Source organism: Eurytemora carolleeae, unplaced genomic scaffold (genome assembly GCF_000591075.1).
Source record: "Eurytemora carolleeae unplaced genomic scaffold, Eaff_2.0 scaffold1456, whole genome shotgun sequence".
Taxonomy (NCBI): Eukaryota; Metazoa; Arthropoda; class Copepoda; order Calanoida; family Temoridae; genus Eurytemora; species Eurytemora carolleeae.
The window spans coordinates 11,757-77,534 of NW_019397341.1; the positions used below are offsets into that span (position 1 = coordinate 11,757).

The following is a 65,778-nucleotide window of genomic DNA, read 5'->3' on the forward strand; positions in this document are numbered from 1 at the left end:
ATTATATATATTTTATATATATTTTATTTTTGAATAGTATATAGCGAATATATATCTCTATAAATTATAAACTTATACACACACAGAAACAGGCAATAAACTTGTAGCGAATATAGCCTATGTAGCGTTTTTTTAGTGTAGCGTTTTTTTATTGTAGCGTTTTTTTAGTGTAGCGTTTTTTTAGTGTAGCGCTTTTTTAGTGTAGCGTTTTTATAGTGTAGCGTATTTATAGTATGACCTCTACAATTGGCCCAAAAGGCTTCATAGCTGATGCAATAATGTTTTTTCAAGTTCTATCAGTGTTTTAAATCCATAGAGAATAGAATATATAGAGAGGAATTTAATGGAAAAAAGTGTAAAACGGCCATTTTGTTGTACAGTTTCCATACTGCAGGTGTACTTCACATATTTATGCTATATAACCTATTGGGCCCTGGAATATCATTATATAGAAAATCTAAAATTATTGTTAAAAGAAAACCAAATTATGAAGTAGGCTGGTTTCATAATTGACCAATGATCATTTCACATAGACTCCACTTTACAAACGATGATTTTCCGTTTTAACTATAAATCAAATGATGTTTTAATTCAACTAATTCAATATAAAGTTTATTTAACAGTTTAAAAAATTCGAAATTGAAATGAATAGTCTAGGGAACATACTGTATTAATGTACTCTACTGCATATAATTTGTGAACATTTACATGATTTGTACACTTTGAACTTCCTTTCAGGCTGAAAGGGACTGAAAAAATTCATACCGAGAGATTCTTTTAATTCCTCTCTATACATTCTATTCTCTATGTTATAAATCTCCAACCTCAAAGCAAAAAAGTTCATGAATCCGACGCATATATTTCCATCGAGCGGTTGTTTGTAAAACTTTCAAAACTCCAAGAAAAAATTCAATCTACAAAATTCAAAAACTCTGAATCTCGATCCCAGTGGGAATAAGTATTTCATGACGTGACATACATTTTTCTGAATTGCAAAATATTACGAAGTTCATTGTGTACATTGCTTACTGAACACTGAACAGTGTTCTTTGTAAGCAAAACAGCAGGAGTTCAATGTGTACATTACCTAAGGAGAAATATAACACACACTCTAAGAAATCTCAAATTTTCATCTAACAAAATTTGTTGGAGCACCGGACTCAAATACACCTTAGTAGAATCATTCGTCAAATTTTGTTGAATGTATTTTCAGTCGCCTTAATTTAAAGTTTGTTACATGATCTATCAACCGGTGTTTGTACGCTCGCTGTGCCGCGCCTCCATATAATTATCATCTCACAAAGTTTGTTTCATGTCGATTCAACCAGCGACACTGCGCGGTTTAAAAATTAGCATGCGTCAAAATTTGTTGGATGTCCCTTCAACTTACTGCGCAACTATGTAATCATTTGTTATATGATTATTCAGCTTTGAATCTTGACCCGTCAAAAGAGGTTGTTACAGGTGGCGCCACCTATTCTCTCAATATTTGTTTTAACTAGATTCAAATTGTTTGTTACATAAATATCCGGCTGTTATGTAAAATTTCAATTTTTTTATACAATTTATTAGTTTTTAAAACGCATAAATCTGCAAAAATGCAATTGATAAAAACAAAAATTTAAACATCATAAGTTTAAAGTTTATCACATTTGTTTATAATACAAATACATGAGGCAGAAATATAAGATCTATAATACAAATCTTTAAAGTAACATGCACTCATGCAGCATAAGTTTTGCTGTTTATAATACACTAATTATTACAATTCAAAGCTTAAAGAACTGGACATCAATTAATCACCAATTTAGACAACATTTGATTCTTGTAGAAGTAGATTCTTCAGTCTGAATTATGGAAGATTTGGTTTTGCATTTATACTCTCTTTCAAGCAAAGCATTGAAAATGCAAGCATTAGTTTGAGAGAGTGTACAAAGGCTTAAACAAGTTTTAATTTTGTTCTTCCAATTTCTTGGAGGTTTCCCTTTAAATCTTCTTGATATCTCCAAATTTCCAGATCGAATTAACGTAGGTATAAGCGCTGTCGGCTAACAGACTAAACTGTCCTGTCACTAATTAGAAAATCAGCTGATTCTCCCCCTCCAGCCAGCCGTGCGAGCCGTGCCAGCCCGGCAGATGGTTCAACGTTTGATTGATCATAAATCAAAATTTGTTTAATCTTACACAAACTAAAATATCGGCTAATTACAATGAAAGAAAACTGTCACATGACAAAAGAAAGATGTCATATAACAAAGTTTGACACATGCTGAGAGAACAATGTGTAAGCAATTAACAAGTTTTGTTAGATTGTAATTTTGAAAAATATTTAACAAAATTTGAGTAATGAAAGAAGACATTTGAAATATGAAAGAAGAACTTTGATGCCTGATGCTAAAGACCAAAATTGCATTTTTTAGAGTGCACACAAATTGTGGCATCCTAATTTTTCTTTGATAATAAAAATAATTAGCATTTTTTTCTTGTACACTTGTATAAAATTTTTAAAAACACACATTTTCGCGCGTGTTGTATTTACTATAATTGTTTTTAGCTTATTCAGGCGTTGGCAGTATAAAGTAAGCTTGTCAGAAGCACGCTGCAGTGACAGTAACAGTGTAAACGAGTAATTAAATTATTAGTTGATCTGTATTTTTAGATCTTTTATCCTGTAGATCTAGTTAATAGTGTACTATTGCGAATAGAAATGGACGCGTTCTTTTTTTATTCGTTTGTTTATCGTTTGTTAACAACACATGTCGTTCGTTTTTTTTCAGTCGTTCAGTATACTAATTTGAATTCTTTCGTTTTCTGAATCATGTCGTTGACTTTTTCAGCTATTTCGATTCTTTTTTAAGTAACCATTCAATTAAATAAAATCGTTTGTTGAGTAAAATCGGTCGTTCAGTAAAATGTCAGGTCGACTTAGGCTCCGGGTTTCCAAAAAAAATAGTCTGACTAATCATTAAAATGCGAACGATTGTAAACAATTTAAAATCGTTCGTGTCTTAGTTCGTTAACTTTTCTTAACGACGCCATTGTTTACGAAAACTTTCGTTCGTTAAGACAAATTGTATAAACAAAAAAAGGAAAAAGGAAACAATTAAATTTACAAAAAAAAATGAGTAAAAAAGTACAATTGTTAGAAGTGACCAATATTGGAATTGAGCCAACCGGCCGCCGAAGGTCGCTGCGTTTTCACTTAAAGAAGATATTGCAATCAAAAAAGATCTCAACATCGTCCAAAGAGTTGCGATTTGACGATTTAATATCGGAGAATTCACCGTAAGGACATGAAAAGCATTTTTTCTTTAATTTTCATGTTATACATAATTTTCTTGGAAATTTATGCTGAATTAAAATTTGAAAAGCGTTTAAAAAAATAAAAATCGAGTGATGTTAGAGCTAAAAAACTCATTAAAACATTAACAAGTTAAAAAACCGGAATTTAGCCATAACTTCTTTAAATTTTAATATTTTTATAAAAGGTTTCAGAATTTGAATCTGAATTCAGCATGACATTTCCAAGAAGATGATGTATCATATTTAGTTTTTTGAAAGATTTTTTTGTTAGGCCTCACGATGATTTCTCCAATATTAAATCGTCAATGCGTATGGACGATTTTGAATTTTTTTACTACAATTTCTTTTTAAAAGTAAAAACGCAGCGACCTCCGGTGGCCGATATGATAACTCAAATTCTTTACAAATAACTAATTTAATATTTTTCAAAGTAAATGGAAATTGAAATAAAATTTTCCAAGTGACTTTTTATTTTTAAAAACTACAATATAAAATTACTGCCATTGGTAATATTCATTCATAAAATAAAAAGGTTTATAAAAAATTTGGAATTTTAGTTGGTAAACTTAACTTTAAACCAACCCCAAATTGTTAAACCCAATCGTTGAAATTGAAGTTGACAGGTTGACCCTAAAGGATCAGGGATTCCCAAGGCCCAGTGGAAGTTCTCGCTATTAATATTTGAATACTCTTCTGAAAAATGTGTAAACGATTGAATTTTTGGTTTTCGTTTTTGTCCAAAAATGTGATCATTCAAAACAGCGGAAAAATTGAGTAATTTTTATTCTTGCATAATCGATGTCGAAACCTAGTGATTTTAGATTTAAAAAATATACAATTAGCATTGTGCAATGTGCAAAGTGTAATGTGCCATATTATCCTTTGGTTTTTGGGGCAGGGAAAAATTTTAACATCTTTTAGAAAATATAGTATACAATTTTCCAAATGGGAATTTAAAAATTTCCTAGCCATAGAGCCAGAGGAAAAAAATATGGTTAACTATTTATGTTATTTACAATAATACTTAAAAAATATTGTCATTTGTCATATTTATTCATAAAATATAAAGGATTATGGAAAATTTGGAAATTATTGAAGTTATACAGATTGCTATTTCTTCTATTTGATATTATGTGTGCACTTTATTATTTGTTTTTATTTAAGAACGTTTTATCTTTCATGCTTGTTATCTCTTCATGCAACACTGTGGCTTTAAATTTCAGGACAAGACGGGCATTTTAAAATAAGTTAGATATACATTAGGCACTAATAATAAGTAATGCTGGAATCAGTCATTGGGTTATCTGTATGGCTGCCTGACTGTTTATTATTAACTTAAAGTGTGTAAAACAAAATTAAAAGGAAAAATGGGAATCTCGGTGAGCTCGATACACGATTGACCAGTTTTCATCTTTCATAAAACTTTGATTTTGTAATATTTTAATATTTTGTTCATAAAAAACCATTTATTTTCTACAGGGTTACCAAGAAAGGATGCGACATCTAGACAACTGTTCTGTCTTTATGTTTCCTTCTTTACCAAACCATGACTCATTTATATTAGAAAATACATTTTCCCTACACTTCACTTATTTTATCTATTGATGAATGAAAAACAAAAAAGGCTCTGTCGTATAGTTTATCTCTTTTCTTCAAAAAGTGAAATTTCAAAAAGTTTTTTTCTTCAGAGAAATGACGGTTGACGCTGTTAAAATTTATAAGATGGAGGAGGTGAAGAAACATAACATACTGAAAGGAGCAAATAAGGTTAATACTTAATAAGGCAGTGTTTTCCGGTATATTCCTAGAGAACGATTTTTGGACCCCCCCATGGCAGTAACAATTTTTGTACAAAGCTTTCATCGCAAACTTTTGTATGCATGTATATTCTTAAAAACCATAATATAGCTTTGTTTCAACTAGGTACATTTCGCCTAGTACATGTAATATGAATTCTTAGCAAAGTTAATAAAAGAATTTCCATCACTTTAACTTTGAAGATGTAGCGTATTCATGTCAACACTAAACTTAACGCATTTTGATAAAATAAATAAATAAACCGCAAATAACAATACAAAAATATAAGACAATTCTTTACTTAAATAAATTTTTTTCACACAAAAGTTTGTTATTTTTGTATTTTTGTTTTGTAGTTGGTTTGTTATTTTTGTAGTCGGTTTGTTATTTTGTAGTCGGTTTGGACGGTTATTCATGATAAAGTCTATGATATCACACAGTTTCTTGACGAGGTAAGAGTATATTTAGGTAAAGGAGTTTACATGGCCTGACAGCAATTATGATTTTCAAGAAATTAGGAATTTGGTGAATTTCCCAAATGAGTGGTAATTTGGGACATTCCCAAGTTTGACACTTTTTTAATTGCTGTCATTCACTGGGAATTCCGCATATCTTTCGTCACATTGAAAAATTGACCATAAGGTGTAAACAGTGAATAGATTTAAGATGTTTTATTTCCTTTGATTTGGTGCAGATTTGCACTTACAGTTTTCTCTGATTTTTTGGTTTCTTTAAATTGTCAATAGATTTATATAAAATTTTGTAACAAAATAGAATAAATATTTTCCAATAAATTTCTGCAAAATAAATTGAGAAAAAAATGCTTTTTTTATGTACCAAAAAAGATAATTGCATTTTGATAATTACATTTTAATATATTTGAGATATAAACATGAACCCTATAATAAATTGTTTGATTTGTTTTTTTGTACTTTTCAAAAAAATTTAGACACATTTCAAATTAACTTGGTTTTTGGACTTGAATTTTTATTTATTGTAAAATTTATTTTATTTTATAAAGAAGAGCTTTATTTGATAAGTCTCACAACACAAACTTTTATTTCATCCTTTATTGATGTGTACATTGATTTATCGTGAAAACAAAATTGAGAAAATGAATGATGTATGTTTTGTATAAAAACGGCAATATTTTAACTTTAAATATTTCCACAAAGAAATTTACAAACTACCTCAGAATTGTATTTTAAATGGAATTTGAGTTTACCATAAACCTTTAGACAACTTTTAATACTCTGTACTTCCTTCGAGTGTTATATCACCTGCAATATGCAAATGTAACAAATCGAGAAATATCAAAGAAAAAATAGTATTAAATAATGACAAAATTCGAATAATTTGTCTAGCATCCAGGTGGGGAGGAAATACTACTAGAGAATGCTGGAACAAATGCATCTGAAAGCTTTGAAGATGTTGGACATTCCAGTGATGCTCGTGAGATGCTCAGTGAATATTATATAGGTTAATTTAATTGTTATATTCTTTTTTAATGAATATTTGTTTTGATCAAATTAAACAATTAGCAATTCTTTTGATTTTCAATTTTGGCATTTGTATTGGCTCTTTGTTTTATTACAACATAAAATAGTATTACAACGTAATGTAAGACCTTGTAAGACGTTGTAACTAAGACATTGAAACTTCTAGATCAACACAATGATTTATCTCATTTCATTTAAATAATAAAGGAGATATTCACGAGGACGATACATTTGGATCTGCTGACCTGGGACCAAAATCTTGGGGCACCGGGCAAGTCCAGACTCAAGAAAGGTTAAATAAATACTTACGTTTATTTGTAATAAACATAATAATAATACTTTTTCACCAAAAATTATTGGATTTTCAAAATATTGGGCCAAGGATTTTCAAAATATTGGGCCAACGCTTTTCAAAATATTGGGTCAAGGATTTTCAAAATATTGGGCCAAGGATTTTCAAAATATTGGGCCAAGTATGTAAATTTAATCATTATTTAACACTCATTGCTTGGTGGATACACTTCTGTTTTTTAGTTCCTGGATTACTAGTTATCTTATACCCATGTCTTTGGCCCTTGGTTGCGCCTTTATCTACAGGTATTGAAAATAATCAAGTAATGAAGGATAGAATGTAACAAAAATGAATTGATAAACCACACCAAACCTTTAATTTGTTTGCTTGCATTTATTAAGGCCGTGTTTATATATATTAGGCTGATTTTAAAAAGCCAAAATTTGGCAACTGTCTTTTTAAAAATTGTTTCCATATTTTAATTTTATCAATGTTATCTCTCTAACAACTATGTGACATTTAATTTCAGTAATTCAGTAATATTTTATTCAGTGTTAAAAGTTTTTAAAAAAGCAAAAAAGTTCTTATATTAGTTTGTTGTTTTTCAGATATGTTTTCGGATAGAGCAATCACTAGGAGCATTTTTATATTTCCAACCGAATGTATTTAACTACTATAATAAATAAAATAAATAGTGGTATAAACATCTAAAACTCTTGAGCACATCCCAGAGTCTCCTAAATATATATATTAGAATTTAATCATGTTATATAGAACCTATAAACATATAAAGGATACAAAAATTTCACCTTATTTTAAATAAAAGATTTAATTATTTCCTACCTCGTCAAATATGGTTTCTTCGCCACAAGAGTTGAGTCGGGGCATTCCATCAACACAAATAATGTAGAGCTGGGAATAGAGTAAATGAAAACTGGAATTTTTTTGATCGCATTATTAATTTTAGGTCTTACTGCACATTGCACAAATCCCAGGTGGCCTGTTGGGTCAGGTACAATATTGATGAACTTTTGGCGCGCGCCAAGAAAAGTACGTGAGATTAAGATATTAAGCATGGGTGCCAGGGGGGCCTCGGGGGTACGCAAGGTTTCAGCCCCGCCCCCACCCCCTAGTACGCCTGGCTGGGAAAAAAATAAAAAGTTTAGAGCTGGGGAACAGTGTAAACACTAAACAGTTTAGAGCTTAAATATTGAAGAGCTGGGAATACAGTAAATGTTGAATAGCGAGGAATAGCTTAAATATTGAAGAGCTGGGAATAGAGTAAATGTTGAAGAGCTGGGAATAGACTGAATATTGAAGAGCTGGGAATAGAGTAAATGTTGAAGAGCTGGGAATAGAGTAAATATTGAAGAGCTGGGAAAAGAGTAAATGTAGAATGGCTGAGATCAGGGTAAATGTTTAAGAGCTGGGAATAGAGTAAATGTTGAAAAGCTCGGAATAGAGTAAACAGCAATCGAAGCCATGAGGTTAAGAAAAAGGCACTGATATGTTCAAATCAAATTTAATGTTGATATTTCGCTCGTACATTTGTGCCATTACTATTTTAACATATTTTATTCTGTTTTAAGATCATGTTAATACCTTAGGTTCATTTGGTATAGGAAACCTAGGATAAGGAAAGAAACGCCTTGCAAGCGGAGAAAGTTCCTCATTCGTTGGACACCTAAAATAGTTATACAGAAACACAGAGCAAGCTAATAAGAGACTGTAAGTTTTCTCTTATGAATCAGTTAAAAAAATCTACCTAAAATCGCCAAATGCCGCGGAAGGGTCACATCCAGCAGATTCTACAAGTTGGTCGGGCCAATTGCATGCATGAATTCGGTGATCATAGGCTAACCCCAGTTGACAGTATACCTATCAATTATATACTTGTATTGGAAGTAATTCTGTATGCTAAACTTTTATCTGGATATTTTTGGTTTGCAGTTTGACAAACTTTTTTTCAAATTTCAATCCCTCTGTGCTATTCATAATAAGTTGGTTCCTACCTCCGAGGGCTTCCCATTCACACATTTTGTGTAAGACGCAAAACATCCGTCGCCACTTGGAAAAATTCCATTTTGATATTCACAACCTAGCACGAACTAACCGATAGATTTTGATATTTAAAAGAGTTTTTGAGATACTATTATGATTTGTATTCGAATTTTATGTTTTTAATACCTGGACTGGATATAGGAGTAGTATCTGATTTTCGTTCTCCACAATCAGTTTGCCAAATATAGGAACAGTGATTTTCAGCAGCACCTAGGTAGTAGGTATTAAGCTTTAGTAACTTAAAGGGACTCTAAGCGTAATTTAAGTGATCTTCCATTTAAAGAGGGGCATCCCCGAATTACCATTTTTAAAACTTTTGACTGATCCAGGATGTAGGATTTTTTTTTATCAATCGACAAAAACGCTTGTAATCGCTAAACACTTTGTTTGCATAGCGGTTTTATATTTAAAAATATTAATATTTACTTCCTTAAAGTCAAAGAAAATGCAGGCGCGTATTGGAGGGGGAGGGGGGCAGTACCCTGTGGCCCCTTAGACATGCACATGCTAGAGCCAGAGGCAGGCTCTATATTAAGATTTTTACTTTTCTTACCAATCGACAATGTCACAATTTGTCCATTTTATGATATTTCTCAAATTCTTTCTTGTACCTTAGTTATTTACAATATTTTTTTCGCGGGGTTTCATTTAAAATGATTGGTTATTATGTTCAGATGACTAATAGTCAGCCTTTAAGTAGATTAGTATAGATTTTAAACTTCATCTTTTCTTAAAACCGGTTCTTTAGGGGGGTGCACAAAATTGTTTTTGGTGAGCTCACACGCGGCAAAAGTGCAACCCCGTAGGCTAAACCTCCACTACGCGCCTGAGAAAATGTATGTTTAACCACGAATTTTAAAAATTGCTTTATAGTAAAAATATATCGGTATTTTTGCGGGGCATAAGAAACGTCAGCTGAGTTGGGTTCATACTTTATAGAAATCCATGAAGCAATATTTGAGAGGGAGATCTCTGGCCAATTGATGAACATTCAAAGGTTTAAAGGGTACCGTTGTAAATCGGTCACCATCTTTTTGTTAAGGGTCACTTAAACTCACTGCTGGAAACCTTTAATCGTTTTATAAAAGTTTCTTACCTGCCAGAGAGGTTGCTTCGTTGAAAAGAAGACCATTTCCACATGTTTCTAGGGTAAGAGTACCATTTGTACATTTGTAAAAATGGTTGCAAGAGTCAGGATGAGGATAAACTTGGAGCCCTAATCAGATAAAAAACTTAAACAATTAAACATATATTCGCTTGTTCGGGGGTGTAGTATAGTGTAAGTACACTGCAGTTAAATATACAATATACATTTTTACCTTCTGCAATTGGGCATTGAACATCGTTTATAATTTGACCAGTTTCCCTGGAGAGGTCAGTGGTTTTGGCGTTGACAGTAAGATCTAAACATTACGTCACAAAGACTTAAATTTCGTTGCTGTTTTGAATTTGATAATGTTGATTTAATTATTTGATTTAAGGAATTTAAGGCATACTTTCTATACCATTGGAAACCTCTAAAGCATTCGGGGTTCTTTGAACAGGTCTTTTTTTCAACACTTTTCGCCTTCTTCCTCGAAACTCATTCTTAACAAAATTAAAAATGTTGGGAATGAAAAAAGTAGACACTATTTTAATTTCCATCTCCAAATAAACGTGGTTATGCAAGGACAACTTAAAATTAGTTTTTGATCAGAGAAAGTAAATGCCAAAGAATGTGGCACCTAGGGTTTCCATGAAATTACCATATTATTTTTGCGCAAAATTTGCGTATTTTTCACACAGATATTTTTTTTGCAAACTTTTTCGCAATAAGTTTTGCACGTTTTTCTAAATTTGTTTTGAGTAATTTGCGCAAAACGTACATTTTTACGCAAAACATACTATTGCAAATTGACCAAAATGGACATTTTCAGCACAGAATCAAGCAACAGAAGGTTTATTTCAAAATTGACATTCAAATAAATTATGATTGGTTACTTTAGGTTACAAAATCTTCAAATTGAGGGATAAAATTGAAAACACAGAATTAGAAATTTGAAAATTGAAAATTGATGCATAGTTTTATAGATGTCTGAATTTTTCTGCTAATTTTGAAAATGAAAATAAATGAATTTTTAGGATGATCCTGCAACTAGCCAAATTGCAAGAGAAAGAATTATTTTTCCGAGCCCTGTATCTCAGACCAATTCTGGGACCAAGGTCACTACCCAATACCCTTGTTTTGTTTTCTATTTTGCTTGAAGCAGATGTAACACACTTAGCTTGTGTAAACTGCTGTTCTACACACATTCTATGATTTTTTTTCTTGGAGGCAGTTTTTTATTTTGAGTAGGATATCCTGTATATTTGTCTTCATTTGCTATCCGTAAAAAAATTAGATAGTGTAAAGCTCAAATATCCCGCTAATTTTACTTTTCAAAGCTTTCTTCTTCTTTCTTGTTTATCTTGTTTTAAGCCCCCATCTCTACTGTCAAGAGATTTCCCCTCCACTTTTTTCTGTTCAATTTCTTTTTTCTTCTTTCATCTTGTTTCTTGTTTTTACACTTTAAGGCCTTTACAAATAGTTCTTTTGACATCCGAGTTGTGGAAAAGGTAGAGGAGAGAGATTAGGAAATTTGTAGGAAGAAGGGTATAGGGAATTGCTCCCTGTGTTCCTACATTTTCTACTGTTTCCCAGTTAGGGTAATTAAGGAAAACCCATAACTGCACCCCTTATAGAAAATGGGGAGTGAGCCCTGAAAGCTCTTTTGAGATGAATCTTCCAAAGCATCACATCTGGTGGAGTAAAAAACTGGTAGCATATGTACAATTCTTGCTTCCCTGTAGGATATAAGATGCGTAACTAAACTCAGCTCTTCTCCAGCTGTAATTCTGGGACCACATAGGATAGGTCTGCTCTGCTTGAAAGTAGCCAGGCGACTGAGAAATATAATGTATAAAAAGTTGAACCCACACAGTAGTTGTTAGTAGAGGTTCATTTACTGAGTACATCTCGTACAGCAGGCAATTTTTGGGCAAATCTGTACAAATAAAAAAATTGGGGTTGTTTGTGTACGTATTCTTAAAAACGAGATATTTTTCCAGCTCTTCCTTTGCTTACTTTCTTATTTTTTGTTTTATCTCTCAGATCATTTAGTATTGATGTGTACGCCGGCAAAATAGCTAATAAATATATGATTTAAATATGTGCCAAAATCGAAGTTTAAAACAAACCCCTTCAGACCCTGCAGTATGTTTACTGAATAAACCCCACTTCGTGAGATGAGTTGGCTGAGTGGCGTATCTTCATATTTTGGACTATGTGCCCATCCTTTCTAGGTTCAGGCCTGACTGTTCATGATAGGAATAGAAAAAGTAAGATAAAGAATGAGAAAATTCAAACCTGTGAAGTTATTTCCCAAACGTATAAGGAAAAGAGCAATCCTAAGTAAACAAACCGCATTTTGGTCTTTTAAAAAATGCATAATTAAAAATATCCAAAATATGTTTTATCTTTTTTAATCCTTCATTCGATTCTCATCTCCTCGTCTTGAATTCTTTTCACGAGACAGGGTGTTCCACGAAATATGACAGTTGAGAGACGTCGTTGAATTTTGAAATAATTTTCGGTATTCATTCATTCCCTTCATAACTTCCAAACGCATTATATTCTTAATTTTATACTAGTTTTAAATTTTTCAAATTTTTCCAAAATTGTCTAAATCTGAACCAAATGCTTTCTATCTCCGATAGTTTTTAAACCACAAAAAGAGCTCAATTTGGAAATGTGTCAGGACTCAAGGGATATTTATTGTCTCAAGAATTTTAATTGAAATTTGGCAAAACAAATTCCGCATAATATAAGGTTCAGAATATTTTCAAGATGTCTCGCAACTGCTAGGGTGGTTACAGGATTTTAGGGGGGGGGGGGGTTGTTTGTTTCCCTCCTCAGAACACTCTACGTGCATTATAAATGAACATTTACAAGTATAAACCTTTGAGGTTACCGTGGAAGAAAAGATTAATTTACACTTAAGTTTAGATGTATGTACATCACGGAAGCACAAAATAAACTGGTGTATTTGGTTCACTCAAAAACTTTAGATAGGCTGGAGTCGAATGTAAAATGGAAAGCATCTTAAGGCGTTGACGTAAAATTATTTAACAAAAAGATATAAAAGTTCATAAGAGATAATCATTAGTGAATTGAAATATATTGTTTCGATAATATCTGCTCAACCCTACAAGTACTACAAGATCAATATTTTGGAAGTAACCTTTACCTAATATATGAACGCTGTAGCCCATGCTCCAAGATCTACTACAAATTTCTACATCTGGTGTTCTTTTATGCGCTGTTTTAAAGTCATAATTCTAAAAAGACTCATGTCTTAGATTTTATAGTTTAGAAATGGTTTAATTAAACTTTTTAAGCGACGAGTGCCTTAAAATTTTGAAACCTTTTTCTCATTATTATGGTAAAAAAGTTGTTAATGCTTATGAGCTATTATTTAAAAAAAAGTTCTTTGTAATGGAAATACGGGCTGTGGGACATTCTTCAATATTTGTTAAATTGTAACTGTTCATATAAACCGGCCACTCAGATCTTTACGCAAACCAGAACTGATGTTGCCCTGTAGTTACATAACCCAACCATTGATCGAGAACCGTATTATGGTGCGTACAAGGTCTTAGACATGGACACATTGACAACATATCAGGAACCCGGGTTCCTGATTATGAGAATAAGGGATAATTTTTAATAGTTTATATATATTAAAAATGTGAAAATTAAAAAAGTCATACGCTGCATTGCAATTGCACATGTCACGTCACATTACACTTACTAACATTTTTTAAAGCACAATTTCTTGAACCTTATTTGCGGTTTTAATTAGAAGCAATTGTCGTCATTATAAAAAATTAAGGAATTGTTTATATCATGAAGACAAATATAATGACGTAAAACTTTTGATGGAATTGCTACTCTCTCCAGTGAGAACAGACACCTCACGATTATAAGCAGAGGGCAGTGTTGCATCATTTCTTCAAATCTGCAAAGGTGAACAAACTTTTTTTTGCAATTATTGCAAGTTTTTCTGGCTTTAATACCCTGTATTACACATCTCTGAAGAACGTTATTTACTTTCAGTCACTTCATTTGTGGATGTATAACTTTGAAACTTAAAACAGTTTCTTTAATATTTCCGTCAAATATAATGTATATGAAATAAAAAATGCATTTTTGAATATCAATTTGCTTTTTACAACAATAACGCATCATTATTTTGTCAATTTGAACTCGATGTGATGCCCTTTTCCTGCAGTTTAATATTTTCACTGTTAACATGTTGTGTACTGTCGACTCGTTTAATGCAGTTGCACTTTAGAGATCCGAAACTCAAGACTAAAATGTTTTATCCTTTTTTTGAATGTATGATAATGAAAAGACCAACGTATGAATGAATTCCAAAAGAAATTTATTTTACTGACAAAAAAAAATATTGCTGTCTTTGAAAATCTTAAATTGTTTTCCAAAGCTTAGTTAACAATCAATTTTATTTTTTATTTTGTATATTTTCTGGGGAAACAATTTTGTTTATTCATAATTCCTACCAACGACTTTGCTAATTAAGGATAGCTCATCAGAACATCTACTCAAATTCGACGCATTTTCTCGGGTAGACAAAGGTAGTAACTAATATTGTCTTCTCCAGAAATCCAGTATGTATTTACTCTGTTGACGTTTCACAATGTCGTCTTTTGTAATGGATTAAATAGTTATTTAAAAACAAAGCAAGGAAACCACTTTAGTTTTTCTATCTTGAAGTATTTAATTTGTTTCTGGTCCCAAAAATGCCCCCCCCCCCTTATTAGCAAATTCCAAGCTACCTGCGTGCCAAAACAAAAGTATTATCTTTATTTAACTAAAAAAAATTTATTTATTAAGTATTCCACAGGGAAAATGTTTTTAATCCATTCTTAAAGTTGAATTTAAGTGTCTATAAATAAACTTTATAAAATGAATTAGGTGAAAAAAAAACATCATTTGATTTATAGTCATCGTTATAGTCATAGTAAAATCATCGTTTGTAAAGTGAAAGGCATATAGAGTCTATGTGAAATGATCATTGATCAATTATGAAACCAGCCTATTTCATAATTTGGTTTTCTTATTAATTTTAGATTTTCTATAAAATGATGTTCCAAGGCCCAAAAGGTTATATAGCACAAATATGTGAAGTACACCTGCAGTATGAAAAAAACACAACAAATACAACAAAATGGCCGTTTTACACTTTTTTCGAGTAAATTCCACTCTAATATATTCCATTCTCTTTGGCTGTTAAAGCTGTTAAATAAACTTTATAAAATGAATTAGGTGAATAAAAAACATTATTTGATATAAAGTCATCGTTATAGTCATAGTAAAATCATCGTTTGTAAAGTGAAAGGCATATAGAGTCTATGTGAAATGATCATTGGTCAATTTTCAAACCAGTCTATTTCATAATTTGGTGTTCTTATAATATTAAGCTTAGATTTTCTATAAAATGATGTTCCAGGGCCCAAAAGGTTATATATCACAAATATGTGAAGTACACCTGCATTATGGAAACAGTACAACAAAATGGCCGTTTTACACGTTTTTCTAGTAAATTCCACTCTAATATATATTCTATTCTCTTTGCCAGTACTATTTAACAGTAACATCCAGTACCGGGCAGTTTCCTAACATATTATAGGGCTGCCAATAAAGTTTCAAGAAATGAGATCACAGGAATTAGTCCTGAAGAAAATATATCCGAAGAAAAAAAAAACAAGAAAAAAGTCCAAGTCTTTGGAAATGAGGCAAGTCTGAGACGTTTCCATAAAAGAGACTTTTATTCTTTTCATCTTCATATGGAGTACAGTCAGAGGTGTTTTAATATCAGGCCCGTTTTTTCCACGCTTGTAAAACATCCTTTATTCCCATGCATTGTCCACTATGAGAAAGTTTTGTATAAAATGTATACTGGAAACAGAAAGAAGGACGTCAATTTTCAATTTTTATTCACAGAAACTTTTTATTTCAAGATTTTTTTTTTCATAGAACTTCTTTAGTGTCAAAATTTAGGACTATATTTCCGAAAACCTTTCTGGCGGTTATCAGGGGGAGGAGGGATATTTAAACTTTAAAATAATTGGACATTAAAAGAATCTTTTTAAAATACGTAAGATATTGCACTATAACTTCTGTTCGTCCTACTACCTAACAAGCTATAAGTCTAAAACTTCACAACTATCAAACATAAATTTTCTTTGTCCCCGTCAAAATATCAACTGATTTTATATTCAAATATTAAAACTGTTTCAAGCAACTTAATTTCAAAAACGCGCATTTCTAACAATAGATTTAAAAAACCTAGTTATGAAGGAATGGTAGATATTTTAAGTGGCTGCACAGCACCATCATGCATGCGTACCTATTGGGCCTGTGAACCCCCTCAAAACCATAGACTTTACTTATCGAGGGGGGGGGGGGGGCTCCAGAGGCCCGGTCCACCCCTATAAGTGCATACATTTCATACCAAGAAATTCTTCCAAGTGTCTAGGTTTTAAAAATACGTATTTAATTTCATTCAAAGTAATTTTTGTAATTGTCTAAGTTTTTTAAAATACCTATTATTACCTATGCTTACTTAAATTTCATTTTTTCTGAGTATTTAGGTTCTAATCGTGCGCATTAGTACCTATACATATGTAAATTTCAAACAAAGGATTTTTAGAGAGTCTAGGTTTAAAAAATATTTACGTATTTTTACCTATGGATACATACATTTAATACCAAGTAATATTTCTCCACTAAGTGTCACTATAAATTCAATTTTCTTTTCCTTTGGACGACTAGAATGTTAAAATATTTGATTATTTTTTAATAGAATTGATATGGGAGAAATAAAACACAAACATTTTAACTAAAATATTTTAAAATCTTATCGTTAAGGAATAAATTTATGTTTCTGTTAAAAGTCAGAATCAATGTCAGTATTTTGTAAATTTTTAGTAATTGTAGAAGCTGTGTTCAGCAGCTTTTGTAACAATTTTTAAGCATAGGTATATTCTAAATTAATGAATAAATATCGATATGCATGATGAATATGTACATGTGAATATATATATACATAGGTATATTATAAATTAATGAATAAATATCGATATGCATGATGAGTATGTANAATATGTACATGTGAATATATATATACATAGGTATATTATAAATTAATGAATAAATATCGATATGCATGATTAGTATGTACATGTGAAAATATATATACATAGGTATATTATAAATTAACGAATAAATATCGATATGCATGATGAATATGTACATGTGAATATATATAAACATGTACATATTATACAAGAGGTTAATTAAAGCAATCCAGCAAGCAGAAGTTCGAAACGGTGAAAAAGTTAAAATTGTAAATATTTACCAACTCCCCAATTACAAAAAAGGATTCTAAAACATTATTTCTATAGTTTATTATATATTATAGATAAAGCACCATATATAATAATATTAAAATACATTAACAAAGAACCTATAAAAATTTAAGTGACAAAATCACAGGTTTCTGAGGGTTAAAGGGTCTAGAAAATTCTCCATGAATGAAGTTTAATGTTGAAAAAAATATTTTCAAACAGAGAAAAATGGATATTTTAATTACACTCTTGGCACAGGAATGTTCAATGCTAATAGTAACAAACGTTTCTCGGCAATATTAAAAGAACATTTTCTTCAATTGAAATATGTCCAAGATAAAATATTAAATAAGTTCAATAATGTAAAAACAAGAAAAACAATGAAACGCTTTTACGATGTATAACTATTTTCCTGGCAACATTTTTTATTTCTTTCATGATGCAAATTATCAAAAAATAATCTCAATTAGAAACCTACATGATCACTTAACTTAGTTAGGAGCTGGAAAACAACGCAAACGACTTAAAAAATCGTAAGGAAAGGGGAGAAAAAAATCAAAATAAAACGTAATAAAATCTTTTGTAACTAAAATTAACATTAAGATCTGTTCCTGGTGACCCAAGGTATTAAAAGGCAATACTGATTTTTTTTTTTTAATTTTAAGGTTTTTGGATTTTTTAAAGGTTCCACCAAAATCTAAGAGTTTGGAAAAATTTCAAAATTGTTTGTTTTAAATATTTGCCTTCATTACACTATGCCAAATTTTCAGCCAGATGGAAGATACATTCTTACTGTTTGTTTCCTTATATTCACGATTCCCTGCAACTGCAAACTTGTTTAATTCTTACTTAATCAGTAAATAACTATATCTAAGACAGATTACATAATATTACGTTGGGATCGTCATATTTTAAGAGTTTACAGTCGTCTTTAGTTTCATCCTTTTTGGGTAACCCTGTATGTGCATATAAACGATAGCTCGCTTTTTCCTTGTATTTTTCAAATAAAGGGGAAGGTTCCAACATTAAGATTTATTTTGCATAGTTTCATAAAATCAAACTTTTACAGATTAAAGTTTTAAATGTTTGAACTTTATCTGATATTTGTGGTGTCTCATAGAAAGTCCTAAAACCTAAAAAGTTTTTTGAAAACGAAAAGTTATCGCCCATCACTGACCCCATAAAGATTATAATACGGAAATAGAGATCAAGTTAATCACTGTATGGCAATGGTTTTAATGGTGCTCTTAATTTGTACTTAAATTATTATTTCCAGATTTGGATCATAATAGGAAACAAACATAACCTAATCTATTTGCGTTGTTTTATAAAAAATATTAAATTAAAAAACATTTAGACCAGTTGAATGAATTAGATTCCTTAGTAAAGCGAAATTGATTCTAAGCACTGCTTTTAAAGAACAAAGTCACAAATGTCGTTAAGTGGTTTAAATGATTAAAAAATCAGAAGATATTTTCATTATTAAACATAAAATTTAATATATTTAATAAGCGTTTCACTGTCTTTTGTCTTTTATTTGAAAAGTCAATCTATTCATACTTACAGGGTGGCCAAAACTTTTTTGAACCCATCCGTACAAAAATCCGTACATTTTCAGAAGAAATCCGTACAATCCGTACAATTTTCGAAAAACAATCCGTACAATCCGTACAATTTTTTTAAAAAAAATCCGTACAATCCGTACATTTTTTTAAACCAATCCGTACATTTTTTTAAAGATCCGTACAAAAAACAAATCCGTACAATCCGTGCAATCCGTACAATCCGTACAATTTTAGGGTTAAAAAAAAATCAATCCGTACAATCCGTACAATCCGTACATTTTGGCCACCCTGTACTTAGAACAAAAGGTCTCTGCAAAAAAAACGTTCTTGCCTGCCGTGAGCATTAAAAAAGCTTTTGTCTCAGCTTTCCCCCGTTCTACAATTTTAGCTGCAGGTTGCATAAAATTATCGCATAAAAGGTGATTTTAATCCACTTTTTCCTTTTTTCTCGCGCTTTTTTTCTTTCTCACTGCATTTTTTGAGTTCCTTGATCTTTTCTTTAATTTTTTCTCGATCTTGTTTATTGACCACTCCCATTTGTTTCAGGGTATTAGAGTCTATCGATAAAAGTACATCACCACTTATTGAGTTCTTTGTGAACGCCATTATATACATCTCCATCCCTAAACCTAGAAGCCAACTACACACCTGGAATAAACCATGATATTAAAAAATTTATTAAAAATTCTTTTTGTTTGATTTTTAAAAGAAAAGTGTCCCATTGAACTCCGGCCAGTAGGAGCAGGCTCAGAAATAAGACAGAAACTAGATCAAAAAAGGGCCCGCCAAGGACTAGAATAAAACACTGATATGATGTTTAAAATCTTGTAATATAAAAAATCTATTAAAAACTTTAAATTAATAGTAAATTAAAAAAGTAGAAATCAAAAAATTATTTTGACAGGATTGTGTATAAAGAATTCTTACCTCATCTGTGTTCCATTGTTCTGCTAATGGGTTAAGAGGTCGAGAGTCGGTTCTGAACGACTCCTGGTGCGACTCTCTGGAGAACTGGGTTCTGTATTCTGGAGGTATGACTCCAACCTCACTTGGTTCTAAAGCAAGGAGTGTTTGGGTTAGTGAACAGACCACACATCATGCAAATTTATTGCATATTTCTTTTATTTAAAAATTGAATAAAATAATTATTGAATTGAGACCTTCCAAAAAGTCGTTACAGAATGAATTTCAAATAATATTCTGAAAAGTTCCTTATGGTTAGAATTATATTAAAATAAAACAAAAAACTCAAGCAATACAAAGTCCATAACAAGACAATTTTTATTTTTCTGAAAAAATATATTACTGAACTGACGATGAAAAAAATTAGTAAAAATGAAATTCAGAGTACAAATGCATTAATAATTTTTTTCAGAAATCTAAAAACTAGCCGTGAGATAAGCAAGCAACGTGTTTATAATTTAGCAACACACAGCAAAAAAACCCTCCATTATACTATCAATACAGAATTAAAAGTCCTACCGACATTCGTCTGAAAAATTTGGTAGGAAGGATCGTTGTCTGCCTGCACCATCCCAACTGCTGAGTATTGGGTTGGTTGAAAAGCAGCGTGGGGAGGAGGACGAGGAACATGTTCTTCATGCAAAGATGAGATGGATTGGGCTCCAGGAGAAGAACCGTGAAACATTTGGCTAGGTTTGGGATGATTATGCGGAGATGGTAGAGAATGCCCCTGTGGCATCGGATGAGGCTGATGAGCGTGTGGCGGATGGTGTGCTGAGGTTTGTTGGTGGTAAGGGGAAACGTTGTGCGCATGACGAGGGGTGGAGTCGATGGATCTGGAGGGGGAGTTTATATTAATAGACGGAGACTGGTTCAGAGTTGTGCTAGGAGAAGGGAAAGTGGGGGGCGGAGATTGTTTCCGCGCTATAAGAACTATGTGTTAGTAAAAATAACTCAAAAGAAACACACACAAATATTTACAAATTATCATGTAAGCCCATTTGGAATAGTACACATTTTTTTAGTTAAAAAAAGTTCACTAAGGGAATTGGGCATTTGAGAAATTGTTTTATGGTTTAAAACCCAAGAAAAAGAAGAAGTGAAAATGAAAATTATCATAACAGTAATATGATTTTTATTCAAATTAAACTGTAAAGGGTTTGTTGATATTATTAGCACCACCGGAAAAAAACAACGAACACATATTTCAACAATTACATCAAATAATGCGTGTTGATTCATTTTATTTTTAATATGCAAACTAATAGTCAAACAAAAAAAACACCCAAAACACTTCCAAGTATTCTAACCTTTAGCTACAGTGGTTTCTGAGGTTTCAGCCAACTCTACAGTCCTACGCCGGGCCTCAAGCTTAGATCTCAACTGATCCTAGGAACACTGCATATATAGAAAAAATATTTTTTTCATCATTTTTTTAGAAGAACACATAAAGTTTGCCTAAGGAGTTTGAATTTACCAAATTGCCAAAGATACAATACAATACATAATATAAATCACTTTAATCTGACTATGTACTATGTAGTGTACCTAATCCTAATTCTAGAAAATTTACAGCAATTAATAAATACAAAATTAATTTTAACCTGTAAAGCGGAAGCACCCCCTATGCTGGGAATCCCAGTAAGGGGCCTGGCTCCACTATCCTCCTGGGTATCCTCCAGACCGCGCCGCCTTTGAGCAGTCTGAGAAAGTTTACAAATTTAATTGTTTAACTAAATATTTGTTACTCGATAATCACATGAATGTTTTTTTAACGTTTGATAAAACAACAAAACTTACTTGAATTTCATCTATGAAAGATTTTTTTTTTGATGGAGAATCTGTAACTTTTGGTTCTCCAGTAGATGCCAGAGGTGACACTTTAGATGCTTGAAATGGGGGTTGAGTTGGTTTCAATGACGAGGTTCTTGGTGGGGAGGGAGGGGAGGAGGAGGGTAGAGACACGGATGATGGCAGAGTTGGTTTAGGGTAGTGCCGGTTCTGAGTTGTTATAACGCATTCAGTACTATTCTCAACCTAAGAAACGTTGAAATCAAATTATTTAATGCTTAGATTACAAGCTCCATCATACTGAATCTACTGAATGAATGAATTTGAGATTTTTTGCCCTAGAATTTCAGGACGGATCTAGTTTAAAAGTAAGTGATGTGGTCTGCTATTTTTTTGCTCTGAAAAATACCAGAGATATTAAGAATTTTGTTTAAATTTAAAATGTATAATTCTGAACGAAATCATTCATATATCCGCAAATTATAAAAGCAAAAAATGGCGGACTACATTTTGGAAAGAACAGGAATAGGGGTATTTTGTTTATTGTTAATATTAAGTTGCCTATTATAAATCTTAATAAATGCCGCAAACTATTTCTAAGGTCAAAGACGACTTGTAGTCTTTAATCAATTAAAAATATTCCGGGCTATTTAGAATAGGACTGTAGGTAAAGAAAGTTTAATATATACGGACACTATATGATCCCTTCTTGAACATCGTTCTTTTATGAATTGGCAACTAAATTCAGAATATAAAAAATGGACGTCTTTCTCAAGGCGTAGACAAGGTTAAAATTGTTGAGATTTGGAGCACAATTGCACGTTAAAAACGGAATACTCAAGATGTAAATATTCCAAAAATAAATTTTTTATAAAAACCTTTGACAAACAGGTGGAAAAATTATATGCGAAAATCTTACTGATTTGACACTAGATGATGAAGATGAAGTCGATAAAATGTTGGTTTTTCTTAATATTTGGGTTTTTAGAGCTTCTGCACTTGGTTTATGTCTCTGGGCCAGTGCTCCTCTTTCAAATGACTTCGTTTTATTTTTATAGCTATAAATATCAATTATTATTTGTTAACAAGCGTCAAAATGGTACGACGTTCTTATTTTTATAATAAAATCCCACATAATCTGTTAAAAAAGAGTTAGTATTTTAGACTTAAATCAGACAAGTAATTACAACAAAGGAACTATTACATTGGAAATGTTAAGTCCTCCTTAGCTTTTGCTGAAAAAAATGTTTCCAGTTATTGTCGCAAAAAAAATTGAATATCTGGAGATCGATCAAGTTCCTCATAACATGGTAATGGGGTATCTAAAAAATTTACGATTTTTCCCTTTGCTTTTACAAAAAAGTGATTGTATCTGATGAGTTTAAAAATGAGTTGCAGAAAACGACATTCCTATGAACAAGTTCAGTTTTATGCTTTGCTGCTGAGCAGTCCAGGAGTGTGTGTCGAGGAATTTTGTCAAGCTCTAGACTAGCTTCTGACCCTAGGCTGGTACAATCCGACATATCTTCTTCAGGTTCAGATAATTCACCTTGAAAGTCAAAAGGCGGAACAACCTGAAAAAATATTAATAATTGAGGCCTTGACAAGAGTAAAGTAGATTTTACATGATATTAGGTTGAAGAAACTTTCTAATTTAGCTTCGTTAATTCGTAGTCCAGAGTTTACTATTGAAATCTGTACAACAACAAATTTAAGTATGAACAGGCTCATCCTCGTGAATTCCATCTAAGACTGAATCTAATTCAGAGCTATAAAACCGAGTAAGTTCAGCTTTAGTTCAGGGGAATGGTAATCTAGTAATATTTTGTTAATGTGTCATATTTATCAAAAATCGTCAAACCAATCTAAATATAATACCAGGCTTTTAGCACAAATTCCCCCATATTTAATCCTAAATAAATCAAACAGCAAGACATTTGGAACAAAAGAAACATTTATTTGTCCTTCATTTTATCCTCGGATTTTTTCTTTCATTGTTAATTTTCAGGCCTTTGGAGGAACTAGGAATTAAGTTGGTTATATGAAACCAAGGTTTAACAAAAGAAGCTTTATAATGTTTAACAACTTGAAATAAGCTTGTTTATCACCCAATGTTCATCGTTTTTATCAGAATCAAATAAGTTCAAGTTATCTGTAATCAATAACTTGGTTTAAAACATAATTTTTTATTTACCAGAGGCTTGTTCAGAACTTCAGGAGGCGAAAGAATAGCATTGTATGGCAATTGTTCAGGTAAACCTGCTGACCGCTGAGTGCTGAGAAGTACACGCTCTAGCTGAGTAACACGCTCACTGAATAGATATTTTCCGTTCATCTTTTATAAAAGCAGGAGCAAAAAAAGAGCTTTTTTGAGTATTTTGGTGTTTTCAAAAAAGCATTTGTTTAAATTTCAAATTGCCCAAAAAGTAAGAAGGAAACGTTAGACGAATAATTTCCATCCAAAACCGTGAGAATTGAATCGAGAAAGGCTTAAATACCTGAGCTTTGAGTAGTGCAATGAATACTCGTGATCTCGAATGAGAAGCTGGTCTTTCAAAACATTTTCAACTTTTTTCAAGGAAAATATTAGCTTTTTAGCCCGGGTATACTTCCGACTCAGGACAACATACTCCTCCTAAATATAAAGTAGCATTGAACATTCTTAGGGCGTAGACAAGTAAAGTAAGCTAAAGTTTGCATAATACAAATAACTTATTGACTATTTTGAAATAATAAAAAATTATAACCATCTGTGTTATTAAATAAAAATATAAAAAACAACAACATAAAAAGGCATAGTTAAAGAAATCTTCTACTGCACATCTTTTCAGCTTCAAGATGTCATAATGTATTCCTATAAAACCCCAAAAGAAAACAATATACCTATGTGCATAACAAATACCAAGTTTTACTAAATTCTGAACTAAATGAGCACTGTAAAAGTAAAGACTGTATGTGTATAGAATTGATAAGAAACAGTTCAGCTGCTAGCCTGCTCAGCTGACCGGAGAGTACAGCGCAGCCTCAGGGTCAAATAATAAACATGGATAGAAAAGGGGTAACAAGGTTTAGTGTTGAAACGAGAGAAAAAAGTGCGGAGGGGGGGGGGGGAGGAGAAAAAGTGGTCTTAACTAAACTTTTGCATCTTGCAAGAAAAAAGAAAATGGACGAGGAATTAAATAATTTTAGCATAAGAGAAACTAAAGAAAACAGTACCATTTATTCAAGGATCATTAGTGCCTGTGATACAGTGAATCCCAGATATATTAATATATAGCAACTGTTTTTTATAATGTCGTATTAAATATTTAAGATCAAATGCCTCGGGAAAAATGAATTAAATATTAATATATCAATTGCATTAATATTTGAGGGCTATTAATTTTTTTCCGCGGCATTTGATCTTAAATAGGTTGAGAATAGAACATTATACAAAAATCTTGCTATGTATTCATATACCTGGGATTCACCGTTCAAAAATTCCATATGACATTACTTTCATAAAATAAACATAGATCAATTGAATGAAATTATCCATTCAACTTAGATAACGACATAGCGAGTTAAATACGAATTCCTCCACATTCCTTGATATGTCAAAGGTTCATTTCGTAATAATTGTAAGCATTATAAGTTGGCTTAAAGGCTCTCCAAACTTGATCTGTTTAAAAAAGTTAAAATACTTATTTCAGACTATTAATTCACAAAATATCATAATATAACAAGAAGTAGCGGTAACATGTGTTTTAATATTATTTAAAACCGGTTATACCGTCAGAAAGCCGAATTTAATCTATTAAACGGATGAATCTGATTCTTTAAGTTTTTGTTCGTTCTGCCCTTATTTATCTACTGCACCTGATTAGCATGTATTTGCTCCTGAATAGAATCCCTGTCCTCTTCTAGTTTACCCTTGTCCAATCCTTCTAGTGTACTGCAGTACATCTATAAATACACATTCTCCGAGTTAATAAAATTGTGTCTAAGAGAAATGAACAAATGTCAAACATAAATTTTTCTGATGCTAATCATTATAAAGATGAACAAATTATAAATATGTTTTTGAGAAACTTTGATTATGTTAGTTATTTACCTTATCCTGAAGTTGTTTCATTTCTTCGTGCAACATTATATTTCTGTACTCAGCCTTAACAGATCAAATCCAATAAAAGTTTAAGGGTAGACCGGCATTTACACTTCTCCCTCAATGGACTAGGAAGGGGGAAAATGGCGCAACCCCCCCCCTCCTTTCGGGTTTTAGCCTAGTACTCTCATTTTTTACATCACCTGGAAATTCATTGACTTTTAAGAAATGGTATTTTGCTAAAACCTCGTATTGTATTTTAAATTTCACCCTGCGACCGACGGGTTTCCCGGCGAATTTGTACCTTTATTCTAGGGCTTTTGTCTTCACATAAAGATTTAAACCCCTAGCCTCTATTTATAAGCTTAAATCGAAAATAATTTTAGCAACATTTGTTTGACCATGAAATATTTTAATTTTGAACTGTGAACAAATAGACAAATTATTAAAATACAGCAACATGAAGTAGTCAAATTATGCCAGTAAAAAATTGCCAAACAAATATTAATCAATTAAATGTTTTATCAACCTCTTTTAGTTGGAGTTTTAGTAGTTCCATTTCATCCGCTTTAGATTCATCATCTTCATTATCCTAAATTATAAATTCAAATAGGTTTTCCAATGACCATTTGTTTTTAATATCTAGTGATCCACGCACTCCGGAAGGAGGCCGAGGGTTGCCGGGAGGGGTGGTTACCAAATATCATTCGTGTTGTTAGGGAGTCATAATAGATAAATAGATAGATCTAGGGTTTCCATTTTTTTCAGAGAAATTTGGATCCATGAAGGCCTTACGGAACCAGGGGCGTACTGGAGGTTTAGCCTTGGTGTTGAGTTCAGATTGTACGCAGTGCACACCGAAATTCGCAGCTGATCATAAAGCGGTTTTCGATACGTTTACACACACACATCTCTGTACTCGACGAACACACAAAGTTTTTAAGTGTACCGTTGTAAATCGAGCATTGCCCTCTTTTAATGAAGGGTCAATTGAAATTACGCTTACACTCCCTTTTAACTAAAAAACTAAAACTAATAAACTTTGCTTCTCCATTTCCCAACCTTACTCCCCTTGTTTCAACCCTGCTACCCATTTTCCCAACCCTGCATCTCCTGCAACCTAGCCTTGTAACCCCACCTTCTCTGGGAAATTATCTGGCCCAACTGCCATGCTCCCCCAAATATCTAACCATGCTCCCCATTGCTCCCAAACCCTGCACTTTCCTAAATATTAAAATACTTTCTTTAACTGAGAACTCTGGGTCGAGCATCTTGCTCTGATGTGGATTTTAAATGAAACCCAGCGAAAAATAAAATTTCACTAATTTTTTTAACACATCATAGAGGAAAAGGGGGGAAATTGAAATCTATGCCGTATTTGTTGTAAATTGCACTTTTCCTTGCAAAACAGGGGGGAAAGGGTGTAAAATGAAGTATTCAGTTTCTTTTTCACTTTTTCTGCATGTCAAATCTCGCTATGTATCATCTAGGGGGTATATTTAGAAGAAGTTACCGCCATTTATTTCTAGAAGTTGTTAATGGTTTATCATGAAAGGTTCCGTAAGGCCTCAGCGTACCAAATTGATCCGAAAATAATGGAAACCCTAATCACATAATGTGACAACAAAATAGTGAATATCCGACTCCGCTTAAATGTAATTGTATAAAAACTTAAATAAAAAGTTTGTGGACATTCTTTAAGTGGTTTCTCAATTTTCATATTTAGAAGGACATTCTGTATCATTGAAAGAGTAAATGTAATCGGAACTTAAAGGGACTGTTCAGGAAAAATAAAAAGGGGGTATAGGCTGAAACCTAAACACTTCAGAAGTTGATCGCAACTTATCTGAGTTCTATCTTATGTTTCTGTCTCAAGAAAATTGATACAAAACTGTATCAAAGTTATACCAAAACTATATATATATGAATGTGGTATAGGTATTTCCACCAATGGCAGTGCAGTATCATTGTCACTTGATACAGACGGTGACACTTTTCACTGATACTGCACTGCTATTGGTGTAAATGTTGGTCACATGATATAGGCGTATCAATAATAGGAGCATACCAAAGCTGTTTAGGCTCCTCTGGGTTGTCGTATTTTCAGATTCGTTGCGTATTTGCTGATTAAGATCTTTTTAAACTTTGATTCCTATACCACATATAATAATATATACAAGTTTTGCTAAAACGTTGACACAGTTTTGTATCAATTTCTCGAGATAGGAACTTCAAATAGAACTTATTCATTCATTAACTCCTAACGTGTTTAGGTATTATCCTATATACCCTTTCATTTTTGCCTAACAGTCCCTAACAAGAGTGAAAATTACACAAACTTTTATTATAATAATAATAATCTTGTGAATACAAATAACTTTTTTAATAAAAAAATCAGCTATGGTATTTTTTGTTAACGACATGTTACCTGATTAACATCAATACACGGAGTAGGTGTTATACTACGATCCTCCTCCTAATCAAAGATGGTTTATAAAGGCACATTTTATAATATTCTTGAATTTATTCTTGACACCCGTTTCGTTGCAGGTTGCTGTTAATTGCCGTTTTCTTAAAACGGAGACAAAATAAAATGTAGAGAAATAAAATAAAATGAGTAGCAGACAGTTTTTTATGCGATCTGCCTTGAACGCATGCACTATCAAAATTGTATGTATAAAAAAAAAGAAAATGAGTGAAAAGCTTTTATAAAAATTTCTAGGTATACCTAGTAATACATCATCCAAACACAACTTAAGGCCAAAAACGTCTTAAAACCTAACTTAGCGTCAACTGTCGAGGTCTAATTCTTATGTCATGATAACTAATCGCTACAGAAACAGAAAATGTTCAAATTAAAAATTTGTCAATTGATTTCAAGCTTGTGTCTAATCAAGTATGAATTATGTTTTGTTTTGAAAACTGTATCTTTTCATTTGAGATATCAATGAATGGCGCTTCAGAAACATCGGAGGAATCATCATAATTAAACACTTCTCAAGCCAGAATATTGACGTTATCAATTCCATATATCAAATCAAGATTTCAAGGGTACCAATGAGCGTCAGGAATGCCCCTCTACAAGTGGAGGGTCGTTGACATTATGCCCTTTAACATGTGCATTTTTAACCTGAATTGTATGCTCTCCCTCTGTACTAGTAGCCAGGCTAGTAGGTTCACTTTCTTCCTCAAGCTGTGCAAAATATTCTCGCTGACGATGTGCTCGCTCTCTGTCAGCCTTATTTAGAATTAATCAATTTCAAGGGAACCTTGGTAACGCACCCATGTCATTGTTAAGCAAACAATTCAGTTTTAGCTTCAATTAACTAAATGATTGTAAAATATTTAGCTTCTACAGTACGGATATTACAAAATATATTTTTTTAAGCCATTAATACTGTAAATTAGTTATATTAATAGATTGCATGGTAACTTTGAGGTAATTCTAAGACTAGCACGCTTGATTCTTTAAAACAAAAACAAATAGGACAAACTTTGTTACAGTATTACTACATATGAATAATAAAAATCCCCTAAAAAACGTGGTGACAAAAAGGGTCATTCTTTATGAACACGAGAGTCAGATTTTGGAAATCATGGAAGTCAATGTTTTGGACTTTTTTCACAAAGCTCTAGCAAATTATGAGAAAACGTTAAATCCAAAATTGAAGACTTATTCTCATGAGTGGTAGCCTACCAAAGTTTCGGCCTCGAGGCCATTTTTGGGCTTACATGTAAGCTTTAATAAACCGTAACTTTTTTTTTCGTAAATATATCAAACTGATATTAGCAATGGTTTAACTTTTGCACTTATTTGTTGGCCTCTAATTTGCAATTTAAAAATAATTAGGAGATTCTTTTTATTGTGTTAGACCACATCGACTTCCAGTGGCTGACTTGATAAAATTTGACCTATAAACGTCCCATATTATACTTGACAAGTTAATATAAGAGTGGTTTGACTGAAAATTAAGCAAAATATTTATGAATTACTGAGAATAAATAATATGTAACGCAACTTGTATAAATAAAATTTGGAGGTTCTTTTATCTTAAACTGTTAGTCAGCTTAAATCTGCCATACATTTGTCTTGACTAAATATTGATTTTTGAACCAAACTTTTTTCCAACTAAATTTTAGATATTAATTGATTAATTAACACGTTTATATTTACCCAGTAATCTTCGAGCTGCATGAAATAAGTTAAGATTTATTTTGAATACCTTCAAAATGGGCAATGGGGTGATCAGTGATCTGATTTGAAAAATTCGTTTACAGAAATATCATTTAACTTTTATTTTATCTTTTATCATTAAAGAAAAATTATAAGTTAAAGTAAGAAAAATATGTAAATTAATTATTTAATTTTGGGGCTATTTGCAGTTACCGAAAATAAATGGTCTTTCGACTGTTCTGTTTCAATTGCAATATATTATGTGGAATATTTGGCTTGCTAAATAAAAATACAAATACAAATAGCCTTAATAAATTCTAATTGGACAATTGCCAGTTAGTTAATCAAATACATTTTTTGTAAATACAATTTTCCCAATTAGTTAAGTTCAAATGTATAATGTTTATGCATTTGTAAACAATGTGTTAATCTCTTGTTAACTATTTTTTTACATAAACAACTAATAAAGAACAGTTTTTACAGAACTTACACAGGGACATAAACTATAGATAAATTAGCAAAAATCCCTTTAATTCCCACGTCCCTTACCCTAGAATTATCTTCATCCTGATCCGTAGACGGCTAAAAAAATAAAAAAAATTTCCAAGCTTTTTTTCATCCCATATTAATTGAAAAAATTAAAATCTAATTTTATTCAACAAAACCCAAATTAAGTTATATTGAGATTACGCTTCGTAGATTCGGAAATCCGCTCTCTAATTCTTGAAACTATCATCTTGAAACAGATCATGACTCTTAATAAAAAGTTCTTTAGAGGACAACGCATAAAACGATAAATACCAATACAATATATGAATGGCCATGACTTTAAAGATATGTGAATTCGGATAATAGGTATAATTACCCCCTTAATAAAAGAATTATTACCAGAGATGGAATTTAAAGAATTTGAGCCGCGGTTTAAATCCGCCAAAATTCGCCAAACCCCGGTTTAAATTTAGCGCCTGCTTAAATCTTGAAACATTTGATACAATTTTAAGTGGAACCAACCATATTTAAGACGCGGCTTAAATTTAAACCTCGCTCAAATTCTTTAAATTCGGCCACAGGCTTCTGATATAAATTTAAGTTCTGAAAACAATTAAAATGTTCATGTTGTCACACTAATATTAAGTTAGGGAAATCAGAAAAGATTAGAATCGGAATACCCACGGGAATGTTTTCTCAGCCTGGTTTTAAAATTCTAAATTGAGTTGGTTAACTATAATAGAGAAAGTTTGGTTTACAGGCAAAGCTGGGTTCCCAAGCTTGTCTAGTTTATGAAAAGAGAATTGATCTCTGTTTGTTTGAATGTATAAATCATGAACCCTTCAACCGATTTGCCTGAAATTTTGACTGATGAATTCGGTAGAATCACGGGAATGTTCTAAGGTTCTTAGCTTGGTTTTAAAATTCTTAGTTTAATAGGTTAGCTCATATAAAAGAACAATTAGTGTAAAATTAAATTATAAAGTACAATTTGTTCTCACAAAAGTACTGTACACTACTATTTTAGTAGGATGACTTATGTACGACCTTAGAAGGTTTCCCTCTTTATTATCGGTCAGTAAACGGGAAACTCACACTATACATTCTACATCCCAGTTCTGTTTTCGAAATCAGATTCTGACATTAAACGCTTCACAAAAGTGTAAAGTGTCAGAAGTAAATTAGTGCCTTTTCAATGTTTAATTAATATTATATAATTACCTGGAGGCTCTGTCGTATAAGCTGGGCAACTTCACTGTTCTCGGGGTCCTTTTCCCGACCTATCACAAAGTTGACCAGTCCCGAGGTGTTACGAAGCACAGAAGCTGCATATGCTTGAGTTACTCCGACCAAGCTTGCCCCATCAACCTACATGGTCACATTGAACATAAATAAATTATGATAAAATACTATCCATGACCTGCACTGTGCACAGGAGTGTAAGTAAGTTTTAAAAACATATCATCGCTTCACGAGATAATTTGATATTCTTGTGCCGCCCTTCAAGCAAATTTCAAGTAAATATCCTTGTTTGTCAGTTCACAATAGCAAACTGTAAAATCTAAGAACACTCTATATGGTAAAACCCAAGATAATGTTTCTGCAGAGGAAAAATATTAAATTCATAGCAAGTTTGTTCGCTTATTTTAGGATAAAAAAAAATCTTTTTTAAAGAGCTTCTTGGATCACCTGACAATAATGAAAAATGTTTTAAAATCATGCTTTTTAGATTGTAAGTTTAAAAAACCTTAAGCGTTTATTTGACTAAATTTTTTTCTTACGGTAAAATAATTATTCTAAAAATTTGTTAAATAAGCCTTTTAAAAAGACAAAAGTGTATTAGTCTTTTTTTGGATGTCCCTAATAAAAATATTACCATTTGTTTAATTTGTTATAATAGTGAGAGGTAAAATAATTATAGTCTGGAGAAAGAACTACATCAGAATAATATCAGGTTGATAATTGTATTTATAAGCAGATAGAAAAAACTTCACAACACCCCTATTATAAAGTTACGTTAAAAATGTCTGTCCCTCATAATAGCTTCAGATTTGTGTCTGCAGTCTTAATTCTTAAAACCTACTTAATCCGGGCTTACACAGGTATTAATCTTGGGTTAACTTTTAATAAAAGATGTAAAACATTAATTTTAACGTTATTCTTCCTCGTATTGCTCAGGTAAAAACTTTGTTTATAATTTAATTAGCATATTTAAAAAAAATATTTATGCTTGTATGAGCGTATTTTTCTAAAGATATTAGGGACAGAAAAAAAACATAAAGATTTCTAGCGCTAATTAGACATGACCTTTTTCTAAAATCTTTGTCTCTTAAACTCAAGTTTAATTGAATTTTATTTATTTTTGAGTTTTAAAAAAGCTGGGGGTGAATTTTTAATTTACAAACCTTAAAAATTCATGTTCCACATTTTGTCTGTCCGTAATAACTTTTTAATGCAATGCAGTTTTGCGGGATGCGGTCCCCAATATTTGAATCTAGGGGCGAACAGGTGGTGAAGCAAATAATTGTATCCGAGAACTCAAACTACCAACAGTGGATTCCGAAGGAACGTGAAGAAACTGAGTATGAAGCGGTCGTGTGTGAACCGACAACAGTGGCTGAAGTAAAGGAGATCATTAAGTCCCATAAGTCAGATCGTGCACCAGGGGTGGATGGGGTGCACTCTGAGATGCTGAAACATGCCAGTGCGGCATTTTTACAGGAATTCACGAGCGTATTAAATGAAATACTAGAATCTGGTGAAGTGCCTCCTGCACTCCTGACAGGGAAACTAACACTAATAGATAAAAAGAAGCCTTCGTTGGTGGTAGGTGAGAAACAGCCACTAACGGTCCCAACCGTTTTCCTGAGTGTACTCACAAAACTTGTGCACAAAAGAATGGATCCTATCTGTGAAGAGGAAGGATTCTACGGGTCCGTCCAATACGGCTTCCGGTCAGGCCGGAGCACTACTGACTGTGTGTTTGCGATTCTAGCAGTTATCCGAGAAGCACGACGGCATCACTGTTCAATCTCAATCGCTTTCTGTGACTTGGCAAAGGCCTACGATTCGATATGTAGGGAGCTCCTATACACCAAGCTGAGCCGAATAGGGTTCGGAGGACGGGTCCTATCATTGATACGTTCAATGTATTTCAATGACAATGTCCAACTAACACTAACAACACGACTATCTGCGCCACTTTGGTTTACAAAGGGGGTGAAGCAGGGGTGCTCGTTATCCCCCATGCTTTTTGCTCTTTATGTGGCAGGTTTAGGAAATGCACTACACAACTCAAAGCTTGGATACCAGCTTGGCGGTGTTGTACTAACAGCCTTATTCTTTGCGGATGATTTAGTACTAATAGCCGGGTCCCCCAAGTGGGCCATGGATAGGCTACTGGAGATTGTAGCTCAGTTCTGCAAGGACATGCATATGAAGTTGGCAGTGTCAAAGACTTTCATCTTGACTAACTCCCCAAGCGTTGTTGACTGGTCAGTTGAAGATGAGACCATTGAGGAAGTGTTGGCAGCTAAGTACCTTGGTGTGAACCTACAGATCCGAGGTAGGAACATGGTGGGCCAATATGAAGCCGTCATGATAAGACGGGCCATTGGATGCGCAATGTCAATCATGAACTTGACACGGGCTGGACTGGACCGGGCTCTGATAGCCAAGAGACTATGGGAGTCATGTGCAATCCCATCGATCCTGTACTGTGCTGAGGTGCTGGTCATCTCCAAGAAAACAGTTGAAGAGCTGGACCGTGTTCAAAACATGGTTGGACGATTTATTCTCCAGGTCCCAAGTTCTACTTCCAGGACCCTTGCATGGATGGACGCAGGCCTGGTCCCTATGCTAGACAGAATAGAAACCAAACAGGCAAACTATATCTGGACCGCAGTGAAAAACAGAACCAACCCAACTATCCACCAGATTTTAAGATTTCTACTTACACGGCCAGAGGATCCGTGGGTAAAGGTCTGGATGAATATACAACGGGATGTTGGAATCCTAACGAACTTCAACACAAGGAAGGAGCTGAACAAGGCACTCATCGATCGGTCAATAAGTCATGTTATGGCTGTAAAAGCAGAACACACCACAATGACAATCGTACCTCAACCCAAGAACTGGTTTAAGCTACAGAGCCATGTAACGGATTCCTTTGCAAGCAGGACACTGTGTTGCGTAAGGGCAGGAAACACCCTGTTGGGGAACCGTTTCAAGAACCGTTATGGTCGAAGATATGATATGTGTCCCCACTGCAGGATAGTACTACACACACGTTCCGTACTCCATGAATCCCACGTCATTTTTAACTGCCCATGTGTCTCTAGACAAAGACGGAGCTTGGGGCTTACCCAGTACAAGCTAAATGCTTTGAAGAGAGGGCCATGCACTGCACAGGCTGTCCTCCGTTTGTACCTCGGTGGGGATGGAGCTGATGGAATGCAGCTCTTGGATCGTGGAAAACGGATGGCCATTATCCTAGAGGCATGGCTTGTCAAGATCCACGAGTAAGGTAATATGTTTATGTGAAAGCAAAAAAGAAACTTTCTTGGGCAGAACGCCTGGATTTTAGAGAGTCTCCAGAAATGGAACTGTCTTAAACAGACTGCATAATTTTCAGAGAGTCTCCAGAAATGGAGCTGTCTTGGGCAGACCGCCTGGTTTTTAGAGAGTCTCCAGAAATGGAACTGTCTTAGGCAGACCGCCTATTTTTCAGAGAGTCTCCAGAAATGGAACTGTCTTGGGCAGACCGCCTGGTTTTTAGAGAGTCCCCTGAAAAGGAGCTGTCTTGGGCAGACCGCCTGGTTTTAGAGAGTCCCCTGAAAAGGAGCTGTCTTGGGCAGACCGCCTGGTTTTTTAGAGAGTCTCCTGATTTGGAGCTGTCTTGGGCAGGCCGCCTAGTATAAGTCTTCTCCCTAGGGTGACCAGTTCGGTCAGCCCATGGATACGTTTCGGCGGCTAGGAGCGCCGACCCCTATTTCATTGAATGATGGGTTGTCCTTTAATAATAATAATAATAATAATTGAAAATCTTTGTAAAGAAAATTTATTTTTCTGAATTTTTTATTCAAAATTATAGAATTAAAGCGAAATTTAAATTTGTTCTCAAAAAGTTATCCATAAAATTGTACATGATGAAATAACGTTGATAAAATGTATGTACCTTAATTATACGTGACAAATGCAATAAATTTGTTTTGTGCAATGTGCATTTAGGAAGATACCTACCTCAATTATTTGATCATTAACATGAATCCTTCCATCCTTATGTGCAGCTCCACTTGGAGTAATGGTCTTAATAAATATCCCAAGCTTCTCTAAGCCTGCATCTGCACCTACTCCCATTCCTTAACAAGATGACTATATTTAACAACCCCAAAAACCCTCTTTATTAAGAAATTAATCCCAACTCTTTTCTCGCCCAACACATATTAAGCATTTTAGATCATATTTTAAATTTAAGGTTCTTATGCGTCTATTGCTACATTCTGTTTAGTTGAGAATTGATAGCCATAGAAAACTGGAAGCAGTAACAACTTTACTTAATATTTTTGCTGAAACAATTCACTTATACTGACTTTTTAACTGTTGCGCCTTTCGGTGAATAATCAAAATTATTCCACGGTTTTTCTTTTAATATTATAACAATAATTTTGATTATTACACTTTCTTCCTACACATAATAATATTATACCACATTTACACGAAATGGGTGCGAATAATAAGAATTATTGCTGATTTGGCTACGTTGAAAATCCGACAAGAATGTGGTATAATACGGAATACATGATTTAAGATTACCTTTCTGAGAATTCATCAGTCAGAAATTATTTTAACTTTTATCCTTTGGTTGCAACAACCTACCTATAATGGAAAGACCTAAACCATCAGGACCCTTGTGAAGATCAACTGGAAATGTATCCATTTTTTCAACCCTCTTCTCTAGTTCGTATTCTGCACTGGCAGCCACAGGATCAACATCATCGTTTCTCCGATCATAGTCCTGAAAACATAAGTTTGCAAATTCGGATAAAATGTGTGATCCAATCCGGAAAAAAATATTTTCTGAATATTTCGATTAAGGGATATCACAATAAAATCACAAAAAGGAAAATGTCAGACATATCTCCATTTTAGCAAATTTAAGAGAGAATAAACAAACACGATACTCTCACATTTTTTAACTAAGACATGTTGGTAAAGAATCATCAGCAAAGACAGATAAGAAAATGACCAAAAATATTCATTAGAAAATTAATACATCATCGACAGAGTTCCTCAGAGCTCAAGGTTTTATAGATACTTCATCGTGAATCGTTCATAAAACTCTTTAAATCAGTGTCACTTGAAATGATGTTGAAAACCGGTTGACAAGACGCCAGAATCTGAATAGAAGCAGACCAATAGACATAATATTGAAAGATACTGCATTCAATACTGCATTCAAGTATATATTAAAACAAGGAATAAAATAAGACACTCACATCTGCACTATGCGTTGAATATTGTTTAACAGGTTCCTTTGAAAATCTGAGCCTACAATTAAGTTTAGGATTAAAAATTAAGATAATATAAAAAAAAATTCAAATAAAGAAAAAAATTAATTCTTTAAAAAATTAAGAATAAAAAACATAAAGAACATGAAAATCTACAAGGTGTAAATGTAATGGAGTCAAATTTATACAGTGCTTATGAATTTAGGGACAACATATCAACCGAAAAATCGCATTCAAGTTTGCGACGAAAGATTAAAGTTTGCAGAAGTAATGTTTATTAGAAAAATGCATCACAATGAGATGGTTAAAAAGTAATTATTATAAAAAATTACCTAGTCGGAGGATGAAAGTGAAGGTTGGCAAGTGCGGTATCTTCCATGGGCTGAACTTGATCCACTGAATTAGATTCAAACCAATAATGTCCATCCTGTTCAAACAACATTAAGAGATAATCAGAGTCAAATAAAAATGTAAATGAAGGTTTTTGAATTGATAGAACTTTCCCTACACAATTTGTCATCAGTGCAGTGATTAATTACTGCATATATTATAGAAACCGCAGACCTAGGATACAATTTAATTATTTGATTAGTGTTAAAAAATTAATACATGAAGCATTTTCCTTGCTTAAATAACCCTCAATAATGTGAAATATATCATCGTTTATAAAATCTGCAAGTTACTTTTCTGGAGAACCTCAATTGAAAAGAATCTATTTCAAAGAGTAAAACATGGATATTTCCATCCTTTTTAAGGGTAATGTTGTGAATCGAAATTCCATTCTATACATAGAGCCCCAATTAAAATTACGCCTACCGTCCCTTTAAGGAACCAACAACTTGAAAAAAACACTATAGAGACGAATAGCTTAAATATAGCTTAATAATGTCTCTTTAATTTCCTCGTAGTAGTGAACTTTGTTTTCCGCGTCAAAGAATGTTTCTTTTAAAGGTTCAGCATCCGGCACTCTCTTCACGTCAATCTTCTTGTCTTTACTTTCCTCTGTAGAATGGTTTATTTCTTCCTCTACAGATTGGGTCGGAGCTGTAGAGGTCTTTTTAGGTATATCTTGACTGGAAGAATTTGAATTAATGATTGATGATGAGAAGGTTGCTTCTGTAGATAGTTGGACAACAGAACTTAAATGGGTTGAAGAGGGAGGGGGTGAGTTTGTATTAGAATCAGCCACCACATTATTCTAGAACATAAATATCATCAATATAATAATTGATAATGTTTTCCGTTCTAATTCCTTCCAGTCTTAACTTGCAAAAGAAAAAAAAACAGCAATAAAGTAGATATTTTCAAAATTAATAGTAACTTGTTAAAAAATTCGAATCAAAACTCCACAGACTACAAAATACAAAAACCTTTTTTTCTACGCTACCAGTCATAGATGTTTGAATTTTCATAATTTAATCTATTCTTTTACCTCAGGTTGAGAATAAACAAGACTCTCTAATTTTTCGACAGCAGAGGTCCGAGAGTAATTGGAAGACACAGCATCGAAAGAGGAGGTCAGATTCTCTGTAATAAAAATTCAATGAGTTCAAGATATTTTGGTGTTACTGTCAAGTCGCAAAAATACAAAGATAAAGATTATTTCGATAACACAGGGATGTGTAAAGTATATTTATCCCTCTCATTTTCCCCCAAATGATCAAAAATAAAAAATCACCCCCCCCCCCTGAAAATAATTCTTAAATTCACATACCCCTAACAAAAATTTTTTCTTTAAAATATAGGCCAAAAGAAAGCTACTATTATGATATGTGTACCTGCGGGAAAATTATTAACCTATAAGGTTATAGAATTTTTTTTTCAAAAATTTGACATGGCATGGCATTGTGAGAAAAGTAGAAAGACACAAATACCTGACGAAAGATAAAAAATAACTTTTACCTGTATTCTCTAACCACGATGAAACATTTTCTCGAACTAAAGTACTACCAAAGCTTGCATCTGAGAATAACTCTTTCACCTTGTCAATCTCGTCATTTCCAGGTTTCGAAACTTCATCCTTGGAATTGTTGTTCTTTCTGTTTGGCATTTCTAAAGGTAAATCCTCACTTGCAATATACGTAAAGTCACTTTCCATCTTTGACGTGATGTTGGAAGAACTTAAATCATTAAAACTCACATTGGGACTTTGGAAGCGTCGAGTTGACGTTGACACACTTTCAAATTGATCAAACCTAGATATGAGGTTTCCTTCTGGACTGAGAAGTCGTTCAACCTCTTGCGCTTGCTCGTCCGAGAGAACGGAACCAGCACGACTTCGCCGCTCCATTAGATGATCAGCAAGCAAAATATCCGCCTCCCTTGGGGTCATCTCGTCGACCTGGGTTTAAGTTATTGTTATTACATGTATAATTGGTTATTTAAAAATCAATTATTTTCCTTAGAAACCTATAAATTAATTCCCGCCAAAAGAATCTTTTTTTTAATTACTTCCGACAGGAACTGTGTTTTCGCCACTAATTTTGATTTTTTAAACCATTGCAACCCGATGTCGTAGACCTTTGATAATACAAACTATAAATTACGTTGATAAAATAATCTAAGTGTTAAATATCAAATCAAATTATATCAAATCAAGAGCTTGGGATTGTCCAACAGCTTTTTGTCTAGCCAGGGTATGCTTTTAGCAAGTATTCAAATCGTCAGATTGCAAAGATATAGGGATAAGAAAATTTGAGTTTGTTGCAAAAACTTATATCCTTTACTTTTTCCTTTACAACAAGATTTGAAATAATCTTAAGGAAAATAATGCCACATAAAAAACCTTTTCACCTTACTGTCTGGTTTAGTTGGTGGCAGAGGAGGTGCAAATGGCTGCGGGGTTGGCGCTGAAGGTTGAGGGGTGGGACAAACTCCAACTGTTATAGGAGTTGAGCGAAAACCGCCCTCCCCAAGAGATCTATAGAACCCACTTGAAATTGTAGGATCAAATTGAAGTTCGTCGTTAAATTCATCTACATCAGAGCTATTGTCCAGCTTCCCTAAAGGAACATTGATAGATGGTGTTAGGTCTTCAGGACTAGCAAGCTTGGGTGAAGGATGAAACGACCGTTTTTGCACGTCGACAAAAGTAATTTCGGTGCTGGATTTTCTAACATTCTGGTAAATGTGTTGTTTATCAGGACTGTTTAAAGGGATGTCAGCGATTGCTGGACACCTTGGAGACAATGGAAGCGGTCTGGAAGAATAGCTAGGGGTTTCTGGAGATGAGTCAATGTCAGCAATAGTCTTTCGAACGCCTGGAATGTCTAGGGTAGTTGGCTTCGGGCGTTTAGGTGTTTCTGTTAGTTGTTCTTCAATGTTCGGAGAAAATGTTTGTTGTTTCAATTTTCTGAATCTCGATTCTGCATTTAAGTCTCTGGATTGAAAATGCTCTGGTTCTTCAGAAAGCTTTCTAAACTCCTCCTCCACCTAAATAAAACAATCATAATCATGTTATTATCAATTATCTTTGATTTTTTCATTTTGGAAAAATCCATTAGAGAAAAGATTACAGAGCTGAAAACTCTAGAATGGTGGATATCGGGATTAATGCTTGATCCTCTCTTTTTGATAATCTCAAGATTAACATAATCTTGCAAGATTATCTTAAAAGAGTATGAAAAACGATAAAATTCAAATTAATTTTTAATCATCTGAGAAACTGTAGCAGCTAATCAGAGAAAAGCAGGGAACCAATGAGAGAACAGAAATATTCTCATTGGAGAAAACAATTAACGGATATCCAAGGAGAGAGAAAAAGAGTGGATTAGGACAAAAATGAAAAGTTTCCACAGTGGATATTCGGATTAAAGTTTATCCATTCTAAAGTTCCCAGCTCTGGTTGGATCAAAGAGAATATTACAAGAGGAACCATGGACAAGATTTAAACTCAAGCAGAAAATTACAAGAGAGATCATGCAAGTAAAATTTTAAAGAAGACAATAAGAGAAGGATTGAAGGTGGGATCAATAAAAGAACCACAATTATCTAGGCTATACCCTAACTACCTGTTTAAAATCTGATGATGGTAGACTTTCAAAGAGAGTGTTTTGTTCTGTATCAAGAGCATCTTCATCGATCTCATTATTCGTCATTTCTGATTCTATTTTCTCCACGGTTTGTTTTTCCTCCGATTTATTTATGATGTCACTAATTGAGCTTCTAGAAGTAGTGAAACTTGAATTAAAGTCTTCCGAATTTTCCAGACTTATTTTGGCAACATTTTGTGAAAACTTGGAAGATACTATTTTTAGATTTGTACTTGCATCTTTATGACAAGGAACAATCTCAGATTTCTCGAAACTGAAATAAAAAAGGAATAAAAAGGGAATAAAAAGGAATAAAAAAGGAATAAAAAAGAGTGGAGTCCGCCTCATGATGCGTATTTTTACAATTGTTTAAAAATCATCACCAAAATTATAAAATATATTCTGATATGAACTAATTTTCTGTTTAAGAACATATTTTTGAAAAGAAATTATCGATGAAATCATTGGTCACTGAATTGAATCGAGCATTTCTTTATCATCATTATCTTGAATTCTTCAAATTTCTTCAATTCTTTGCATTGAAATTCAAGGAAATCAACGGTAAATGTTTTGGATAAGAATCGAATATTATAGGAACAGATTACGCAGGGGGTTGAAAAAAACCAGTTAAAACTTAACTTCAATTTCTAAGCAACATTATCATTATTGTTACAAATATTTAAAAAGATGAAACCTGTTTGGAGGTTGAATTGGCACGGGAGGTTTATCATCCTCCACCTTCTTCTTTTCTTCAGAGCCCCTGTTAAATGAAAGCTTCTTAACAAGTTCAGAAGAAGGCTTTGGTGATAAAACTGGAGGTTTCGATTGCCCCTTTCGGTCTCCAGTATAGCAGGGAGTAGTTGATACTGAAAATATATATTTTTTAAATATAAACATACAAAGGAATTTAATTCTTGCAACAAACTGTAATTTTCTTAGCCCTATATCTTGGCAACCGGTTGTTGTAGACCATAGATATGTCAAACTATTACGCCACCAGGTTCTAAGATATAGGGGTTATAAAAGCTGAGTTTGAGGCAAAAACTTAATTCCTTTCACATAACTGTATATTAACAGAAAAATAATCTGTGGTGGGGGGCCAAAATCAAAGACCTAAGAAGAAGGGGAGGGATGGGAAAAGGGAAAGGAAAAGGGGAAAAGATAAGAAAAAGGTAAGGAAAAGGAGAAGGAAAATGTAAAGGTAACTGGAAGGAAAATAGGTAGTAAAAAGGGAGAGATAAAAATTCTGCACTATACGGAGACTGTTACCTGGGTTTACCCTTGCAACAGGTTTACCGGCAGTATTAGAGATCAAACAGATAGGAGTAGGAGGCGGAGAGGTAGATGGTAGGGAGGGAGGAAGAGCTTGAGTCGTTGAGATTGAAGTTGAGATACCTGATGAAGACATCCCACCTGATGCTCTAAAAAAGGTATTTTTTTAACGTAGTATGCACTTTACAGAACATCATAAATAATATTTTCTTAATCGATTTGTTTTTCAAACATTTTCTATAACATATTCATCATGCATTGACATACTTGTCTGCACTCTTCAGTCTGCAGTCATGCCATTAAAGTGGGGACTTAGGAAAAATTTCTAATTGGGAATTTTATTATTTCCTAACATTCTGCGATAAGTTTTAAAGCTGAATGTAAACTAATCTAATACCAATTACAGATTGGACAAACTTTTAATTTGATCTATGAACAAAACTAGTTGTTAACTTTTACATAAACATATAACTTTTTCCGTTTAACCATTCGTTTTCCTTTTAATTTTATCCCTGTAACTTCTCCTAACTCCTCACTTGCTACAGACAAGATGCTTGACAGTAAAATTGAGATAAATAGTACTTACCCCGAAGGAGTTTTCCAGTTATTAATAAACGCATCCATTGAATCCGAGGTTGTAGTTAGAGATCTTGATGGTAATGGTTGCATGGGAGTTGATCTCGCACCTCTAGGAACTCCATCGAAACCAGACATTCTGTTAGGGGTATTCTCCTTGTTAACACTACTACGTCTTGCAGAGTCCACTGATTCTGGAGTTCCCGGTGTTCCCGAAGGCTTTCCGAAATTCTTTGTCCAACTACGGTGATTTTTTAACGATTCCTGGACGTTTACCTTGCGATTAGGTTTATCAGGCGGTTTTATTCTTTCATTTAACCCATTTCCGTTGGCTGCGTGTTTGGTGGGGCTGTGAACACCTCGAATAGGACTTAAAAACCCAACTTGATTTCCTCTAAAACCACGGATGACATCTCCATTATCATGACTTGAAGTGCTGAATAAAAGTATTTTTATAATCATTTCTAGTTGAAAAATATCTTAAAATTTTGTAACACTGTTTTTAATGGTGAAACATTATCTGAAGAACCAATTATTCTTCTAGGAATTCAAAGACATCTTAACAAAAGGTATGTTTCACAAAAAACTTAAAATGGCCATCGCAAATGATAATAAAAGTGTACATGTTCAAATCAAATAAAAGGTTTTTTTTTTTAACTGGCAGTTATGGCCAAAAAAATCACATTTTTTTAATACTTAGTAGAATTTGTAGAGGAAAATAACTTTCAAAAAAGCATTAATTTTCAACATTTGTGAACTAAGTAAACTGATTTAGTTCGAATTTTCTCAAAACGGTTTTATTGATACCCACCCACATTAATATGATTTTTAAAACTTTTTATTTTTACTTTTACAAGTGATTTTTTTCCCTTTTATTATCATTAAAACCCAATTTGCGACGGCCATTTAAAATTTTTGTGAAAAATACCTTTTGTAAACAGAAAACTAAAATTAAAACTATTACTAACTTTTGCTTGGGAAAATATTTAACTAAGTCTTCATTAACTAATTTACAATCCACATACCTTGTTCTTTCATTTCCATTCATCCCCCATTGACTGGAAGTCGAACTTGATCTAAAATTATGATTTTTTTATCTTATGAAGGATTTTATTAATACTTACATGAAGTTTTAATATAGAAAGCAGGATTGCTAAAATCTTGAATACATAAAATGTTTTGATCCAATAAAATTGAAAACTTGATTGTAAATCAAAACATCTTTTATGGTAATATCCAAGACCCTTTCTTAAAATTATTTTCAGCATGCGAACATATAATTTTGCGATAGTAAAAAAATTAGGATGGGTACATGCACATTTTTTAATCCATTTATAAAAATATATTACATATAAAAAGTAGTAATCACTGTCTGTTTGCTTGTTTGAATGTCCTATCATGACTCATGAATCCTTTTACCGATTTACCTCAAATTTTGATTTGGTAACTCAGTATGACGACAGGAGTTTTCCTTAGCTTGGTTTATAACTATGTTTGAATGAAGCCCTTTGCCGTTGATTTGCATCACATTTCGATCGGGTAACTCAGTAGAACGACACATGTTCTTAGCTTGGTTTATAAGTTCTAAGTTGACTTTTTTTAGATTAAGGAAAGCTGGGATCCCATGGCTAGTAGATATTAATACTGGTTTAGTCAGATTTTAAATTTTCTCTGACTGTTAAAAAACTGCAAAATTGGTTGATTACAAGAATTTATTTAGTATGGTCATTTTTAATCCAGTTGAAACATGCACATGCATTTTAACTATCAAATGCAGGCACTGACCTGCCAGGAGAGGACAAAGGACTAGATGACCTTGACCTCTCTAGAATCATATTTTTCTCACTGTCTGACCTTGACCCTGGTCTCTGAGATACTGACGATGACCTTGCAGATAATTTTATTTATCAAAAAGACTTAAGTCCAGCGACATTATGTCCGATTCACAAGGGTAACCAGAAAAGCTTTGTCTGATCACGAGTAAATAAGATATCCAAGGAATTCTTTTTAAATTTTCATTATTTTCAATATGATTATTTATTATACAAATGACTTGATTGTTTATTCTGCAGATACCTATGAAGAAAATCATCAGAGCTTAACACTTTTTAAGCGAGCAAAACGACAATTTCTTCCACATTATTGATAAGATAAATGGTAAGAGGGTACCGTAGTGAATCGGACATGTTCCTCTTTACAATGACAGTGCCTTCCGACAAAACAGTTAATATATTTGAAACAAGGCCTATGAGACCTATGATGAATATTCCATTTACAGTGGTTTCTCTCAATTCTTAACATTTTTTTTCAGCTTTCTTCATCAAAGTGTAATATTTATATTTTTAGGGGAAATGATAGTAAAGAAAATAAAAATAATTTACCTCGAACCAGGAGGACTGATCACCCTTCCTGTATCCTCTTCAATAGATTTGAATTTATCTCTAGCATTTTGAAACCTTTCAGTGGCCCCCTCAGGTCTATTCACCTGAAGGTGTTAACAAGTAATTACTTTTGTCATTAATAATAACACGAGAGTATTGTTCTTTCAAGTTAAAAAAAATGTGTTTCAAATAATTTTGGTCTAATCTTATGATACATTAAGAGGTTCACACGGTCAAAATTGGCCATTCAAGAAAAAGTAAACGGTAGGGGACTTGAAGAATTCACAAGTTATTAATCTAATCGTCGTTTCTTAATCCAAATTTAAACTTTTCTCTAATAGAACTTGAAAATTTTCTCGAATTTACAGTTAACTGACAGGTCTTAAGAAATTGCCAAAATCCGCACTCGAAGAAACCCTGGACTGCCAAACAATCATTACAGGTGTTTTTTCTGTTTTTTTTTTAATTAAGTTGTCATAAATTCATAAAATTAACAAAATGTACTGGAAAACCAGACATTCTCGAAAAACGCTCGGATTACCAATCAGCTAATAATTTTGACCCTTTGTAACACCATGGTCGTGAAAGATTGTGTCCCTAATCCCTAGCAATTGAAGGAATTATGCGTATCTTTAAACTGGTGGCCAATCCCTTTCACTCGACTAAAATAAAACGCCATCATCAGTGTGTCACTATTTTTGTTACTTACAAGGCTGGATACATAGGGTATCTCAGGTTTGGTTCGAGCAGGGATCACGATGTCTCTCTTCTTTAAGACTAAGCCTTCCTCGAACTTGTTGGCCATCTGTGAGACCTTCCCCGTGCTCCCTATGACGACAGGCGACAGCATCTGAAAATAAAAAGATTGCTAAGTGAACCCTATCTGTAAAACTGTAAATCACAAAAAATAGGTAATTTGGTGAAGATAAGAAGGCGAACAAAGATAAAGGAAGGTAAAAAGAAAATAGTATATCTATATATAAATTTGGCTTGTCTGTCTGGGTGTCTGTTTGTCTGTTTGTTTGTTTGTATCCAATAAACGTCAAAACGGCTGAACCGATCGGGCCCAAATTTTTTGTGGGACATCACGTGACCACAGGGAAGGTTTATGAATGATCAAAATTTAAAATATTTGTCTCCATCAAAATTCGATCTTCATTAAATCTTTGAAAATTTTGAAAATACACGAAATTTTTTGTGAAAATCCGCGAATTATTTTTGTTTTGTTTTACGATGTACACAAAGAGAACATGTTCAAAATTAATTTAGAAGATGGGCGCTATAAGGCTAGTAATATAAAAGTATAAAACAGACGAAATAGAAAAAGTTTGTAGATTGAACTAAAACTACTACAGTGTGTGTAGTGTGTAATTTTGCATGTTATAAATATGAGTCGAAACATTCTTATAATTTAGGATTTTAAATATAAACAAGATTTTATAACACGTGGGCAACTAATAGAAATTATTAAAAAGCAACTGAACTGACAAGAAGAAAGATACCAAGGAGCCAGATTGTTTAGGAGTAATTTATGTCAAACGAATTATGGGCAGACGCTGAACTCCAACCTTCGAGTGTGCGAGGTGGGGAAGACTTCATTGCAGCGCTTGATTAAAAACATGATTAAGGGGGGATGAGGTAGATCGAGATTAAATCCTAGCCGCAGCGCTCGGCCCAGCAAGTGTCTTAACCTAACCTAACCCTAAATAAATACTGATTTAATTGAAAATTGTTGAAAAAGTGGTCATGTACAAAAGTAAAATCGGTAAAATCTGCAGTGAAATCTTCCCCACCTCGCACACTCGAAGGTTGGAGTTCAGCGTCTGCTCGAATTATGTTTTCCTTGGTAAAAAAAAAGATTTTGTTTTGAAGTAATAACTCTCCAAATTCACAATCCAAGATAAAGTTATTGTTAAACCAGGGATTACCAACGATTACTTGTAACATATTCGCAACAATTTAAATATTGATAAGTATCTTCGTGATTCGTGGCTTGAAATTATTACACACTTATTACCTAGTATCTGAAATTAATTCTTAAAGCACAATTCCTGGAGAGTTAAATGAGAACTAAGCTCTACCTTTTAGTAATCTTGAATCTGAAACCTGACTCCGCGATCCAACCCTTCATAGTCTTTTACTCAAATACTTAAGACCAAATTCAGCTTCATCAATTTGTAAAAAAATATGTTCAGCGATACCCAAAATAAAGTGGAATAAAGATATTTGGAACAATCTTTTATGTATTAACTTATGTAAATACTGTTATAAAATCAATTTTTACGTCAAACAACTTAATAATTAGTAGAATATTAATGTTAATAGAACTGGATTATAAAAAGGCATGAATATGATCAAATTTAATTCATGGTATTATTTATAAAAAAAATTCTAAAATTACTCCTAATTCGGATCCCCAAACCTCAAATCCTCGGAACTAGTTTTTCAAAATCTTATTGAATTACAACATGAATTGTTCAATTTACATGCAAGTGTATAATTTAGAAACTGAATTTATAATTGCATTGTATAAGCCGTTGGTGCCCTGAATACATTTACCTTGATTGACGAATTGTAATTTACATTTCCTTCAAAAATATTTGAGGAGAAAGTGTCTCATACTTAAATAAAATGATATTTTTAGTTTTTTTTTTAATCTATAAAAACCGTGATTCAATAAAAAACTAACTCTCTAAATTAAAGAAGAACTTCCAATAACGCGGTCTAATGACCCTGTATAGTGTATATTCTGTTAACTCCGACATAATGAGCGATATAAGTTTAACAAGCCAATGGATAATTGGAGAGTGGGTCGGTTGGATAGACAGAGACACACTACAGGAAAAGATAAGTCAAAGGTTAAATCTTAATAGAAACCTTTTTTAGTTTAAATATTACGTCAATAGGCTTTTCGGGCGCTTCGCGCCCATCTTCTATTTCAATTGTGAACATGTTCTCATTGTAACATTGAAAAACAAAAACAAAAAAAATTCGCGGATTTGATAATAAAAATTTGCAGATTTTTAAGAATTTCAATTTTTACCAAAATTAAAAAAGTTTTAAGCACAACTTTTTAAAATATTGATCATTCATAAATTTTCCCTGGGGTCACGCAAGATCCCACAAAAAATTTGAGCCCGATCGGTTTAGCCGTTTTGACGTTTTTTGGATCCAAACAAACAGACAGACGAGACAAATTTATATATAGATGTGACCCCAAGTCTCACTAAAACTGTATCAATATCAATCATATTAATTTTAACAATATTTTATCTATTACAATTCAAATGTTAGCGGTTTTTTTTTGTTTATTACTAAAAAAGTGTACATTTTCAGCTATTTTTTTAACAGATCTGCATTCAGCTACAAATCATACAACAAAAAATATTTTCTTGTTAACTCAACTGAAATCTTCCATGATTTCTATGAGACGTTAGTCTTTCTTGTGTAGTTAACAAAGTAAAGAGTAAAGTAGTTGGCATACGGATGAACACAATTATAAAAGAATTTAAGTTTGACACGGTATCCTATCGACACAGCTTAAAAAATATCAAAAAAATGTATGTATCTACAATGTACATTCTGTCACTAATGAAGTGTAAAAAAAAGGTTAAAAAAAAACTAGTAAACCTGAAAAAATATAAAACCCTACCGGATGTATCTAGGAAAGAAGACCTTGATATACATCTTAAAAAATTCTAAGTACTAGGTATATTTTGTATTATATATCAAGAGCGCCATATAACGTTTTTTGTTAAATGATGAAATAAAAAATTAAAACCATGTTGCTTTCATTTGGCCTCATCTCCGTGCAGGGAGATATATTCTACAATGTATTTCAAAGTGCATGGGAAGTTGTAATGTATTGTGTTGTATTATGAACAATGAGCTGGGAAAATTCTTAATTAAGTAAGCAGTTCTAGTTTAAAGAATAATAAAAAGGAAGGTTATACACAATAGGGTGGATTTGACATTTAGATATAATATTTTTCACTTAATATTTTTATTAAAAACGAAAACAACATTCTTCAAGTTTGTTACCTAGTTATAAATTAACTTTGAAAAATAAATCTTTGATTAGGTATATTGTTTCCTAGTCCCCTTGAATTCTTACCAAACCAGGGAGTGGCTAAAAAATATCGAGTAATAAAAAGTCGACAACGGTTAACAAATACATTCTCCCGTTCTCTCTAAAAAACTGTTCCTCGAAATTTTACCCTTTCCCTTGATAAAGTATTTAGTTTAAAATACTCAATGCAACTAAACACTTGCCTCAAACTTAAATTTTATGCTCACTTTTATCTTTGCAACATGATAATTTAAAATTTGACTATTTCATCATAGTTCGACACAAGGGTCATACAACATTAGGTTGCAAAAATTTAAGTCTGAGAAGATTAGAGTGTAAGGCAAGTGTTCAGGCCATTTCAATATAAATAATTAAACTAAGGAATTACACTCCAAATAGTCGGAAGAAGAAAATTGTATGAGGAAGACCGAAAATTTGTGGCATATGGTTACCGGAAGGCAAAAAGCTAATATGTGGCATGGAGGGATTAAGTTGCAGGCTCATAGCCGCCGGTGTGCCTTCTCTCACTCCTAGCACCGTATCAAATGTTTAGTTTCCCAGATTTTAATTTCAACTAAATTATTAGCTTGATAAATTATTAATTTATGAATTTTTAACTCTGAACAAAACTAACAGATATAATATACAATTGTTATTTAACTGTGTAGAGAATTTTATAAAAGAAACTTTAATAAATCCGTAAAATTATTGTTTCTAAACCGCCTACTTTCCTACGGCCCGAGTATAGTGGAAAGTGAAGATTTCGGGCGCTCTCACTTTCAATTTGAGAATGCGCACTTCACACAAGTTTACTATAGGGCAGATTAGGCTTTAGTAATTAGCATATTTCCAGAATTCATTTCAGGGACTACAGTAAGATAACAAGCTCCAGTACTACATAGCCATTAAACGACCCATCTGTATTCATCAACTTAAAGGAGGATGAAGAGGATCAACAAATAATTTGAATCTCTCCAGGATGTGTATAATTCCGGGGGGGGGGGGGTGATTTTTGAATTGAGAGACGAAAATAAAATTGGGCATCAAAAGGTTAAGTTTTTCATCCTTGATAAAATTTTTCCCCTTTTTAACATTTATTCATTTTACCCAATTCAGCGAAGAAACCCATATAAATTTTCAGTTCAACGCAAACATACCGCACTTCTGCAGGGATAAAAAAATGCTCAAGAAAATATAGACACCTGTCCCACTCAACAAAACTTATGATGTTTGTTTACAAAAATAAATTATGATCAGGTTGAGCTCGTAGTTTCTCCTCAGTATAAATTTACCACGCCCTCGACACACAACCACAATTGTTGTATCAGACAAAACATTAAAAGTTGATTTTCAGAATTCAAACCATTGAATGATTTAACAGAATGGAAAAATATTGAAAATTGACAGAGTTAGGTAAAAAAAAATCAAGTTCTTAATGACCGTAACTTTCCGAATATTTATATTTTTCAATTCTATAATTTGTCTTCTACTTCGATTTTCAGATCAGTTCTAACCATGTGTATTTCACGTACATTTCATGACTCATTACCATACCATATTAATCTGTTTTATAAAACTTCAACAATAAGTACAATTTATAAAACTATACTCCAGTGTAACAATTGTTGAAATAATCAAATAAAATCAATAAAAAAATCAAACATTTAAAAGAAGCGGCCATTCCTTTAAAAGAGTCTAAACCAGTCCTGATTTAGCAGTACCTGATTTAAATTTAAAAAAAATAATATTATACGTCGTTGTACGTATTCACAGCTTGGATCATTTTGCATGACTATCTGAGGAATTCCTTTTTAATCAAAGCACTTATTCTTATCTTTTACTAAAATAAGCTTTTAAATCCATATTCATGTTTACTCTCATTTTCAGCTTAAACTAACTATGCATTGATTGAATTTATTAAAAAACTTTCCAAAATAAAATTAAATCTAAATCGAAAAATATCTGTTTCCTTACAATAAGATAAGAAGACATATTGTAGTGAACTACTCTTTTCTTAACAGTTCCACTACAAATTAAAATAGATCTACGCTATTTAGGTTCTTCGATTATTGGATGAAGTGATCTTGAGAAGGACTCTAATTATCTGCTTACTAACGAATTTAACGGCGACGAAGGGAGAGATCAATACAAATAGCCCTGAAATTAAACCTGTAGCTCCAATCAGTGAAACTGTGCTAATAACGAATCCGGCTACATACTCTTTTCTTAACAATTCCACTACAAACTAAATTAGATCTACACTATTTAGGTTCTCCGAGTATTGGATGAAGTGATCTTGAGAAGGACTCTAATTATCTGCTTACTGACAAATTTAATGGCGACGAAGGGAGAGATCAATACAAAGAGCCCTGAGATTAAACCTGTAGCTCCAATCAGTGAAACTGTGCTAATAACAAATCCGGCTACTTCTTGTATGTCTTCAAGGACTGTTGAATCTAATTCTATGCGGCGGGGACTCTGTGGTGAATCCAGATTGTCAGATTAATCACTTATTTGATCCAATTATTTGTTTAATTCTAATATAGCGATATTATAAATTATTCCACCGTTCTTCTCTTAGTCTCTCTTATAAATGAAGATTAGAAAAATTATTGAGTTTATTTTGAAATAAAGTACAAACCAGATTTGTCGGAATTTAAATATTTTATTTACCAAACAGAACTATTACTGACAATTTACAAGTTATTTAGGATATTTATATTTTATTAGACAATGATTATTGATTAGATTGTTTTAAGAGTTTTCAAAGTTTATAATGAGAGCTTTTGAGAAGTATATGTGCTTAAATATTAATTGAGTTTCTTACCTATCATTTGAATTCTTTCTTATTTGTCAAGTATAACTAAATGGGATCAAGCCCTGGACTGAACTGAACATATACTGTCAAAAGCGCTCTTTTATACAAATTTCAACGAGGGGAATATCATCATATTTACACTATGGGGGAATATTAGTTAAGAAGAGAAAGTCGTCTTCCTCCTAGGAATGAATGAGTTTGATATAATAACTTTGCTGTTAAATAAGATTATAATGTAGGGGAATATTTTGATTTTATTTTGTTGCAGATTAAAATTTACTCGAGAAAAGACTCCCCTTCTAAATATACTAAAATTTCATATTGATAATAGGGGGAATAAATTAAAGATCACAAACAGAATTAAAGGAAAACATACATGTTAAAGTTCTAACTATTCTGGTTGAGGGGAATATTAAAGTACAACCAAACTTTTCTGATCCAGATGAATTTCAGGGATTTTATATTCACTAAGTCTAGGGATTACATCGAGTACAGCTCTGTTAGGGGAATATTAAAGTTCCCCAGTCTGTCAGCAATTCGGGGAAACTTCGGAAGTTCCAGTATTTTCATTTTTTTAACATGCATGACTTGACATGTTAGAATATTCCCCCTGAGACTGTGTACTCAATATATATAATATATATATAGCTGTACTCCTCCATGGTTATATAGAAGACTTAGAAGGAAGTAGGAGGGAGATGGAGAGAGGGGGGGGGGTGTAGATCTGAAAGAAACCATATTTCTCCGTTGATTTTGTATCTAGGGGAATATGAAGTTTTCGTCAGACTAGCGCTGATCCCGAGAGACTTCTGAGGTTCACAACTCTCATGCATGGTTTAACATATTAGAATATTCCCTTCTGAGGTTATGTACTCATTCTATATACATACTATATTGATGTACTCTTCTATAGTTGTATCGAAGACCCAGAAGAAGGGAGGAAGAGGGGGGGGGGTGCCGGTCAGAGAGAAACCATATTCTTTTCTATGAAATTTTAAACCAAGCAAAGTTGATCCAGAGAAAGCTTCTAAAGTTCACAATTTTCTTTTTTTTGTCACGCATGAATTAACTTATCAGAATATTCCCCTCCGGGCTGTGTACTCACTTTATTCATATGATTCATACATGTACTCTTTTGCGAATTTATAGAAGACTTATAAGTTTCAAGTTTTTCACATTAATTGTTTTACTCCTCTGATTGTTCATCCAGTGTAGTTATTGATTATTTTCTAACTTAGTCAAATTGTAATTCACAGATTATAATCAAAACGAGGGATTTGGAGGAGAGAAACATAAGTTTATATTGGAGTGGGAAACTTATATCTTTGAATCCTGTTCGTCTGATGGATTTTCACTAATCCATCTCTCTTCTTAGATTGTCTCTTTGTCTCAGATACATCTCTTGTCTCTAAAAAGAGAAAACTATAAAATTCGATCAGGTGGACCCTTTTGTCTTCCTCTAGTAGTTGATCTAACTTGCTGTTCTTGATGATGTAGACTCGTCCGTTTCTATAGGTATTTGACTTTTCAAATATTGTTCGTCCGTGAATGGGACAGTTTTGTGCGTGTCCCAATAATGTTTGTTTTAATACACTTGGTAGCACTAGTCTTTTTATAACACTTTCTGCGCGTGAGAAATCGTAGAAGGTAGCATACTTGTTTAATTTCACTTTATAACATAAGTTCACGTGTATGTTCCTTAATACGATATTTCTTAGACTATCAGGTCCCCTAGCCTTTAACGTGAGCGAACAGCTCTGGCTGGATAAAAGGTATGGTTTAAGTTTGGTAATGGTGAGTTCTTGGGATCCAAGGATCGTTAGTACGTCGGTCCAGTATTCTGATACATGGTTCATCCTGTAAATAATACATGAAAGGGTTTTACAATAAGTATACTGTTTTATAAAGATGATAGTGTTACATGTGTTAAAGAATCGAGTTGTGTTATGTTTGTTTAGATAAGATTAGATCGAAGTTTTAAAATTTTAATGGTTTCTTATTTCTCACTCGTGACTTTTAGGGGTGAAAGGAAGTACAAGTGGGGTTTTATTTCAGTTTGTTAGAAACAGCTATCTAGAATAGCTACGCTTCCTTCCTCTGTTTTAAAATGTTTTTTCTTGCAAACTGATGATTGGGAAATGAGTGATAATTATTACTTTTGTTTTTTTTTATAAGCATTTAGAATCAAAAATGGTTGTTATTTTTGTAAAATAAGGAAGTATTTACAGAGTGATAATGATACTACCTGCGCTTGATGATGAGGAGGTAACTTCTGGTGTAATTGATGAGGGAGATATTGTTGTTATTTCAAGTACCAGCTCGGCCTTGATCACTACTGATGATTTCGATGGTGGGTTTATACCACCGGATACGAAGGAGCTGGGTCCCGGTTTGTATGTTGCTCTTGGTAAAGATGTTTGGATGCAGTTCTGTTTAATATTGTTCGGATTTTGGTTTATGTTTGAAATCATCAAGGTATTCCAGGGTAAGTTAAATGAGGTGGTAATGAGACATGTTCTCTCTGGGTGATGACGATCGTTATTTTAGGTTGGAAGTGTAGAAGTGGTTGTTGTGGTGTTTGGAGACGTCGCCGAGTTAGGTCTGTACGATATGAGGAAGCTCCGATATTGCGAGGTTCGGTCGATGAAATGTATTTAGGAGCATCTTCTGTACTCGGAGGTTCTCGAAGGACTGGACGCTCTGAGAATCTGGAAATGTCCGTTTTAAATGGTGAATATTGATTATTTTAAAAGTCCGGCGTTTCCATTGATTAATTTTTAACTGGTGTTGTGGTTAGGAAGCCTTTTAATAATGAAATCTTATACCAAGTAATAATGCTTGAAGCTCCCGTTAGATGGAGTTGTAATTGTATAGTTTATTTGTGAGCGCTTTCTTATTGGGGGGAGTTTGTGAAAGCCGCGGAGCAGTGGAGGGAATGATTCTATTTTGACGTGCAATTTTTGTTATTTTTATCTTGTTTGGTGTTTAAAATTTGCTGTTTTTCTTTAAAATGTTGTTAAGGTTTATGTTTTGATTGTGTTGGTTATGATTTACTGTATTATTATTTAGTTGATCGTCCAGTCGGTGCCGATGGATTTTCTGAGGTTATATTTTGAAGAAGATTCCTCCACTGGTGCATGATGGGCGGTTGTAGTGAGCGCTCGACTCGACTGGCTGCCATTTAATCTAGAAATTTCTACACGCGCTCGATTCCTCGTGGATGCAATTTCAGTTTTATTGTGTATATTTTTTGAGATTTTTTGTTTTAGTGTGCGTTTAATATTTTATTATAGATCAAGGCGATTTTGTGAAAGTAGTGAATTATTATTTATTTGCAGAGGGGGATTTACAATGCCGAGTTTAGTATCGTTGTTCCCTCTGCCGGATTTTTATTCTGTTTTTAAAGAGGAGTTCCTGGGATACAATGGGACCCACTTGTTGTTTAAGGTAAAACATTTTTGGTGTACTGTAATTCTTTTGATGGCACTGTATTAGCTAAGGCCTGTAATTAGTGTACTTGATTTCAGGTTCTTCCTTAGTACAGTATGACTTAGTGAATTTAGTACTGCCTTGAACTATGGCAAAATGATTTAATATTTATTTTATCGCCATGTTTTTATTTTAGCATCAAAATGTTTGTGGGTATAAGTTTGGTAGAGGGGAAATAGTAGATTGAATTTCAGATGCCACTGTTTTTCATGATTCATTCTAGTTAGTAACCCCTTTGTTGTGATTTTTTTTTGTATGCCGCGCTAATTTTGGGGTGTATGTTGAATTTGTGTTTGATTTGTTTGTATGTGTCGCTCAAGGTATGTTTAATTGTGATGGGTCTTTTAAAGGGTAGATGGAACTAGGGTGCCACATTATTTTCGTTATTCCATTTGTCTAAACTTTTGAAGGATATTTCAATTAAGATTTTGAGCGGTTTTTTTTGATATTTGTTTCTTATTTAGACTGCTGTTATCCCTTTGGAGAGTGGTTGTCCTCTTTTGGATGTGGATGGAGGTCAGGCGGTGTTCTTGTTCTTGTTGGGTGTCCTTACGGGCTTTGTCTGTGGAGTGTCCTTGTTTGTTCTGTGGGAAGTGATGGCGAGGTTAGTATTGGTTTTGTTAATAAGTAGTTCGGTTTCTAATCTATGGATTTGTGTAGGATTATATTCGATATTTATAATATATTGTGTTGTCGAGGTTTGGTTTTTAATTATAGTTGTGAATGTTATTGGATAAGGTTTTGTTAGTTGGGGTAAACATTTTTAATGTAATATTTCTGTCATAGATGAGGAGTGATTAATGTTTTAGTTGGGTTTTTATATTTCGCAAAATTTGTTTTGGTTATTGATAGATTGTAGTGGAGGATATTTGATGAAATTGATATTTGGTATGATAGTTGTAATTTGATACTTTTGAACCTACACTGATTTTGAGGAATGTGTTTGATGGATGATTTTAGATTTATTATAATTTTGTTTGTTTCTTTTCTAGGTGTGGTTGGACCATTAGCTTCCAGTACTTGGTAACTGTTTTGCTGGATGTGATGAAGGACAACCGATTTGTTCCTGCCTGTAAAGTGAGTATTTATGTTTTTGATGGTTTGATAATGTTTGAGTTTGATCAGTAAATATTTTAGATTTTAATCTGATAATTTTAATCCTCCATTGGGTTTCTGATATGGCCTGGAATGTGTATAATTTGTGAGCGTTGGGTGGTTTGTATGTTAGTATTTGACGATATGTCTGAAAGAATGGACGAACTTATTAGTGCTGTGGACGAGATAGATAGTCCTGGTTTGGTTACGGTGTATGCACCTGTGAGTGACGTGAGTGACGAGTTTCATGAGGAACCGCGTGATACACGAGAGGGGAGCAGTTGTGTTGAGGCTAAGGAGGAAAGGATGACCTCCCAATTTGTTTGCGGAAGCTGTAGGTTTGCTGAAACTTCCTGCCATTGTGGGATGAGTACTTCTGATGATGATTCTTCTGATGACGGTTCCGAGTGTGAATTTATTCTGCGGCTGAGGCAGAAGTTTGCTGAGGAGAGAGAAAGAAAGAAACTTGAGGAGAGCGAGAAGAAGAAACTTGCTGAGGAGAGGGAGAAACTTGAGGAGAGCGAGAGGAAGAAACTTGCTGAGGAGAGGAAGAAGCTTGAGGAGAGCGAGAGGAAGAGGCTTGCCGTAGAGAGTGCCTCGGGTGCTTTCCTTGAATCTGAAGAAATGGATGAAGATTGTTGTCCTTGTGGAAGGGTGTTGTGTGATTGCATGGATAGCCCTTCCGATATTGTTTCATCAAGTAGTGATGACTCTGATGACGATGCTTGTGAGGAGGATAATAATGCTGAGCTAGCAGAGGGACATGTTGTAGAAGATGGGGAAGGAGAGGAAGACGGTGATGATCAAGAAGATGGGGATGATGACGGAGATGGAGATGACGAGGAAGAGGAGGAAGGGGAAAAGGAAGCGAAAAGCCAAGAGAAAGAGAGCCCGATTCGACCTGACGCAATTGGCGGAGCGGGACCAGGTGTGGATTTTGGCCGTGCTGCTCGGTTAAGGCAGGGCCGTAATATAAGAATCGTTTCTGTTTCATCTTTCCCCAGGCTCGTTCGAGAAGGTGACATCCATAAGCTGAGGCAGCGGTTTTTGGGATTGAGGGATTGGGTAAATGATTTCTTTAAGGTTCCTGATCAGGATACTAGTCCTGGAATCCTTCCGATGTTGGCTGATGAGCTGAACACTATTGAGTTCCTGAGGTCGATGTATCGTCATAATTTGCAGCATGTGCAGTCGATGAATTCGAACGTGGGATATGGCGATATCGATGCTCTTAACATTGAGCGTCGTATTTTGACGGGTTTGATGAGGTTGATCCGGCTTAAGCAAGATTTTGAAGGACTACAGAGCCAGATCACTCGCTACATGGTGGATCATTATTGTCGGGATTGATTCTTTTTGTATATATCTTTATTTTAATAAAGTTTATATATTCTAATACTATGTTTAAAGATGGAGTGATTCTTTATTGAGTTGTAAGTGTTGAGACGAAAGAATATGTGTTTTTAAAGTGTGTTTTGATTTATACAAGTATGAATAGATTAAAATAAGTATTTTCAGCGTTTGTTTTTGCAAAAATGTTACTGGGCTTTGATATTTTGAACTGATTGTGAAATAAAATTTTTAATTTGCTCGTTTTTAGGGATGTTTTAGAGCAGTTCTGTGTTGTGTTACTTGTAAGGCTTGTCGTGGACGGTCTGGTGAGGTAAAAATATTTCCTAAAAATATTGGTCTGTTTTATAGTAGTACTTTGAGTGAATGGGAATGAAAAGAAGTTTTTAATAATTTTTCTTTTGGTATCTGGAGTCATGTTATTTTTTTGGTGTTTGTTTAAAACTGTTGTATGAATTATCATGTGTTTGTGAAGTATTTAGTGTGTTGTTTTTAGGTCGTCGTTGAATCTGTTGAAACGCGGGGCGGTGTTAAAAAGAAGTTGCTCATGAGGAAGCTACCACCCAAGGTTGATAATTTGCCTCAAGATGGAAGTAATGAGGTTCAGTCGCCTCCTTCAGCTGAGGAATGCGTACCTACTGTTCCTTTGCCTGTTGGGCCTGCCCCCGTGTTTTCCACGTTTTCGAGCTACCCACCGCCCGGATTTTTACCGCCGTATGTGCCACCCTGGGGTTTTCCTGGTGCCGTTGGACCTCATGTTCCAATGGAGAGGCCTTTGTTGCCAGGGAGAGTTTATCCTGAGGTCCCTGATGTAAGGGGTCTAAATGATGATCAAGGTGGTCTTCCAAGAGACCTGGGTGGTACTGCACTAAGTGTAAGGGCTGAAGTATTACCTGTGCCCGAGAAGGGTAAAAGCGGAGTTGAACCTAATACTATTTACGAGGATGTCAATGCTCCTGTGCTGGAGGTGCGGGATCAGGGAGTCACGGAGATTGGATGTGTACCAGTTGGTCGAGAGAAGGAGACTGGTGATAGTATCGAAGCTGCTGGAGCTGCAGAGAGTATTGGGGAACAAGAACAGATTGGACCGGAGAAGGAGAATGATCTCGGGGATAAAACTGCATCAGCTGGTTGTGATGAGGGAACTCCTGTAACACGCAATAAAGAATACAGAAAGACTCCGTTTCCGCAGTCCGCGGAAGGTTCCTGTGTTAGCGAAGGATCTAGTCCTTTTGAGGTAAAATTTGATTGATTAGAAAGTTAACAATAATGGACAAAATTGAAAATGGATTGATGTTCGATTTATAGTTTGTTTTATCTCCTAACCTGTAATAAGTATTGTTTTTAGGCTTTTGCGCGACAGGTCGAGGCTGCGAGGGTAGGAGATGAGGTCGGTTTTCCTTTCCGTGGCGGAGGCAATGTCCAGCGTACTCCGCCCGCCAATATTCGTCCCAAAAGGACCCATATTCCAACAAAGAAGTATCCTAAGGGCAGTTATCTTATTCATAATTTAATAGTGTATCTTTTCTTTGATAGTCTATGCTTAAAGGCGGGTTTTATGGGATTAAACATAGTTTTTGATAATGGATGAGTTTTAGTCTTTCTTTATTTTTTTGTGGGAGTAGGAGGGTTGTTGATTTGTTTAAAAAGAATATTTTTTGCTTTTCTTTTGTTCAATTCTTGAATTTTGATATATTATGAATGAGATAACTCGGTAGTGATATAATTATATCACTTGATTTATTATGATACGATTTGTTAATCTTGTTCATGGTCTTAGGCTAAGGTCTAAGTTTTGTTTTGTTCACGGTTTTAGGCTACGGTCTAAGTTTTGTTTTGTTCACGGTCTTAGGCTACGGTCTAAGTTTTGTTTTGTTCACGGTCTTAGGCTACGGTCTAAGTTTAGTTTTGTTCACGGTCTTAGGCTACGGTCTAAGTTTATATGTTTTCTTTGAGATGTTTGTTATTTTAAGTTTGAACACCGTGACTTTGGAGAATTTATAAATTTTTTTTTGGAATAATTACAAATATTTTTGTAAAATAAGTTTTCTTCGTTTTGGGAAAATATGTATATTTCAGTTCTGAAAGTTTTCCCAAATAAGTAAGGAGAAAACAATTGTGTAAATAATCAAAAGTGGAAGAAAAATAAATACGTTTGAAGATTTGAGTTTATTTGTATCTGTTTATGTTATTTTCAGAGGATTGAGACTTCCTATGTATAATTAAAACCGGAAGAAGGATATTGGCTAATTTAGCGTTGTAATTTGATCTTAATTTGAATCTGGATTAATTGAAGGTAATATATAGGTTCGCAATTGACATTGCACGCCTTTGTGTACGAGTTGGAATATACATTTTATTTGTAATATAGAAGACGTTGTAAGAGTTTAATTTAGAATTTTTTGTTTATATTTTGAAGTGTGCCAATTATGGTTTATTTGCTTTTGCGAAAAAGAATTTCTGTGGCAAAGATGAAAAACAGGAAAGATTTGAAAAGATTTTGGTTTGGTATATTCCTAAATGTTCATAAAAGGTCTGAATTCATGTAATTTGATTTGGTCTAAATTAATAAAATTGGTAAAATTTTTCTTGATCTGGACTTATGACAAAAATGATATTTTTAGCTGGGGATCTTTTCAATTCTGATTGATCCTTGATTTTAAGAGAAACTGTGAAGTTAGTTGGATCCGGGGTATAGGGTGTCAGTGTAAATTAAATTTGAATTAATGTGTAAGGTTTTACTGGTGTTAAATGAAAGGTTTTAAATTTTGAGTGAGAAGATAATGGTATACTAATCCTTTTACGGTGTTTGTTTTAGTTAAGACTGTTTGTCCAAATATTTTCTATGCTTTTTGACAAAAATGCTAATGATATTTAAGTAAATGTAAGCACTTCTTAAATTCTGATTTTACTCCCGATTATAGTTATGTGACTGTGTATTTAGTTAATGAGAATTTTTAATTTCACGTTGGTTAGGATTAACAAGACGAAACTTAGAGATTGAATAAATTTTGATTTACTTTAATACCGAACATAAAATATAACTACATATTTGTTGAAAAAAATATATTTACAATAGAATGTTAATACATTCAAGAAAAAAAAACTTTTTGGTTTGTAGCTGTAGTTGCATCTTGTAGCAGAATCTAAAATAAAACAAAAATTAAGGGATTTAATTTTAAGTGTACGCTTTTTCGTCTGTTATGAGGAGTGTTAACGTTTTTAAATTTTTTATTATATTTGCAAATACAGAAGAGGAAGGGGATTAGTAGTATTCCAAATGTACCCCCAACGGACCAAGATATGTAATTAACAATGTTTTCCCATGGTACAGGGACAAAGTTTTCCTCTAATATTCGTAATTCCTCATCATTTAGGTTTAAAAGGTCAATGTTTTCAAGGTCTGGTTTTGTATTTGCTTGAAGTACTAACGTTTGTTGTTGAAATGCTATCTTAATTGGGTTCCCGGTTGTGACATGGAATGGCAGATTTGTTTGTTGTTGTGGTAATTTATTGTTAAGATTTGAGTCAGTTACAGTAAACGGTGTAAAGAATGGAAATAATACACCCGTGTGTGTGAGTTTTGGTATGGAGTGTTGGCTTTCAATAAATGGGCAAAGTTTTATAAATTTTTTGATATTATTTTCCGTAAGGGCGGTGGCACACTTGTCATTGAAGGGTGTGCAATCACATCCTGTTAATATTTGTTGGTGTGAAAATAGACATTTGCATTTGAACAGGTTTTCATTTATAAGATATGTGTTTGATATATCAAGTTCTCTGCCAAAGTATGAGGTGGAGACTATGCTGAAAGTGTTTTCTGAGCTTTCGAATTGATTGATAGTAAGGGAAACGCTTAAACCTGTTGCTGTTGGTAAAAATCCAATAACTGAGATACTTTCCATTAATGTTTTTTCAATGCATGACGAATTTTGTATTGCTAGAAGGGTGTTGTCTGTTGTCCTGTAATTTGAATAGTTTTCTAATTCTGTAGTCTCATGTTGTACATGAGAGATAATTTCGTTTAAATTAAGTATTACCTGCATAAGAATGCTTGATGTCCGTTGAGATTTGCTAATATCCGAGATATCCTGAGATGCAGGGTATAGATCTTTAGACAAAATTTCAATCTCATTCACTAAATAGGATGCAGTTGCATCCCTAAATATTTCCATTAAATTTTCGCATTTGTTTTCTTGTTTTTGAATTTTTGGATTTGTATATTTTTGTCTAATATCTAATGTATTTGATAAAAGTGTATATAGATCTGTGATTGTTTTTATTTGTAAAGTCACATCTGGTGTAGGATTTTGACCTGGTGTTAAGAATTTTTTAATATTGTTATTAAAAGTGTCAGTGGCAAAGATTTGGATGTTTGCTACTTTTAAAAAAATGTCTATATTGACTTGATGATATTCTCTATTTAATATTAATGGCTTTTCCTTGTAGAATGGTTGGAGGTTTGACGACCAGCAGTATGAGGAGAGGAACAGAATTATGAATGCTCCTGTGCCTAAATAAAAGGAAGGTTAGTAAAATGGTACAATGATTAATTTATAATTTGACTGTTTTTATTTTATCAGGTTTTATTTTTATTAATTTTGGGATTAATTAAATAATTGGGTCCTTTACCATGTGTGCCCGGAAGGAGGGCATAAGTTGCACGTCATCTATCATTTTAAGGCTGTCGATAATGGTGAAGAGGAGTCTTAAACCCTGATGGTGGCTATAGTCTGACATTTGACCCTCTGGAGTAAAAGTTGCTTGTTTGGGGCAGCTGATAAGGGGTATGGATATGTCGCCACTAAAACCTACTAATGCTGATGGCAATATCAGCGGTAGTCTGAATGTGAGAGCAGCGGTCTGGAGGTTCATGTTGATAATGTCTGTTAGATCTACGAGAGATCGTAAATCCAAGTCTTGGTGGTATAAAGTAGACTGTCCAATTATTATGAATGTTCGGTTCTCCGCTGCTAAGGGCCTTGTCTTTGTTTTTACATGTAGTATCTGTAAGCAGAAACCTAAACAGTATGATTCTTGATGATCAGTTAGGTAGGATTTCCATTTGTCTGCTGGTATAGTGCTTAGGTTCTCTTGGATATTAAACTCCACAATGATTGGCAGTGTTTTAGTAGTTTCCGCTATCTTTGAAACCTGATTGATGAATGCGTTGTCAGGTAACACTGGTATTGAGTGGGTTAAACTAGGATAGAACCCTATATTGGTGAAACCTGAGGTACATAGGAAGGTTTTCTTTGTTGGCGATAGATTTAAGAACTTATATCTTTCCATGGTTGTGATCCCTGACTTCAGGAGTAGTTTGGATCCACATGTGATGGCTGTATATGCAGTGAGGTCCATTTCTTTGAGGCGATAAGGATTTTCAGCAAAGATTGAAGGTCCCGTAAGCTGGAGTAGCTGTACTGACGATGTTCCTGTTTTCCATTGATTAATGTCTGGTATTTTTTCTGCCTTATGAAAGAGGTGTCTGATACGAGCTAGGTATAGTAGTTGTAGTAGCTCTAGTTTACCTGTCTTTAGGAATGTGGAAACGCCTTCCCATGGGGGTCGGTTTTCTGTTAACCTGGTGACCTCTTCTAAGGCTGCTACTATGACAGCAGAGTGACTGACCGCTTTTAGCAGGCTTATAATATTGAGAGGGAAAGGATCACTAGCACACAAGTATCTCGAATATCCAGGGAACTGCAAGTAGAGTTCTTTTAGTCTTATGTAGTTTGCTGTAACTTTGGATGGGAATGAACTAAAGAGATCTTGCACCGTGTTGTTGAGTTTCATTCCTTTTCTTGAATGTATCAGGGAAGCTTGCTGAGCTGTGTTTAGTTTGCATAACTCTATTTGCTTAGCAGTATGATTTTTACAATTTTCTGTTTGAAAATCGTAGATATCGTGTAGGGCTGGAATGTTGGGTAGGGGGTAGCTAGGTAGTAGATGTCTGTTGTGGACTGTCTGGTAGTGTTGGAGAAAAGATGTATTCTGGATGGCTCCACACATTCTACATACGTGTGTGTGATGGATGTGTTTGCAGGTTATGTGATGCAGTGCTAAGGACAGTAAGGAAGGGAAGATTGATGAATGTTCTCCGCAGACAAAAATCGGTGAGAAGCTGTTGATCGCAAAAGATAAGACAGCTGGTACGGTTTTGGCTGATGCAGTGAGTCTTTGAATGGTTGCATGGTGAAATCATCGTTTGGTTGTATATGTCTATTTTCACGGAGGCGTCATACGCGCCTACTAATGTTTTTTCCTTATATTTTAGTGTTGAATGTAGTAGTACTTCAATCTGGAGGTTTTTATCCAAGGTAGAGAATGGATGTTGTGGGGCAAAGGGGCCCATAGCTTGGTGTCTGATTAGGTTCAGTGCATCATAGTTGCAGACTGAGCATCTTGTTTTGTTTTTATGGTTAAGGAAGTAGTGGGAGTGAGTGTGCTTATATTCGTCTGATATATGTTTTATCTCTAGATTTAATAATCTTTTCTGTTCATACACTGCAGTGTCGCCGGCAAAAATTGGTAGGGTCAACTCAATTAGGGTATTAGGTTTAGGAGATATAACGGTGGGGGTAGTTGCCTCGTCTGTAAATGGTTGATGGTGGGCATTATCATATTCTACTTGTGACTGAGCTACTTGGTCGTAAAACTGTTGGACAGTTTCGGTGTCTGATCGGAGCATTAATTCAAGTTCAACTGGGGTGAAGTCTAGACATAGGTTAGGGTCATTATTGATATTGAACTCTTGGTTAGTATCAGGGATTGAAATTTGTGGTAAATCCACTTCCGGTAATTCCGCATCCACTTCCGGTAATTCCGCAGGGGCGGGGTCTAGGTTTTGTGCAGGGAAGTTGAATTGTAGAGGACCATTAGGATCTAGATCCGGGTGTGCTGGTCCCTCCAGGGGAATATCCGGTAAATAGTCATCCATGAACTATAATATAGTTTGTTTAAATGGTTGGAAAGTATTTTTTTTTTTAATATGAAGAAAATAGAGAAAATTTTTTTGTGGACAGTATGCTTGTTTTGTTAATTTTTGAAAGGTTAACTTGTTTTGTTGTTAAAAAAAATGTTTAAAAGAATTGATTTTCTTATTTTAAGGCTTTAAAAGGGGACATTTTTATCTACATGTGGATTAAAAATCTTTTGAAATAAAATTTTTCTCTAATTGAGAGAAAGTGTATTTATTTTGTAGTTTCCGAAAATTTTGTGTTTTATAAAACGTTAGCATGGTGTAAATTTTGGAAATTGTGCTGCTGTAGATGTTTGGTTTGTTTACCATGGTTGACAAGGCAAAGTATTAATTAATAATTAACAGAAATTTTTGTTTTAAGAGAAAAATTTTAGTTTCAAAAGGTGGTTTTGCTTGGTTGTGAAAGTTTAATTTGTTTACAATGGTTGCCAAGACAAAGTATTAGATTTTAAGTTTTTAGAGTGCTGACGCAAATATGTTTATCTTGTAAAAGTTTAGATGGAGTGCTGAAGCAAAAAATGTTGATTTGTAAAAGGTGTTTTTCACTTTTAATTATTAATTTTTATTCTTACTTAGGATGTGTATCCTGCAAGCATGTGTCCAGGGAACTGAGAGCCTTGTGGTACAATATGAAAAATGAGGACAAAACAGCAATGTACAAGGTGATGTTAAAATTATTTAAATTTTACAGTTTTAATTTCTGGTTCTGCTTCAGAGTCTTCTGAATCAGAATCTTTTTT

At 33.5% G+C, this 65,778-nt stretch overlaps 4 protein-coding genes across 12 annotated transcripts; 2 read left to right on the forward strand and 2 right to left on the reverse strand.

The window, feature by feature from the left end:
- The first annotated feature begins 4,964 nt into the window (after positions 1-4,964).
- On the forward strand, positions 4,965-7,599 carry LOC111713622 (cytochrome b5). Its single transcript, XM_023488531.1, has 6 exons — positions 4,965-5,070; positions 5,496-5,552; positions 6,465-6,579; positions 6,807-6,891; positions 7,134-7,196; positions 7,500-7,599. Exons 1-6 carry the CDS (start codon positions 4,996-4,998, stop codon positions 7,513-7,515), a joined length of 411 nt encoding a protein of 136 aa, XP_023344299.1. The 5' UTR covers positions 4,965-4,995; the 3' UTR covers positions 7,516-7,599.
- Positions 7,525-13,001, reverse strand: LOC111713621 (protein obstructor-E). 2 transcript variants are annotated; one of them, XM_023488530.1, is made up of 10 exons: positions 12,338-13,001; positions 10,458-10,539; positions 10,272-10,355; positions 10,049-10,168; positions 9,079-9,162; positions 8,904-8,989; positions 8,657-8,769; positions 8,494-8,575; positions 7,735-7,803; positions 7,525-7,628 (listed from the first exon to the last, which is right to left on the reverse strand). In XM_023488530.1, the coding sequence occupies exons 1-10, from the start codon at positions 12,395-12,397 to the stop codon at positions 7,599-7,601; spliced, it is 810 nt and encodes a 269-aa protein (XP_023344298.1). In that variant the 5' UTR covers positions 12,398-13,001; the 3' UTR covers positions 7,525-7,598. The 2 variants fall into 2 exon arrangements, with proteins under 2 accessions (XP_023344298.1, XP_023344297.1); XM_023488529.1 differs by having other exon boundaries at positions 10,449-10,539.
- A 6,329-nt stretch (positions 13,002-19,330) lies between these two features.
- Positions 19,331-51,109, reverse strand: LOC111713619 (uncharacterized). 6 transcript variants are annotated; one of them, XM_023488520.1, is made up of 34 exons: positions 51,026-51,109; positions 45,945-46,085; positions 45,236-45,339; positions 44,640-44,741; positions 43,880-43,930; positions 42,865-43,290; positions 42,276-42,427; positions 41,701-41,872; positions 40,986-41,280; positions 39,769-40,407; positions 38,878-39,316; positions 38,408-38,502; positions 37,877-38,173; positions 37,308-37,402; positions 36,964-37,015; positions 36,344-36,482; positions 35,708-35,826; positions 31,688-31,834; positions 29,978-29,992; positions 28,934-29,041; positions 28,232-28,279; positions 26,333-26,395; positions 25,813-25,866; positions 25,578-25,664; positions 24,218-24,354; positions 23,914-24,031; positions 23,130-23,293; positions 22,639-22,747; positions 21,729-21,965; positions 21,533-21,631; positions 21,239-21,317; positions 20,448-20,852; positions 19,893-20,020; positions 19,331-19,613 (listed from the first exon to the last, which is right to left on the reverse strand). In XM_023488520.1, exons 1-34 carry the CDS (start codon positions 51,092-51,094, stop codon positions 19,371-19,373), a joined length of 5,628 nt encoding a protein of 1,875 aa, XP_023344288.1. In that variant the 5' UTR covers positions 51,095-51,109; the 3' UTR covers positions 19,331-19,370. The 6 variants fall into 6 exon arrangements, with proteins under 6 accessions (XP_023344288.1, XP_023344287.1, XP_023344290.1 ...); XM_023488519.1 differs by lacking the exon at positions 29,978-29,992 and adding an exon at positions 30,527-30,559; XM_023488522.1 differs by lacking the exons at positions 29,978-29,992; positions 51,026-51,109 and adding exons at positions 30,527-30,559; positions 47,253-47,285.
- A 4,324-nt stretch (positions 51,110-55,433) lies between these two features.
- Positions 55,434-60,348, forward strand: LOC111713620 (uncharacterized). 3 transcript variants are annotated; one of them, XM_023488527.1, is made up of 7 exons: positions 55,434-55,569; positions 56,076-56,215; positions 56,604-56,688; positions 58,307-58,369; positions 58,553-59,293; positions 59,405-59,545; positions 60,255-60,348. In XM_023488527.1, exons 1-7 carry the CDS (start codon positions 55,474-55,476, stop codon positions 60,276-60,278), a joined length of 1,290 nt encoding a protein of 429 aa, XP_023344295.1. In that variant the 5' UTR covers positions 55,434-55,473; the 3' UTR covers positions 60,279-60,348. The 3 variants fall into 3 exon arrangements, with proteins under 3 accessions (XP_023344295.1, XP_023344294.1, XP_023344296.1); XM_023488528.1 differs by lacking the exon at positions 60,255-60,348 and adding an exon at positions 59,775-60,244 and having other exon boundaries at positions 55,435-55,569; XM_023488526.1 differs by lacking the exon at positions 60,255-60,348 and having other exon boundaries at positions 59,405-59,768.
- Positions 60,349-65,778: the final 5,430 nt, after the last annotated feature.

What these genes read in the sequence shown, in the direction of transcription:
- LOC111713622 (XM_023488531.1), top strand. Translation starts at nt 4,996, where the DNA reads ATGACGGTTGACGCTGTTAAAATTTATAAGATGGAGGAGGTGAAGAAA. An exon ending in TACTGAAAGGAGCAAATAAG is followed by an intron (nt 5,071 to 5,495) that starts GTTAATACTTAA and finishes GTTATTTTGTAG; the next exon opens with TCGGTTTGGACGGTTATTCA. An exon ending in GCTCAGTGAATATTATATAG is followed by an intron (nt 6,580 to 6,806) that starts GTTAATTTAATT and finishes TAAATAATAAAG; the next exon opens with GAGATATTCACGAGGACGAT.
- LOC111713621 (XM_023488529.1), bottom strand. Translation starts at nt 12,397, where the DNA reads ATGCGGTTTGTTTACTTAGGATTGCTCTTTTCCTTATACGTTTGGGAA. An exon ending in CGAAGCAACCTCTCTGGCAG is followed by an intron (nt 9,163 to 10,048) that starts GTAAGAAACTTT and finishes CCTACTACCTAG; the next exon opens with GTGCTGCTGAAAATCACTGT. An exon ending in GCGGCATTTGGCGATTTTAG is followed by an intron (nt 8,576 to 8,656) that starts GTAGATTTTTTT and finishes TAACTATTTTAG; the next exon opens with GTGTCCAACGAATGAGGAAC.
- LOC111713619 (XM_023488519.1), bottom strand. Translation starts at nt 51,094, where the DNA reads ATGCAAAATGATCCAAGCTGTGAATACGTACAACGACGTATAATATTA. An exon ending in AACTGGAAAACTCCTTCGGG is followed by an intron (nt 42,428 to 42,864) that starts GTAAGTACTATT and finishes TACCTTTTTTAG; the next exon opens with AGCATCAGGTGGGATGTCTT. An exon ending in AATTTTTCAGACGAATGTCG is followed by an intron (nt 20,021 to 20,447) that starts GTAGGACTTTTA and finishes TCCTTGCTTTAG; the next exon opens with AACCAAGTGAGGTTGGAGTC.
- LOC111713620 (XM_023488526.1), top strand. Translation starts at nt 55,474, where the DNA reads ATGCCGAGTTTAGTATCGTTGTTCCCTCTGCCGGATTTTTATTCTGTT. An exon ending in GATTTGTTCCTGCCTGTAAA is followed by an intron (nt 56,689 to 58,306) that starts GTGAGTATTTAT and finishes GCTCGTTTTTAG; the next exon opens with GGATGTTTTAGAGCAGTTCT. An exon ending in AAGGATCTAGTCCTTTTGAG is followed by an intron (nt 59,294 to 59,404) that starts GTAAAATTTGAT and finishes TATTGTTTTTAG; the next exon opens with GCTTTTGCGCGACAGGTCGA.